Raw genomic sequence first — 68,434 nt, forward strand, 5'->3', positions numbered from 1 at the left:
GCATTTCAGCCTCACCCATGCTGTTCCTCTCCTCAGATCACCGCAATCTGACCTTCGATCCTGAGACGGCCAACAAATACCTGGAGCTGTCGAAAGGTAACCAGAAAGCCAAGCACAGCCACGGCACTGTCTGTAAGCATCAGGAGCAGGGATCCCGCTTCGAGCCCTGGCAGGTGCTGTGCACGCAGAGCTATGGCTGCGGCCACCACTACTGGGAGGTGAAGATCTCCAGCCACTCCGTCATCCTGGGGGTGACCTACCACAGCCTCCCCCGGCAGCGGCAGCAGGGCCACAAGTTCAACATTGGGCTGGATGGGGGCTCGTGGGGGTTGCAGGTGAGGGAGGATTGTTACCTGGCCTGGCACAAGGGCCGGGCGGAGAAAATCCAGGAGCAGCTGTATCAGAAGCTGGGGGTCAGCCTGGATTACAACAAGGGGCTGCTCTCCTTCTACGGCCTCGGGGAGAGGACACAGCTCATCCATTCCTTTCATGATGTCTTCACCAAGCCCCTCTATCCCGTCTTTTGGCTCTGCGAGGGGCGAGCGGTGACGCTGTGCCAGACATACTGAGCCGGAGCCACTGCGCTGCTCCGTTAAACTGGGCTGGCAAGCCCCAGGTTGGTGCCATAGCCCAGCTGCAGCTGAGGGCTGTCATAGTGGGACAAGTGGTGGAGTGCAGTGTTTTAACAAGACCTGATGAGGACAAACATGCAAGTCAATGCCTTCTGATTTGCATATGTAAATATTATGCTGGTGACACAAGTCAGGGCAGGGGCAAGGCTGCAGGGTGAAGGGCTGTGCTCTCACGGTGGGGGCAAACACGCCCGGTGCTGTGTGTGGGGGTACACGTGGGTGCCTGTCCCTGCAGACGGTGCGATGGTGGGCGATAGGGAAGGGGAAAGAACGAAGTTTTCCTCTTTCTCCCATTCCAGACAAAGCTCCCAAGCCTGGAGAAGATTCGGGGTGGGGAGGGCCGCGGGGAGGGGGGAGCTGCAGCCCCACGGGAGTGCTGCGGGGCAAGGCAAGTGCTCCCCCAGCACTCCCCACACCCGGAGGCAGCACATCTCCCAACAACCGCGGGGAGCGCAGCCCCAGCCCGGCAGCAGCAGTGGCTCCAGGGGCGGAGCGGGCGGGCGGGGCACGGCGGCCGCCCGCCTCCCGCTGGGGTTGGGGCCGGCGGGGCCCGGCTGGTCGGGGCTCTCAGGGATGGAGAAGGCGCCTGGGAGCGCCCCGTCGTCCTCCGCTTCGGCGTTGCGGCTGGCGCTGGCGGTTCCGGGGCTGCCCGACGGTCCCTTTTGCTGCCCCATTTGCCTCGACCTGCTGAAGGACCCGGTGACGGTACCGTGCGGGCACAACTTCTGCCAGGGCTGCCTGGGGGCGCTCCGCCAACGGCCGGGCCCCCCCGACGGCAGCGGCGGAGCGGGCGGGGCTGCCCGCTGCCCGCTCTGCCAGGAGCCCGTCCCCGCAGCCTTGCGGCTCTGCAAGAACCGCGCCCTCTGCGAGGTGCTGCCGCTGCTGGCAGCCGCCGCCACCGCTTCGTCCCCAACGTCTCCGGCGTCCTCAGCCGCCGGGTCCCCGATGGCACCGGGGGCTGAGGAGGAGGATGCGGCGGGGGAGGAAGGAGCGGCAGTGCTGTGCGACGTGTGCCCAGCGGGGTCGCGGGTGGCGGCGGAGCGATCGTGCCTGGTTTGCCTGGCTTCTTTCTGCGGAGCCCACCTGGAGCCCCACCACCGCGCCCCCGCCTTCCGCGCCCACCGCCTGGTAGCCCCGCTGCGGCGGCTGGAGGAGGGGCTGTGTCCCCGCCACCTCCAGCCACTCGACGGCTTCTGCCGCGCCGAGCAAACCTGCGTCTGCGCCCGCTGCCGGGCCCACGAGCATCAGGCTCACGACGTGGTGCCCCTGGAGCGAGAGCGAGAGCACAAGGAGGTGCGTGGGGTGCCGGTCGGGACGTGGGGATCCTCACGGGGGATTGCCCCAGCGGGTGCGGGAGGGTGGGTGCTGTGCTGGTGGGACGCTGGTATGAGGGTGTCCACATGGGGTGCAGTGCTGGCGGGACATCCTGGGAGGGGTTGGGATGAGGCAGGCTGAGTGGGGACCCTGCTGCACCCCTGTCCCTGTGTGAGACCTAATCCTAGTATGGGGGTGTCCATATGGGGTGCAGTGCCAGTGGGGCATCCTGGGGGACGTGGGGTGCGGCACCCCAGGGGGGGTTCATGCTGCGCCCACATCCCCATGGGAAACCTATTCTCCACATGGAGGTGCGCAAATGCAGCACTGGTGGGATGCTGTGTGTGGGGTGGGTGCTGTAGTCCTCTCCCCTTGTGAGACTCCACTCCATGGCAGGCATATGGACAGGGTGCTGTGCCATAAGGGCACCCTGTGGTGTGGGGACAGGACGGGCAGACATGGACAGACATTAGGGGCAGACCCGCTGCCGGACAGCCCGTGGGGTTTGGTCCCACTGTGGGGTCAAACTCGCAGTACCCTGGGTGCAGGGCTGGGGGCGAGGGCGCCTGGGACACCCCGCGGTGGCCGCCCCTGCGGTCATGGGGCTCCCGTCTTCGCTGTCTCGTTCCCACAGTTTCGTCAAGGCGGTTTTTCTCCGCACGCTGGCAGCCTGCCCGGCCGCCGCTCCCGCTCCTCCAGCCCTTTGTGTCCTGGTGTTTTGGCAGTGGGGTTTTTTCCGTCACTCCCATTCCCAGATGAGGCTGAGTCACCTCCCAAATTCACACCCACGAGCCTCCCTGGGAGCCGAGGCTCCCAGCCCAGCACGGCGCTGCCTTCCTGGGCATGGCTGCCTCGAGTGCATGGGGCCTTTGCGGGGCCACAGTCAGATGGGAGCCTGTGAGGCTCATGGCATGGTGGCATCCCTGTGTCGACATGGGGCATTTGAAGACCTTGTTGGGAGGGTGTTTTTTCCAGGGAGGAGCCTGGGGGCTGTGGACATGCTGGCAGGGAACACAGTAGCAGTCCTGAGCCAGCTCCCGCTCCTTCACAGGCTCTTGGGACCGCAGGAAAACCCTTTTGCCGGCATTATTAGTCATCAGGTGCCTTAAAATAGAAAGTGCATATGATCCTAGCCTCGAGGAGCTGTCAGGCCTCTGCAGGCTCTGCTTAACATCACCTGCATGGCCTCTGCAGCCGCTCTGTGCCACTGCCCTGCAGGGTGAGGACGGATGGGGAAGGTGCCTGTCTCCCCTCGCCGGGCAGGAGTGCCGCAGGGAGCTGGGGGCTGAGCACCAGGGAGGAGCTGACGTGGTTTGGGGGTGCAGTGCCTTCCCAGCTCCCAGGGGACCTGTCCTCATGGCTGGTGCTAACAATAGTGCATCAGGAAACTCCACGTTCGGACAGTGCTTCCTTTGCAGCCTCGCAGCACCCTGTGCTCCCCAGCCAGTTTGCTTTGCTCCTAACAAGATATGTCCAGGGGACTCGGTGCCACATTTCTGGAGTACTCCAGATCTGCCTTCTGGCTTCTCCACCCATCCCAGGCAGGTTTTTCCCAGTTTTGGGGTACACACTAAGAGCACGCAGCTTAGCTGCACTTGCTGCAATCACTGCCTGATTATTTTGCTTTCAAATTCCTAATTTGTTTGGTTTACGCTGGGACCGGGGTGAAGAGCACAGAGCTGGGTATGGCCCTTTGCAGCACAGCTGCTCCTTTAGTTGTCCAACTGAGACTGGATGTTTGCAGTTTGGATGTTGCAGGGAGAGAAAATGGGAAAACAACTTGCAGTCTCCTGCACCCTTCACCTGAAGCCTGATAGTGAGATCGCAGTCAGAGAGGGGCCTGCAGGTTGAATTTAGGGAGAGGCAGGGTCCTCTGTGCCTCCCTGCTACTGGAATTGGGGGACAGAGCTCAGCATTTGTCCTTCATGCCCACAGGCCCAACAAGCCAAAGTCCTCAGCGATGCAGAGAACGAGCTGGAGGAGCTGGCAGTCACCATTGCACAGGCCAAGAAGATGGTGGAGCTCATTAAGGTGATTCTGCGATGGCTTCACTCTATTAGCATGGTGGCAAAGGGGCCACAAGCTTTTAGGGTGCATGGGGTGGGGAGGTGGTGCTCACAGGGAAGCAAATGCTTCATAAAATGCTGCTGACTGCAGCAAGAATCCCTGAGGGTCCTTGTTCTTAATTGTTAAGCCTCATGGCATCTCTGGTTACTTTTGTTTGCAACCTGGGAGGATGGACGGGGCAAGGACTGTGCTGGGGCATCCTCTGGCTCTTGCACCTTATCTCACTGGGTTTGTGGTTGCTTTTGGCCCTTGTGCAAACATGTCACTTCACCACGTGGGGACACAGGATGTGGTGGAGCTGTAAGCAGCCGTGCAGCCATGTCCCTCGACACCTGGGTTCTAAAGTGCTCCAAGCTCTTGAGTGAAGGGGGTTACAGGGTGTCAGGGGGACCCCACAGAACTGAAAACTGGGTGCTGGGCAAAGGTCAGGGGTGCTCTCCAGCACCCTGCCTGCAAGAGGTGACCCCGACCCCTTTCTCTTTGCACTCAGAGCGCTGCCACGAAGGAGAGGGAAAAAGTTGAGAAGCTCTTTGCAGAAGCCTCCAAGGTCCTGGCCACCTTCCAGAAGGAGGTGGCCAGTTTCATCGAGGACGGGGAGCGCTCCATGCTGGAGGAGGCCGAGGCTGATCTCCGCTGGAAGGAGGAGAGGCGAGCTAAGCTGGCCCAGTGCAAGCAAAACCTGGAGAACGTCCCCAGCACCAACACCATCTACTTCCTTCAGGTGCCTGGGTGGGGTGGGGTGAGGAGAAGTAGCTGATAATGTTTTTGGGGGTTTTGTCCTGTTTCACATGGGTATCAGCCTTGTGATGTGAGGGCTGCATGATCTCGGTCCTATTGGGACAATCCTCTCCCCTCCCTGCTCCTGGGGGGACCAGGTGGCCAAAACTTTCTCCTCCATCACCCCCACCTCCATCCTAACTGTGACTCAGGAAAAGCTGATGTGCTGCCCAGGCTGGGTACCCAGGTGTGGGGAGCAAAGAGTGAGAAGTTGGGGTGCCCCGCTGCCCCCATCCAGCAGCCCAGGGAGAGGAGACCTTTTTGGGAGGAGATGCTGCTCCCTGTGAGGTGGGCATGCTCTGGGTCCAGGTTTGAAAGGGAGTGAAGAGAAGGTGCCAGGAACACGTGGCCGGGAGAGCGCTCTCCTCCCTTCTGCAAAGCTGTCCTTCGGCCAAGTCCTGCGAGCTGCCAGTTGCCAAATCCTCTGGGGCAGGGTGGGGTTGCGGAACAAGAGACAACTTTGGCTTGTTTGAAACCTCCTGAAACTCCTTCTTTTTGGCTCAGGAATTTCAGGCCTTAAAAGTAGCCATGGAAGAAAACCTCTCCCCCGTGCTGAGCTTCCAGAATGAGCTGAACTTCACTAAATGCGCACAAGCTGTGGGCGCTGTGAAGGATGTGCTGTCTGCTGCCTGCAAAAACCAGTGGGACCGCTTGCAGGGGAAAGGAATTGACGGGCTGAATTTCCAAGAGACGGAGGAAGGTTTGTGCTCACTCAGCCCCTCTGCCTGGAGGTCACCCCATCACCCTCCATCCTCCCTGCGTAGGTGGGAGATGCTCGGTGGCTCCTGCGAGCGCTGGCCCCTCTCCCACCAGCCCTGGAAGCCACCCGGCACGGTTGTGCTGCACGTTGCACAATCCCTGTCTGGGCTTACGCCTCGTTCTTGAGGTTTTATGAATTTTTCCACAGAGACTGGAGACTGGAGAGGCAACAAACAAGCTGGGAGTTAGGCAGGGCCCTGCGGGAGGGGGCAAGTGGCCAAAGTGCCCTCCCATGAAAGGTGACTCTTCCTTCCCAGGACAGACGATCCTCTTCATGGGGCTGGCTGTGGGTTCCCAAACCTGCCAGTATTAGAAAACCACCACAGCAGCTTTCTCCCGTTCTTTCTTGTTTAGCCTGAGCGCTCTCTCTCATTTTTTTTGGATGCCTGTGGGAATTGCAGACAGTTCCTTGCCCCTGCTCTGCCCATTTCCCTGGGGTGGCAAAGGCGGCATGTGTCCTTTCGCATGTCTGCTGGCAGGGATGTGCTGGGGGAGCTGGGGACGCCAGCCAGGGCTCAGGGGGGTGTCAAGTGGGGGGTGATGCTCCAGTAACACCCTTGTTTGTGGCATTGGTTTCTTCGCTGATGGCAAACCCTTCTGTCCCTCTCTCTGCAGCATTGTCCGAGTCTCGATTTCCAGACAAGTCAAACAATCCCGCCTGCCTGGAGAGCCGTGATTACTTCCTGAAATGTAAGTGAGGGACTTTTGCTTTGACAGTTGTTGCTAAGATGCATCTTCCCTTTCCTTGGCACCGGCCAGCTCCTTCCCCTGTGCCCGGCTGGTGCTGGTCCCAAGCTGATGGCTGGCAAGAGCGCTGCCGCCACCGGAGGAAATATTGCTCAGCTAACAAGGAAGCCTCCTGGCTTTCCTGACAACAGTCATAATCTGTTTAGGTGATTTTTTTTTTCCTTGTCTGTGGTTCTGCCACAGCTGCCAGTGGGGCTGCAGGCGTACCGTGTAATTTCTGCTCCCTTCCAGCCCTTGATGAGTTGCATCCTCCATTAAATTAGATCAGTTTGTGCATCTGCTTTGTTTGCTGCAGAGCAGTGGTCTGGTGAGGGTCAGCTTCAGCGGCAGCAAGCAGAAGGATAATTCATAGAATCACAGAATCATTTTGGTTGCAAAAGACCCTCAAGATCAGCAAGTCTAACAATTAACCTCCCACTGTCACTAAACCATGTCCCTAAGAACCTCATCTCCGTGTCTGATTCTGTGATTCTGTGGTTGAGCTCATTGAGCAGTCCCTCTGCTTCTGCCTGTATTCATCCTGCTTATGGAACTGTCACCTCTTTCAGCCCCTTATCCTCATCAGCTGGAATTGGCTGTAGGATTTAAAAGCAAGGGGACAGAGTGATGGTGGAAGTCAGAAAGGATCATGCTAATCGCTGAAGAGCTGGAGCAGGAGATCAGAGCAGGGAGGGTTGGGGGGATTTCCTCCCATTTCCCTCCTCGTCCTCATTTCTCCTTCTTGCCCCACACAGTTGCCTTCATCATTGACCTGGACAGTGACACGGCTGACAAGTTCATCCAGCTCTTTGGCACCAAAGGGGCCAAACGGGTGCTGTGCCCCATCCCCTACCCAGAGAGCCCGACGCGGTTCATCAACTGCGAGCAGGTGCTGGGTGTAAACCTCATGAACCGGGGCAACTACTACTGGGAAGTGGAGCTCATCGATGGCTGGGTCAGCATCGGTGTCATCGCTGAGGACTTTGACTCCCGGGCGTCCTACAACTGCGGACGCCTGGGGCGAAACACCAAGTCCTGCTGCCTGCAGTGGAACGGACAGAACTACGTGGCCTGGTTTGCGGGCTCTGAGTCGGTCATCCAGCAGCCATTTTTCCACACAATTGGGGTGTTCCTGGAGTATTCGGAGAAGGCTTTGACCTTCTACGGGGTCAAGGACTCCAAGATGACCTGCCTGCAGCAGCTCAAGGTCTCCCATGTTGCCAAGGGTCAGTGTGACCCATTCCAGCACAAGATCAACCACCATTTCCCTTATCTTTTCTCGTGCAAGCTGAAACCAGCCTTCTTCCTGGAGAGCGTCGATGCCCACCTGCAGATTGGGCCGCTGAAGAAAGATTGTGTTTCGGTGCTAAAGCGTAGGTAACTGCCCGGAGAGCGGGACCATGGGAAGACCCACAGGGGTCTCTCCTGCAGTGTGTTGCCGCTGTCACAGCTTCTCTTGGTAGCGTTGTGTTTCTCTGTGGCAGCTTTCCCTCCTCCCTCCGTGTGCTGCTGGTGACCCAGGGGTGGATGAAGCGGTCTGGTGGGCAGAGCCGCGGGCTGGGAGCCGGGATGGAGCTGGATCCGAGTGCCGGCTCTGCCTCTGGGCTGCTGAGAGAACTTGGGCGAGTCTCTGTGCTGCTTCCTGCCCCTCAGTTTCTCTTTCTGGACATCAGGGACTGCGAGCCAGCCTTTCTTGGTAAAGTGCATTGCTCAGGAGAAGTGCCATGTAGATTTGAAGCTGTGTCTTGGCCAGCTGGCGGGCTGCCTGGTCCCTCTCCTTAATATCTGCTCGCGCTGCCCTGGCGACTTGCACAGATGCTCCGCTTTGTGCCTTATCCCGATCTCTGTGTTGCTGCTGCTTTTTTAAGCACCAGCTCATGAGCACCTTGCGCATGCTCCTTATTGAAAGTGCCTTTGAAGTAGCAAGCCCAGCATGGACTGGGCAAACCCCCAAAGCAGATGTGGTCGCTTCCCCAGTGCCCATATCACCGTTGTGCCTTGGTGTGGGGGAGCAGAGGGCTCTGGGGTGGGTGGGATGCAGAGGAGCCGGGCAGGTGCAGGGGCGATGCTGCGGTGATGGAACACCTCTCCTTGCAGGGCTGAGCACCCATTAGTGCTGTACATGTGAAACGAGGAGCTTTGTCCTCCCTCGCACTGTGGCCGGTGGGTGTTTTGAACCCGGTTTGGAGCCAGACGCTCATTTAGGAAAAGCCCAAATGATCCCATGTGTGTTGGAGCCCCATGACCTTGAGACTGTTCCCCACCGCAGCCAAAAATCCCAGCTGGGAAAGGGGAGAAACCTCCTGCAGAGGAGCAGCAGCACCGTTCGTGCCTTGAGATGGTGAGGCGAGCAGCACAGAACAGTTTTGAGGATGTGCTTTTAGGAAACACGTTCCTCAGAGCTGCTTACTGAAGCTTTATAGCCAAATTTCCCCATATTTGTGATGACCATGCTATTTTAGGGGATTTCAATACTATTAAACTCCCAACTCTTAAAGCACCATGGGCACACTTGAGCTGTAAATGTACTGCTTAGCTTAGAGAATTTTTTAAGTGACAAAGAGGTGCTGTGAGTGTGTCCCGGGGGCAAATGGTCTGTTTCAGGGACGGCTATGAGCGCATTGTTAAAAGGTGCAGCATCAGTTGGTTATTTAAATGACCCTTTGGCAATAAGTAACAATTAACAAAAACTGCTCTCAAGCAAGCGTCCCCTCTGGGAAAGGTGGAAACTTGAGGTTGAGAGCCAAAAATGCCAGTTCATATGTCCTAAGGGAGCCTGTCCAGAAGAAAAATACAGAAATCCCGCCTGTAAGGGCAGCACAGTGCAGCCCCTGTCTCAGCGCAGCGCGCCTTTCCGCAAGTTTGTTTTCTCTGGGATTAATTTGGTACCTACCTCCCAAAGCTTGCTTTACAGTATCGTAGTGCTGTGTAATAGAGACCTAGAGAGAAAATATATTGGCTCAGGTTCTTTGCTGGTGTGAGTGAGTCAGTGATGATGCATCAGTGGTCAACAGGGATGGAAAATGGCCCGTTTAGCTAAATATATGAAATATATATATATATATTCCCCAAAGGATATGCTGGAAATCATAGTGGTATATTCAAGGGGAGCTGAGATAAAAAAGCGAATGTGAATAAAAAGGCAGCCACAAAGCCGAGAGGTTTAAAGGTAAAGCCACGTTTGTATAAACACTGAGGCTTAAAGCGCTTCTTTACTGTAACTTGTCTGCCAGCACTGCCAAGTCCTGCTGCTGTGGGAAGAGGTGCTGACCCCGCCAAACGGCCCTTGTGGGGTCTTGTTTGGGGGGCGCTGAAGAGTCCGAATGCAGCTGCTCCTCCCCAGGGCAGGGCTGGTGAGTTGGTCTGGGAGGGGGACCATTGGCATGTGTCTGCAAATCCCTGCTCTTCCTCCTCCTCCGCATGTGGCAACTCCTAAAATACTGCCAGCGGTGCGAAAAGGGGAGGTTGAGCTTCAGAGTGAAACCTTCGGATGAAATCTTGGCTTTTCCCGGCCAGTGGGAATGCTGCCCAGGCTTCTGTCCAGATGGGAATTCACTCCCCATGCCCTGAGCTCCTGCCTCAAAGCCGCTTTGTTTGGCTCACCCCGGGTCGCTCTCCTGCAGAACTCAGCGTTAGCACGAGATGTCAGCGGTGACACAGCGCAGGCGTCGCTGCTGTTTTGCTAACGCCAGACAGGACTCGGTATCAGAAACGCCTCACCAGATAAGAAAGGTAGAGATGTGCAACAGCCCGTGTGTGGTCACGTCCCAGGAGGAGGAGGAAGGTAACCTTGACCGCTGCTGCACGCCTGCAGGAAGAGATCTCGCATGCGGGCTCCCATCCCAGCTCTGTCTGGCCCTGAAATCTCATTTATTCAGGCAAAACTCCCACCATTCCCAGCGAGGAGTTTTGCCAGAGTAAATACAGTGAATCTGGGCTTTTGCCCCGTTTCGTGGGCGGATTGATCGCCCTGTGGGGAAACCCGCGCTCCAGCCACACGTCCCTCCCTGCTCCATGTTGCCTAAAGCACAGACCCGAGTCTCCGAACTCCTTGAGGGTTTGGGATCGTTTGGTGAGATCCTAAATTTTTCCCTTTTCATCCTGAAACCATGTAGGAACAGCTTATGGGGACACAGCTGGTGTTTGGGCTTTGCTGCTGGTTGTGCTGCTGCTTTTGCTTAATTCATCTCTGCCCTGAGAGCTGGGATGCAGCTGATATGCAGCTTTAGGGGGGATTTTGGGGAGTTTTGAGGGCTCCTGGAGATGCGATGCAGTTGGGAAGTGCCACCCAACCCTCTCTTTCCTGCTTGCTGCTTTTATCCTGCTTGGAAGCTCTAGAAATCCTCATGGTTTAGGGCATAAAGCAAATTCTGACCTGTTTGAGGTGGGAGCAAATCCCCCTGGGGTGTTGGCCCAGAGTTTGCTCTACATTGCCAATAATTTGGGGTGCAAACTGGAACGAGTAGGAAATGTGCACTATGCCAGCTCTGACTCGCTGATTTTGCTGCGAACGAAGGGCTAAATGTGGCGTTTGGTGTTTAGGTGGGCAGGTGGCGCTTGGCAATTCGAACGGCCTTTCTGTATTCCCTTGAGTTATTTCTGCTGTCACAGAGTGTTCCTCTTTTTAATAGGATTTTTTAAATATAGTTAATGTAGAGTATTTTACAATGTGTGAAAAAACTATAACAGAATAATATAATTATGTTAAAGACTATGATTTGCCATTAAACGTTTCACAGACATCACTCTGGGTTGTCTTTCCTTTAAATACACTAGAGCTGTCCCATTCATTATCTCAAGTGTATTTTTCTGTGTCCTGTACATCTGTCGTAAAATAACACAGGTTTTATTTTCCATGTGTTTCTAAGGGAATTGTGCCAAATACACATTTTTTTATTGCTCGACTGCAAAAGGAGCGGAAGAATCCTAAAATCCAATAACAATATTGTCAGTTCTGGGCAATTCAAAACAGTGAATTGTCTCGGTTGTCTCTCCTACCTCCGTCCTCAGCTTAGAAATAACAAAGATGGACAGATAAGGTAGTTTGTCCTCAGTGTTCTTGGCTTTTAGAGCCTTAGTTCGTGCGAGGTGGCAATGCTTCAGCTGGGCACTCCGGTGGATATTTGCTACTGACTTTAATAGGAGAGGAATCAAGGTTGTTTCTTAAAAGGGAAACTTACAGCTTATTGAAAAAAAAGCGGATATGAAAAGCACAAACTTGCTCTTTTCTTGCCAAGAACTGTACAGATTATGTCACTGTATTTATTTAAATCTGTTTTCCATTATGTAGCTTTTCTGCTTCCCCCGCGCCCCCTCTGGTTCTCAGGCGCTCAGACAGGGCTGGGCTGCAAACGCTGTAGGACAAAGCTCAAACCAATATAAAACGTTATTATTTAGGGCAGAAAAAAAGAAAAATAGGGTAGCATATGCTCTTAACATATATTTGTATATTATTGATATACAGTTTTCAGTTACTGATATGAGTTTTATTAGTTTATGAGTTACTGATATGAGGTTTATTAGTTTTGCAGGGCTTCTATTTTAAATGAAATTATGCAATAGCTGTTTTTTTTAAGAGTTCCTCCTGCTTGCACACCTGGAGGCGGGAGATCATACCCTAACAGTAGCTCTGCAAATGCTGCAGGTATTTTCCTGTTCCCGGATTCCTGACAGACAGACAGACAGACAGACAGGGTCCTGACTTGTTTATAGGGCAACTGGTTAGTCCTTCCAGTTCAACGCCTTCCAATATAAAGGCATAATTTGGGGATGTGATTGATTTCAGCCAATATCAGGCTCAAAAATCCATTTGCAAGGGTGTGGAACACAAAATGTGACATTAGAAAAATGTTGGAAATGGAGAATTTTAGCTGTTCAAGGGGCTGAGCCTCATTTCGTGTGCAGCACCATCACATATGTGGGACGGTTTTTATTCTGCGCTACCAAACATCCGAATTCTGCCCATCCTGCCTATTGAAAGTGCAATTTTTGTCTCCGTTTCATTTAATTCTGGGCTTTTCCCTCGGAGATCCTGCCAAACGGTGTTAAAAATCACTTGTGTTTGTGTGGGATGTCCAGACAGCCCCTTCTTGCAGGCAGAACTGGACAAACTCCTGGGGAAAACGTTTTACCCACTAGTAAGCCAGCCAGGAAATGTCTGCAGGATAAAAAATGAGGTGTAAACCGCAGCAAAATACAGCATTTTGATACAAAAAGCTGATTTGAACGGTGTCGGCGCGCTCTGCGAACTCCCACCCACAGAGCGGCTGTGCCTGTGCGAGCAAGAAAGCCGGAAAAAAAACGCTGCCAAGCTCAGGCGGGCTCGAAATAACTTAAATCATTTTATTATATATGGTCAGCGGGACGTGTGATGGGATGATTAATGGGTTTATAAACACGCTGGAGAGCTCTCCCAAAAAGGAGAGGCGAGGGGGTGTCATGGCGGCTGGCCCGCGGACTACAACTCCCAGCGTGCCCCGCGCGGCCCGACCCGTCGTGCCTCGCTCCCGCCGTGCTGCCCGGCGCCCGGGGCCGCGCATGCGTAGAGCGGGCCGGGCGCCGTGAGGAGGAGGCGGCGGCCATGGCGCTGAACAGGAACCACTCGGAGGGCGGCGGCGTCATCGTTAACAACAGCGAGAAGTGAGGTGCTATCCCCTTCTCCCTTCCTCCGGCCGCAGGCGCCGGGGGTAGCGGGGAGCTGCCTCCCCCTCCTTCCTTTCTTCCCCTCAGGGAGAGGTTGGGGCGGGGGGCTTACGCATTGCTGAAGGGCTCCTGGAGGGGGGATAAAAGAGGCTGAATTAACCATGTGAGTGCCGGCGTGGCTGGGCTCGTCCTCCCCGCTTCTACCTGCGGGGGTGGGGGCTGTACGTGTCCCCCTGGTCCTGGGTCTCCCCGTGGGGCTCTGCGGGTCCTCAGCCGCGGGCCTGCCCCACCACCGCCCCCCTCGGCCGCTGCCAGGCTCCCGCCTGCGGCTGTCCCCGCTGCTGTCCCCAGACCCCCGCCTGCGGCTGTCCCCGCTGCTGTCCCCAGACCCCCGCCTGCGGCTGTCCCCGCTGCTGTCCCCAGACCCCCGCCTGCGGCTGTCCCCGCTGCTGTCCCAGACCCCCAGCCTGCGGCTGTCCCCGCTTCTGTCCCCAGACCCCCGCCTGCGGCTGTCCCCGCTGCTGTCCCAGACCCCCGCCTGCGGCTGTCCCCGCTTCTGTCCCCAGACCCCCGCCTGCGGCTGTCCCCGCTTCTGTCCCCAGACCCCCGCCTGCGGCTGTCCCCGCTGCTGTCCCAGACCCCCAGCCTGCGGCTGTCCCCGCTTCTGTCCCCAGACCCCCGCCTGCGGCTGTCCCCGCTGCTGTCCCCGCTGCTGTCCCAGACCCCCGCCTGCGGCTGTCCCCGCTGCTGTCCCCAGCCCCCCGCCTGCGGCTGTCCCCTCTGCAGTCCCAGTCCCCCTGCCGAGAGCTCAGCCCCCAGCCAGCTGTTCCTGGCCGGGGCCCAGGCCTCATCCTTCTCTCATCAGCCGGTGCTGCCCTTGCAATGTTGCCTCTGGTCAAGAGCTGCCCAGGAGCTTGGGAAGCACTAGGCCGCCTGCCCGGTTTAATTTGCTGGCTTCCTCGCCCACGCACACCCACACACCCCACTCTGTGTGTTTGGGAAGCAGAGACAGTGTTGGAAAAAGGTGCTGGGATATAACCATGGAAACAGCCTCCACAGAGCTGCCTCTGTCTGCATGGCAATGGGCTGTCCTCGCCCTCTGTGTCTGCCAGCCTACTCGGGTCTGACGTGGCAGTCACCTGCTCCAGAGACAAAGGAGCGGTTCATTCCTCAGGGCTTCTTTCCATGAGGCTGGTTAAACATTGGTATAGGAATTCTGCGCCTGACTTCCACTGGGATGTGACCCTTCTTAGGGTAATTTATTAAGATCAGCTCTGGGGCTTAAATTTGTGTTCACTGAAACAAACAATGGCAGCAGCTTAACGTGTTACTGTTCCCACTTGTCAGCCTGTCTTGAAGGGACAGGTACTTGCTGGCAGAAGGGAAAGGAGAATAAGAATGGTAACATGCAAGCTGCCAAAGATAAAGGTGATGGAGGCTTCTCCAGCTTTAGGGATTAGAGTCCCTAATGTGGATGCTGTCACGTTAATACAAGTTGCCCACTGCATCCATGCAAGGGTGTTGCACCGGTTTTAATCAGGTCAGTTTTTAATTGAGAATTAAGGAGTCAATGCAGACGACAGGGGTTAATGAAGTGTAGTGACAAGACAGGAGTTCCAGTTGATCATATTTTTGTGACAGAGATGCATGCTTAAGTTCTGGTTGGTCCTTCAGCAGCTGTGTTGCATAAGGCAGCCGGAGCAGTTCCTTCTTCAGCAGTCCTTCCTCCGTTGTGTCACTTGTGGTGAACCAAATTAGGGAACTGACCCAGCAGAAATGCAACAAAACTTTTAAAAAAAAAAAAAGGATAAAATATGCATGTGTGTGTAGTGAGATCTTCATCAGTTCAGTGGACTAGATTCAGTGCCTGGCTAACAGGCAGCAGGAGCTGTGCCAGCATGCTGAGGAAGGAACACCAGACGGAGAACAAGCAGCCAGTGCTACTTAAGTTGCTACTGCCAACAACAAAAAAAAAAAGGAGTCAGGCTGATTTTGTCTGCTGAGCAGCGGCCTCAGGTTAGATGGTTTTGGAAGGTCAGTAAGCTTACATTCATGTTGCATTTCTGCTTTGAGCTGTAACACTGTGTCACTTCTCTTGTTTGCAGCGTTTTGATGACCTATGATCACATAGAAATTACCTTCAGTGATATCGAACCTATGCCAGATGCCTTCAAAGGGACCAAGAAAGGGAGTGTTTTCTTGACTCCCTACCGAGTAAGTAGTAAAAGGCTTTATCTTGTGTAAGGAGATAAGGGCTCTTTGCGATTCTGTATTTAAATGTCCTCAATGCATGAAAGTCAGGATAATCTAATACCCCTTGAAGTATGGCTCATCCTTTCCCTCTGGGGAGCATTATGAATTCATTGCGGATCCTATCTATTTGTCAAAAGATAATAAATCTGATTAGTTCTTATACAGGCAGCTGTTTAATCCATCAGGCATCTTCAAGAGTGGAAATTAGCAGTGGCCTGGAAATGCTGAATACAACAGCACGGCTACTAAATCACAGCTGTGTGGAGCATTGAGTTCTCTGGAAGAGAGGAGGAGTATTATCTGGCCAAGGGCAGTCTTCCTGGAAGGCTTAATTGCCTTGAGCCCTTGTGAGGAGCAGCAAGTTCAAGCTTTTGGCTTGCAGCACTAACGAGGAGCTTCAGATGTGGGGGGAGTTTCAGTCCATCGAAAAGTCTCTTCAGATGATAAATCGGGGCTGTGTTTCCTGTTCGTTCTAAATGCCCTTTGTAATGTTATTTTTGTTTTCAGGTTATCTTCGTATCGAAGGGAAAGGATGCTATGCAGTCATTTGTGATGCCCTTTTATTTGTTGAAAGATTGTGAGATTAAGCAACCTGTCTTTGGAGCGAATTATATCAAGGGCACAGTGAAAGCAGAGGCAGGAGGTATGTGTAGTACAGATGTATGTTCTGTATCTTTGTTCAGCTACACAATTCATAGCAAACTAAGTATCCAGTGTAACCAAAACTGGATACTGACCAAATGGGTTTTTACAGTACTGCTAAAGTGTGTTTCTTTCTTTGAAACTAGCAGCTAAAAATATTCCCCATATCTGCTCCCTATACAGGTACAATGAACAGATCTGTCCTGCAGCTGATCTCGTTCCTGCCCTCTGTGCAAAACACGAAGTTCAGTCAGCCAAGTGATCTCACTGAGTGAATATCAGAGCAGAGTCAGCTCCATTTGCTTTGCTCAGTTGGGGTTACCTGTTAATTCTGCATCCAGGTCCTCCTGTGCCAAAGGCTCATGATCCTTTCTGCAGCAGTTTGGGTTTTTAGGTGCAGATCTCCAGCACGCTGTTCTCTGCCATCAATTTATTGTGCAACTCAAGGAAAGGCTATTGTTAACGTGCATGGTAGCAGCAAAAATGACACTTGGAAGAGAACAGACTGTCTTGAAATCAGGGAGTCTTCAAGGGGTGGTTTCGTTATGTTCAATGAGGAGGTTGTGGTAGACATTTTCAAGAATTATATTTTTTTTAATCACTGTTTTATGTTTCTCCTTTTTACCAAAGGCACGTAGTTCAGTAAACTCTTTCATCCCCAGCTTGATTTAGTCTATTAGTTGTGGCACTGAAATCACAGTGCATTGCTTAGGAGGCTTGTCTGTAATCCTGAAATTGGCATCGTAGCTTCTGTATGGACTGAAGTGGGACTGGCCAGCGTGAGAGGAGGCCCAAGCAGTGAAGACAAAGTCTCTAAACTGTGTGAAAGGCAAACGGCTGTAGCTGAATCTGGGTGAATTTTCCCCAGAGACTGTCTCCTTTAACGAGGATGTTGCTTTAACAGCCGTGAGAGTCTGGTTTAGCTCAAAAAGCTCTTTAATCTACATGTGCCCATTTCAGTACTGACACAGCTTCTGCTTTGATGCATTGTTGGGGGATGTTTTTCTTTTGTAGTCTGTAATATGAGATGTCACTGTTGTTTTTTTTTTTTAATTATTTTTATCCTGACTTGAAATATCTTCCATGGACTTTAATGGATTTATGGGGACCATGTTTTTCATTAAGCTCTTTGATTCATTGGACACTCAAACTCCCAAACTAATTTATAGCTGACAGTTAGGTGTAGTTGCAAAGGCTTTTTAGCAAACAGGATTAACAAAATCCCTGCCTTCTGCACTAATCTTATACAAAGCTAGAGCAAATCCAGCGCTCCTGGTAGCTCGGTCTGTCAGCAGCTGGTGTGGAAACAGGCACAACTTTATTAAGCTTTTGAATGTCTCCCTCATTGAAGTTTCTTCTTCAAGTGTCTCTTGACCTGAAAATACTGCCCAATGTGAAATTTTCTGATAATAGGGTAATTCTGCCACCTTATCTGCATTTTTTTCTTGGACATTTGGGATAAACTCTATAAAGGGTACAGGGTATCTGTAAGTAAAGCATGAAAGCTAAATAGCATAAAAAATGCCTTCGCCTTACATCTGAATCTTGTTTCCTCCCTGCAGGTGGCTGGGAAGGATCTGCCACATTCAGGATGACCTTTTCAGCCGGAGGTGCTATCGAGTTTGGGCAGCGCATGCTGCAGGTGGCATCGCAAGGTATGGAAGTCTGGCAGTGTCGGCCAGTTTAGTGGCTTCAGGAGGCTTTGCCTTCACCCTGTAGCAAGAGCAGTTTTAGGTTTGCAACAGGTTGGATTCAAATCCCTGTGAGTTGCAGGCTGTATCTGGAACATGCTTGCTTTAAAAATAACTTTTTTTCACATGCAATGAACAGCAGATTTACTGGGAGGGAGCTTACTTGTTTTCCAGATAAGGATTCTTTAAGTTTATCGAAGGTATTTGCCTGTATCTGATGCCAGCTTGTTGTTTTGATGAAGTCAGCTTTATCTTTTCTTTTCCAGTCTCCAGAGGTGAAATACCCAATGGAGCTTATGGCTATTCCTACATGCCAAATGGATCCTATGCTTTCGCACCAGCTGCGGCTAACGGGGGCTATCCATACCCCCCACCTCCTCCTGGTAAGTCTGGGAACTGAGGATGGGGATTATTCCAGTTACCAAGGGTTGAAAGAGGAAGAAACACTAATTTTACACAATCTTTTAGATCGGATCTGGTATCTTGTGCAACTTTTGTTTCTGAGCTTAATTCTATTTGCCTTTGGCTTGTATTGGCTGTGTGCTGTGGCCCGCCAGAAGGAGTTAAGTCTTTTTTGCTGTGCTATTTGCTTTCCTGACAGAGTTTTATCCAGGGCCCCCCACGGTGGATGGAGACATGGGTTACATGCAGCTTCCACCCCCGCCCTACCCGGGGCCCATGGAACCCCCCCCAGTCAGCGGTCCAGACCTGCCTGCCACTCCCGCAGGTAAGACACCTGATCAGGTGAATTAGCTCACAACGGTTTTGTTACCCATGAAACAAACATGGGGTTTTTGTCTGTTATCTTTCGGGGAACGTAGAGTCAAATTACGAGCTCCACTTAGGAGCTAAAATTGTTTAGGAGTGGGATTAGGGATCTCCCGTAATCTCCAACCTTGTATATCCGTCTCAGTCTGGAGGCCAGCCTGATTCTCTCCAGGGCGGATACCATTAGCGGATATTTTGCAGCTGGATTTACTCTTGTTGTGGCAGAAATAAATACAGTTTGTGAATCCCCTATTGTGGTAATCTGGCTGTGTTAGATGGATAAAAATAATTGATGGTGCAATATGTTTCTAGTCCATTTTATTTAGCAGCTGTGGCTTTGCTGATATTTGCTTCCCCTTCCCCCATCTCCCTCTAATCTGGTTACTTTTGCTTAAATAATATGGAACAAGAGAAATAGATAATGGAAAGGAGCTGGGGAAAAGTCAGTTGCATTTTCACTCATTTGATGTTTATCACAATTCTTTTGAACGTCATCTTAAAATATCTGCATGGGAGCAGGGGGGGAGACACCAAAAAATACAACCAACCAACCAACAAAAGAGCTTTTGTGGTTGGACACAACCGTAAATCTCTCCCACCTAAGTTCTTATCCAGACAAGTCATCTTTGAAATACTATTTGCAAAGTGGCACCGATCCAGATCATAGAGTATCTGGATTATCTTTATAAGTTATCATCCTTTAAACTCTGAATCCCCTGAGCTGCTATAAACTTGTGCTGATTTTTGTTTTGTCTTGTGTTTTTACTCCCAGGAAGGATGATTTGTTGGCTGCCTTTTTAAGGAGTGTTGTCTGTATTTAGGCAAAACTGCTGTTAGCATCTATTTTTTGGCTAACAGGCAAGTCCCAGGTGACATTTCCAAATGAAGTCTTGAGACCTTTTCACTTCTGACCTGACAATCCTGTGCCAACTGCATCTTTACCAGTTCAAAGAGATAATGTTCAATTGTCATGGTTGTTGTAGCTATTTTGCAACTCAAGCATTGGTTAAATAGTGCTCTGTTAGTAGCACTTTATGGCCAAGAATATGTAGAATTTTTGTTTGATTGTGAAAGTTCTCTGCACGTCACCAAATTTGTAACTTCTCTTTCTGCGCCAGCTGAAGCGAAAGCTGCCGAAGCTGCTGCCAGCGCTTACTACAGCCCAGGCAACCCACATAACGTCTACATGCCCACGGTGAGTTCTGCTGTTGTTCTGGTGTTGCAGTGGGAGCCCAAGTGTGTATTGAGCTGTTCTTTTTCTGAGTGGCGAGCAAAGCTTGTCTGAATTGATTTTGGTTTTTTTTGTTGTGGTTTTGTGCGTGTGCTTTATTGTTTGTTTTGGTTTTGTTTGGTTGGGTTTTTGTTTGTTTAGGGTTTTTGTTTGGTTTGGTTTGTTTTTTCCCTTAGCTGTGAATTGATATTCTTTTGCTCTCTCTGTTTCAGGACCAGCCACCCCCACCTCCATACTTCCCACCAGAGGACAAGAAAAACCAATAAGCTGACAGAACATCTCCACAACTCATTGCTTTCTTACTTCCCATTTTGGCAGAATTTTGGGGCATGATCCATAGCACTGCGGAGTAGAGCCTTCCCCCAAGGCACACAGATTTCACAGACTAAAATGGTAGATACGTGCAGGGCAAGGGGAGACATTTTGGCAGCCCGGGTTACCTTGCAGAGCCCTGAGCGTTTGCTGTCCCACCGCAGTATTCCCTTCTCCTTCTGTGTGGCATCACTAGAACTGGAGGTTCTCTTCATCTCTAATTGTTTCCCTTAATGTCTGTTTCTTTTGATACTTAAATTATATCTTTTTAGAGTGAGGAACTGCTCCAAACTGGTAATTAACATGCTCGTAACATGGATGCAAAGCTCTTGGCAGGGTCTTGAATCTAGCTTAGTGTGCAGCCAAGAGCATCTCTGGACACAGGGATGTCTCTGGGTGTTCTGCTCAACCCAGAGTATCACATAGTGTCTTTTCCCTCTGCTACTGAGGAAGGGCTCCAGAGGGAACCTTTGGGATCTCAAAGGAAATAGATATCTCTTACATTTTTCAGATATCTATGAAACTAACTTTTTTTCTTTCAGCTAGGTCATTCCTGACAATCGTAGCAAATAATCTGCTAGCCCTCCAAATTCCTTGCTGTGCACTATGTAAGGTGATGCTGATAAGCTTCTCAAGAAAACACACTACTTGTTACAGGGTCAATTAGCAGCATCTAACTAGTTACAGATCATATGGATACACTAACTTTTTTTCCAGTTGGATATGTGGGCTTGAGACACTAAATCCTGAATATTCTCTTTATAATGCACTTTTTTGTGTGTGCTGTAATGCAAGTTACACTCTTTGGCCAGTGAAGTGTCTTACTGCTGTGATGTGACTGGTGAATTAATAGCTAATGGGGAGAAAATAGTTGCTTTAGTCCTGTCTTGGAAGCACTTGAGAGAATATCCAAATTGTTGGATTAAGCTGCTAGGTATAACTGAGCTGCTCATTTGGACGTTTTTTAATGCTGTCAGTGTTTCTTCATCAGCTGTGAATTCACTTCCCAGTAACCTGAATGTGAGCTCCTTGGACTGAGGGTTGAAGCATTTTCCTTCCGTAGCTTTGATTCATTAATCTCATTAACGACAACTCCAGTGTGCAGAACCTCTACAGGACCCATTAGTAACCCGGTTCTAAAACTTCGTATTGTACAAAGCTTTGCACAAATCAGATTTCACTGACTTCTGACAGTTTCTGTGGAGAGAACAATCCTTCCCAGCAAGTGTGAGGAAAGATGGTGTGCTAGGAAACTGCTGAGACTTGCTGCATGCAGCCTGCTTGGAGAGAAAAAAGGCCCACCTCTTGTTTTCTTTTTGTTTGAGTCCAGCTGATTAATCAAATTGCTACTGCCTGTGCACTGACTTTTCTAGAATTGCTACTGCAGTGATGTAAAGAAATGGTTATTTAAAAATATATATATTTATTTTGAAAATGTTTGATTAATATATTAATGTGAAATGACTTTTTCAATGCAGATTTGTTTTGCCAAGACTGTGAAGTAAAGAGAAATCCGCTCAAAACTTAAAATGTTCGTGCATTTGTGTGTGAGTGGGCAAACTTGATGGTGGCTTAGTAGCTTTGGATGAGGAGAGGGAGAATTAACAGCAAAATCTCTTAGATTTTGTTCTTGGCTGTTCGTTGATGGTGGTAGCTGCTTGGTTTCTCTTGACTGACTTTGTTGAATAAAGATGTTAAAATCTTTGAACAACCACCCATTTTGCAATTCCTGTTGTAAACTGGTGAGGCAGCTGCTTAACTCTTTACCCAGATGCGTTACCCAAATGTTCTTTCCAGACCACTTGACCCTGTTAAAGTTATGAGCTATGGCTAGAAGAAGCAATTGAGGGGCACAGCATAGTTGTTCCCTCTAAAATCTCTGTTTATTTAGAAGCAATCCGTAATTTTGTCCTTTTTTATTTTTTAAGTGTGCTGGGATGTCTGGGCGGTTCTGCTCAGTTAGATCTGAACTCTCTCAGGTACTGTGGGCCACCTGGTAGCTCTTCCTGAAAAATTGTGGAGTTTTTACTCCAGCAGCATGAAGATCTCCTGGGTGTGCTCCAGAGCAGTGCCAGAGCTGCTGCTCCTTCCTGTGAGCAGAATGAGACGTGTTGCTTTAGCTTGGCAAGGGAGGAGACATTCCACGCGGGACCTGGTCCCACGGTTGCTGAGAGCAGGTGAGTCCCTCTGGTTTGCACTGACAAGCGTTAAGCAGCAGTTGTTCAGAAGCTGCTCTATAGGAAGCATCCAAACCTCATTTGGCTTCATTCCTCTTCCAGGTTCTGCTTTCCTCATACTTGACTTTTGTTGCATTTTAAGGCTGGGTGAGCCACTTGGGTTGCTTTTCTGCAGCAAGAGGTGGGTGGAGAAGGAAAGCATTAGGAGATAAAATATTACAGCTCAGTAAGAACCTAATAAATCCTGTTTTGTGAATTAAATTCCAATCGAGGTTTCCTGAATCACATCGGTCCAACTGTAAGATGCTGCAGAAACCATTCTGTGCTCCAGGGCTCCTGTTCTATTTTAAAAAGGCTCTTTTCCCAGCTACCCTCTCCTCCCAGACATGATCCTAGAAAACATCAACTGCATGAAGTTTCCAGGTCCCTTGCCCAGCACCGCTCACTGTGCAGCTCTCACACCAACAGGCCGCACAAACCCACAAGTTGGTTTTGGTTTGTTTTTTAAGTCTTTCTGCAGCCAAGTGTGCTTGAGAGAAATACTTCGATACCTGCTCTGATGAGAACTTGGCTCTGCGGTTCAAGCTGAGTCTTTCTTCCAGTAGTGCAGACCAGTGGTAAGATCTGCAGAGAGACCATGATGTCTGCTGCCTGGAAGAAGGAAAAATATGTTGAGAGGATGAGTCAGGCTGGAACAAATGAAATATTCCTCTCCTCACCACAGGTCTTAGCTAAATCTGTGCCTTCTGAGCGGTAAGCTTTTTAACAACATTTTGTTGGTGAACGTCTGTGTTCCTCCAGGCTTGGTGTTGTCTATGGAGAGGTGAGAAGGAGCAAGTCAAAATAAAGAGTGGTCATGGTCTTCTTGGTGTGTTTGGAGCAAATTGATGAGAGGTGAGGCATGTTTTGGGAATGCTTGAAGCTGTGAGACCAAAAGGCTGGGAAAGCCACATGCTCAGCAAGGCTCGGGCAGGGGTTGGGTTGAGTGGAGCAACACGATTCAAGAGGGATCAGGTTTGGCCAGATTGATGCTGGATATCTGCCTCGCTCATTAAAGCCTGAAAACCCAGATTTGGCTTAGATACTCAGCACTTGCTGCTGTCTCCCTGATGGGAACCAGGAGCTGTGTTCTGTTTGGAAAGGGCTCGGAAAGGGTGGACGGGTCAGGCGGTCCTGCTTCCCACATGGAAAATTTTAAATATTAAAGCAGGGAAGTGCAATTGCAAGTCTGGAAGTGGGGTGGGAGCAGGGCAGGAGGAAGTGCTGTGCATTAATATTCCATTAATATGTCTCCAGATCTGGTCCCTGCTTGAATGATTAATCAGTTGTGCAGCAGAAAGGCTGCCATGTGAAAGCTAGATCCATACCATTAATATTTGGATAGTATTATACTACTGAAAAAAAAATAGGGGGCATAGGTAACTGTTAGTGTTGGATCCAGAAAATCTTTCAGCTCAGATGGGTTTTCTACCACCACATATGGTTCTGTCTTCCTGATCTTAGGCTCTTAATTTCAAAAGCCACTTGCTGCACCTCGTGCCAGCTTCCCCGCTCTAAATACTCCGCGATTTCCCTCCTTCACAGGAATGTGGTGTAACTGAGTATTTCGAAAGTGCTTTGAGATCTTACGCAAAAACCTGTTTCTGCAGGAACTGCAGGTACCGCGTTCAGATTTCCTACTATTGGCCCTGAAATCTTGCCGGTACTGCTGGGGGCTGGGGAAGAGCTTTACTCTGGAAGGTTGGGGTGGGTGCAGGATTGCTCAGGGTTGCCTCCAGCTGCAGGAAGAGGTGGAACCCCTCTCCTCCCCACCATTCTGCCCAGATTTTACTTCGAGCACTCCTGCAACCTATTACATAAAAATTAAAAACAAAACAAATCATTATTTTCTGTGAATAGCTGGGGGGGATGTGCTGAGCCATCATAGGGACCACAGCTAAGCCAGCCTGGCCAGTGCCTTCCTTCAGGGGCTGCAAGGATTCCCCACCACTCTCCAAGCACCAGATGATCAAATTGCTTCTCTGCCACATGAAGGACGCTGATCAATAAGCGATGTCTTGCAGCATCGATTCCCTTCACAAGCTGCTGGAAGTGCCAGAGGGTGAAGTTTTGACCCAACTGTTCACAGATCAGCTGGGAGCGGGACCAGCCCTCACCAGTGAGCAGCTCGTGTTGGCACCTCCAGCCCTAACCAACTGCCACATTGGTGTTAGGAGCTCGGTTTTGCTAAGATAGGCTGTGATCAAGAGGTGGTTTCGGGTTTAAAGCTGTACGAGTAAGTTCAAGTGACAAATGTTGGGTTTTTTGGTGGGCTGGTATGAAACACCAGGACACACAGGGTGGAGACTGTCGTTTTAGGCAAGGGCTTTCTTTGCAGCCATGCTGGGTATTACTCACCCGTCTGCTCTCCTACGTGAGTCAGCTTGAGGAGCTGCCATCGTGAGACTGAACTGGAAACCGGTATTTCAGCACCCTCCTTGCTCAAGGGCCGTCACTGAGAGAGGCCACAGCGGGATGTGAAGAGACCCACGTAACAGCGAGCAGGAGCAGGGGCTGCTGGATCTCACAGGTCGGGGTGCAAACGGACCACAATCTGCCTCTCTGCAGCTGCCCACGTGCCGGATCCTTCACATTTCCTACGGTCTCCAGAGAGTGGAGTAAAAGGTATCAGCTTGGACTCCATTTGTGAGCTCGGTTCAGCAAATCTTGTCTTTCTAAACTTTTCCTTTCTCTTCCTCAAATCCAGTCTCTCCTTCTCCCCTGCGTACTTTGCTCCCTGAGGGCTGGGCTCTGCCTGGGACACGTCGCTCTCCCCGCAGCAGGGATTGGCTGCAATAATATTTTATGTTTTGGTGTGTCTGTCTGGGACACAGGGGCAGTGGAGGGGTGTTCAGCCATGCAGCCTCCCCCTGTTGTCCAAGCATGTGGCTCCGTGGGCTCCCCAGGAGCCTTTGACACCTGTGTGGGGAGAGGTTGTGGTGGTGAAGCCGTGGTGGGACTATTTCAGTGATGAAGCTGGTCCATAATTTGGCCTGCGTGCTCCAGCACAGGCATGAAGATGGTTGATGTGCACCATGGGCACACCTGGTGTCAGCCCCAAGCTTTTCCTGCTTCACGGGCATCCACCCTGATCCCTCTTCAGCTCACACATGGGCTGTAGGTCCTGCTGCTCGTAACTCAATGCCCCAAACCAGTGGATGAAATGGCCTTGAAATCTGTGTCCTCCCCTTCCCTGTCCCTGCAGTGAGGGGATGACAAATCCAGTGGCTGATGGTGAATTCATCTCACCGGGAGAGGGAGGTGGAAGAAATATTTGCTGCGTGCACATAGCAAATGGCAGCGATGGAGGAAACATTTTAAAGCTGTCACGGGGTGCTGCAAGGCAAGTGAATGGCAGCCAGGTTAATACATGAAGTCTGTGACCTCCCGAAGGACACAGCCTGTGCTCTGTGTCCTCCAGGGATGGCAGGGAAGCGGGACCAGGGTGGGCTTTACCCAGGGACACGCTGGGCTTTCCCCTTCAGACCCCGGGGGATCTGGAGCAGCTCTGAGCAGAGCTTGGCATCGCAGCCATGTTTCATCCCCAGGGGCTGGGTCTGGCTGGTGAAGCCCCCCCGGGTGCCCGCTGTGCTGACTGCCTCGTGGGCAGTGAGGCCGGAGTCATCTTCACCCGTCCCCACTGTGCAGCCAGCAGGTCTCATGCCCAACCCGTGCTCCCACCCGGGGCAAATGCAGCTTTCACAACCGCCCTGCCCCACGTGGGTGCTCGGAAGGACACCCTTTGCTCTTCCTAAAAGGGCAGGTTTTGCCTTAATGTCCTGCTGACATGTCCAAATGAGGTGTGGGGTGCTGTGTGTCCCCCTCCACTTCTCCCCAGGTACCGTTGCTTTTTGCTAGGTGCACTCAAAGCACTGGGAGAGCCTGTGGAAGGAAAGATGTGGGGTTAGGGTAGAAATAACGGAAAGGCCTCATAATAGATAAGGAAGGGAACCGAGCGGCATTGCTGTTAGGTGTGAAACCGCTGATCCCGGAGCACTCAGCACCCGGGGTTGCCCAGGGGGATGCCCCAGACCCAAGGAGGGGCAGCAGGAACGTCCCTGTTCTCATTTTGAAACCACCTTCCCCTCCGCCGCGCTGGGCTTTTACCGTACGCCTTGCCAAACTCGGCAGGCACAGCCCGGTTTTGCAGAGTCATTGGACCCTGCGTTTAAAAGGAGAAGTGAGGGAGGGACATGTTGAAATCAATTTTTTGCCTATGCCCATTTCCAGCGGAGAGATTGAGATAAGGGTGAGGGAAGGCTGCAGCTCCAGGACTATCAAGCCAAGAGGTAGGGAGATAAACTGCTATTAATGCTTGCGGAGGGTCCCCTCCTACCAGGTATTCTTTTAAAGGGAAGATAACCTTTAAAGAGGGTGATAATGCTTCTTCTTTAGTGATTCATTTTCTCAGCAGCACCTATAACCCCATGCAGAGTGAACTGTGGACTTTATTTGCAGCAGGGGCAGCCTGTGACCCCGCAGGACTTTAGCCCTGCAGCCTGTGTGGAAAAGGGTTTTCCTTTTGGATGAGTTGTTTTTAGGGAATGGAAGGGTTCACCTTACATTGTGTTCACTCACGGTGGCTTTGGGGAGGCAGACTGATGTTGTGTGGAGGGAGGGCTGCTTTAGGGAATGCTGACCCTCTCCCTTTGTCCCTTTTCTTTTGTCTCCCCTAAAGTCCCTTTACAGACTTGGGGTGTCTGGGATGTTTTGCAGGGCCCTGGCTGGTCGTCCTGCAGGTTTGAGGCACGGAGTTTATTTGGATTGTGTCTCCTAACCAGAAATCTGTGCTACTTCTGGAGTTGTTTTATAGGGCTTTTCTTAGTGTTTCCTGGATGAGATGTAATTCGAGGTGCAAATACGATATGTGCACTCAGTGACTTTTGTCACTAGTGTTTTGTGGAGCAGGTGGCTCTTGGTAAAACCCAGGAGGAAAAAGAGGATATTTGCTGCTATTGAAACAAAATCACCAAACCTAAGGACATGGTTTAGTGCCGGAGTTGGGTTATGGTCGAACTTGATGGTCTCTTCCAACTAAGATGATTCTATGCATTCTAAACTACTGTCCCTCTGCACACACAGAGGTTCAAAGCCACATGAGACCTCCTGTAAGGGCCGGGCTGGTCTCTGCTGGGGCACGTGCTGCCCACCCTGCCCGGCTCTGCCCACGCGTTGCCAGACGGGTTTGCAAACCAGCCCCGAGCAACGCAGCGACCAGCTGGGGAAAGTGCTGTTTTAACACACACTTCCGTGTTGAAGCTGAAGTTTTCCTCTATAAAACCTGCCAATTCCCAGCACAGCCACCAGCTCCTGGCTGGAGAATGCTTGACTGGTGCTTAGCAATGCTAATGATCACAGTTGGTTTTATTTCTTCAGCCTTACAAGGAGAAGGGAGGCGGGTTTGAGGTTTAATTAAATCCTTACCAATTGTTGTCTCTGTGCTGGTTGTAGTAAGAGATTTTTTTTGACCCCTGTTATGTTTTGTTGGCAAGAAGCAGTGAAAGGTGTGAGCAGGTCGGGGATGCTGTGTCTGCGTCCTGCCTTGATCTCTGTGGTTGCTCTTCGCTCGGACAGATTTTGCTTCTGCAATCAAAGCTAAAAGCAAAGACAACAGCAATCATTTTCAAATGCCATCGTGCACTTTACAGCTCTACTTCCCACTGACAACATTTTGCAGTGGAGCACAGCACTAATGTCCCAGATCGATAAACACCATTTGTTTGTGTCAAGGGAGAGGGATGCGGAGTAGCAATCTGCTGTGTCCCTTTCCATCAGCAAGGGAGGAGATGTCTTTAAACTGTTTGGCCAAGGTGAAGCAAATGCAAGGCTGAGGTTGGGTGAGCGCCTCCGAGCATCTCTGCCAGCAAAGGGGACAGGGGCCCCCACCGGGCATGGGGTGATGAGGTGGTTCCTCCACCAAACTGGGGAGCACAGAGAAAGCGATGCTGAAGCCACATTCCTCAGGGCTACTGGGCCGGTGCCTGGGGATAGTTACAAAAGAGCCCTCCTGGCATGGTGGGGGAGCAGAGGTGTACCGAGCAGCTTTTTACACACCTCAGGGATGGGGCTGAACCACGGCTGCGAGGGCAGGGATGGATTTCAGCTTTTCTGTGTCTCTCTGTATCTCTGTATCTCTGTATTTATATCTCTCTATCTCTGGATTTTTATTCTGTAGATTAGCTCAGCACCCCCCTGCCCTGGAACAAACTGTGTGTGCTGTGCCCCCCACAGCCCCAGTCCTGTGCTGGCTGGTGTGCATAAAGAAGACCTGCCCCCCACATCGACCCGCAGCTGGCAGCCCTGTTTCCATCTCCCGGTTCCCCAGCTTCAGGGTTCCCCTTTTGCCAATATAACCTGCCCTTACAGGGTTTCAAGGCAAAGGGAAGTTATGTCTTTCTTAAAGCAGCCTTAACTAATGGACTAGACGATTGTAAGGATGAAAGGGACTGGGTACCTGCATCCCCTCCCATCCTCTCACAGGGATGCTGCTGCCAGTACCTCCTGCAGCTCTTTGCAGCCCTGGTTGGAGCCAGCATCACTGCGGGTGCCTCCATGCTGTTGGAGTCATCTCTTCACAATGCCTCGTACAGCAGTTGAGGGGACAGACCTTCCAGTGTGGTCTCCACAGTCATGGTTTCCTGCTTGGATTAAGCAGAAATCCCTGACAGGCTCCACAGCACCACTAAAGCAAACAGCAAGCCTCTGCGCCCCATGTTGCATCTGAATCATCTTGCTTACAGCTCGAAGGGGTGTCTGGGGGCCAGAAATAGGAAGGCTGGGAAGCCAAAAACTCCCCTTGATGGAGAGCTCAGCATCAGCCATGGTCACTGTCCTGCTTTGCAGGGCCTGGCGGTGCTCAGTGGCCACAGCAGCGACATGCAAGTGTTGAGCACAGGCTGCTGTCCTTCCCCGGGCTGTGTATAAACACACTAAACGCCCTGGAGCAAACCAGCTCTTCCCTCAGTCATCTCCTGGGCTGCAGCTCCCCCAGTTGCCATCAGCGTAGCATTTCGATAGGGATCTCAGAGGGGTGGGCGCTGCTGCCGGGCTGTGATAGACAACTGCCTGGTGCGTTGCAATCAGATAAAGTGTTTACAAGAATGAAAGCTGCCAGTAAAGCACAAGTTTTTAACTCCATTTCCTGCTGCTTTTTTTTGTTCTCAGTAACCAGCTATGCCTGGACAGCTTGTTTGGGATAAAGGCCACACGGCCTTTCTCGGTGCCGTTCCTGGCACATGCGCTGACCGCATCAGTTCTCAGCCCGACCTTGTTCAGCCCGCTCGGGTGCCACAGGGATTTCCCACCCTGCAGCTTTTGCAGGGGGTTTCAGATCCTCTCCATCCCCTGGGGCTGAAAATGGCTTCAGCTTCCTGCAGGGTCCCCATCTGCACTTACAGAGCACGATGGAACCGCACTGGAGACCAGATTCTCCATGTTGTTCCCTGACACCCCATTTCCTTGCTGGACTTTGCCTTCTCAGGACTATTTCCGTCCACATGCTCCCAATTAATTCCTCACTCATTAATAATAGCAGGGCCTGGATGTGACACCTCCATCTCATCTGTGCCACCAAGTCCCCGTCACTGAGGGGCTGACCTAGCAGGATGGGGCGGCGAGAAGTGGGACTGGGGCGCCTGCGCCCTGGTGCTGCTCTCGAAGGCGGCTCACGCGCGTTTCCGCTCGTTCGAGTGGCCGTGGCCAGATAAGGTCTGTGGTTTCCTCCAAGTATGTGAGCGAGGTGGAGAGGCTGCACCGGCAGCCAGAGCTGTAGCTGCTCCCCTGCTCCGCGTTCAGCCTCCCCCGAGATGGATGCTGCTGGCGGGACCCCCGTGGGGACCCTCCCTGGGGAGGAGAGCCCTGAGGTAGGTGGCCATGACCCTGGGGGGCTGGGGAATGAGTTTGGGGTGTGATGGCCTCAAGGAGGGGGTTGGGGCGGCTGTGACTGGGGGATCCCGGGGTGCAGAGCTGGGTGCTGAGGCTGCAAAAGGGAACGAGAGAAGAGCAGCTGAGTCTCTGTTCTGGCTGGGTGCTTTGCAAGGGTGTGTGAGGAGTGGGGTGGGGATGTGGGGGGCTGTACCCATGCAAACGTGCACCCAAGGGCTGTGTCCAGGGCCAGCTGCAGCTCTGCACCAGCACAGAGGGTCTCCTCTCTGCTCGGCTACAGCTTCCCAGCAGCTCTGGGCTCCTGCGGCTGCAGCAGTGACATGCAGCCTGCTGCCAGGAGCCCCCCTAAGCCCTGCTTTCCACCAGCCCAACCAACATCCTTGGCAGTGGCCAGACAGATGGTGTCCCCATATCTGTCCCCGTGGAGATGGGACCTGCAGCTCTGTGTGCACTGCTGGGGGTGTGAGGGCACGATCCCCCATGCTGGACTCTGGGATGATCTGTCATGATGGTGTCCCCAATCAGGGATTGTCTTCCCTCCTAAGTGTCACTGTCTCCGCAGCCAGGCTGCCCTCTGACACCAGTGATGCCACTGCAGCTGATAGGGGGATGTCATGCTGGTGGCTGTATCCAGACCTGGATTTAAGCAGCACTCCTGGATTTGACCTGGGCCCTTGGCAAGGGGATTAGCAGCAGTAAACACATCCTGGGCGCTCAGCTTTAGCTTAACCAGTCCTGCGCACAGATGGGCGAGATCCCGCAGCAGCCACCCCCCACGGCAGAAGGGAGCAACAGGGAGCTGCCCCCAAATCAACAGCGATTTCCCCCCCCTTGCCCTCTTGAGCCCAGGAACAGACACTTGTCCTTTGCTGATAAATAAGAGCAGCACGGAAATAAAGTCCTTTTTCTCTGCCCACTGTGCTTGTGGCCCTGCTATGGGCCAGCGCTGCCCCTGGGGACGCCAAAGGGTTTGGGATGGGGCCATGCCCTGGAGCAGGCAGGGACTGGTAGGGACCCTCCTGGGTGCAACAGGTCCCCCTTTCCCAGGGGCTGCTGAGCCCCCGCAGCCCCCGACACTGACCAAGGATTAAAAGAAGGGACAGGGAGGCAGGTGGGAGAGAAGCAGCTCAAGGGTTAAACTCGCCGGGAGTGGAAGAGTTGAATTTAGTCCAGATGGCCAGGGGATTATGGCAGCCCTAGATTTGCCATAAGTAAATGTTAATGTTCCAGCTTGGGGTTGGTTTTTTTTCTCTGTTAGGGGGATTCTAAGGTCATTTCAGCGCCTGGGCTGACCCACAGGTAGGGCTGGCCTGTCCATCTGTCCCCTGCAGCCCTGGTTCAGCGGGGCACTGAGGTGGTGGAAAGGGCCGAACTAATTTCAGAAATGTCCATTGTACTTTTTGGTGTTGCCCCCTTGCACTCCCAGAGGCTCCAGCACCAGGAGCTGTAACGGATGGCACAGGGGCACCGGTCCCCCTCCCGCTGGCTGCGTCACCCAGCTTGTGGCGGTGGCAAAGTCACGGTCACCCGACCGGGCTCCACGTCAGGAACAAGTTGCTCAGCCGTGGTGGTGGCCAAATGCAGGCTGTGGTTTGAGAGACGCAGGATGGGCTCAGCCCTGGTGTCAGGCAGGGAACAGGATGGGCTGGGAGATGGGATTTGCCAAGGAAAAAGGGTATTTTTGGCAGAAGTGGGTCGATCTCCCAACCAAACCCATAAGAAGTTGGGATGAGTGGGAGGTGACACTTGAGGTGGGGGACAACAGGGACTGCACGGGCAGCAGGACCCTGGGGCTGAGCACCGCGGGAGCTGGGCTCTGCCTCATCACATGGCACCGATTTAATTTTATTGCCTTTTGGAAAGCAAATATTATTGCTGGCCATCCTTCAAGTGGGGCATGGACCTTCAGCTCAGCACCAAGCAATGTACCGTCACAGCAGCGCTCGTGGTGCTTTTTGGCAAGAGGACTCAAGTCACGAATCCCAATGGCTTTTTGGAGTCTTGTTGCCCATCCTGCAGCCCCTTGCCACACGTTGGCCACCTGCCCCCTCCCTTGGCCAGTTTGATTTCCAACCTGGTCCTGCTGGGCCTGGCCCAGCCAGGGAGCAGCTCTATGGGGCAAGAGGTCGGTGATCGGCTTTTAAAGCCTCCTATGGCTCACCCCAAACAGCTGTTGCCATCCTCACCAACCCCTCCTCAATGAACAGGGTTTAGGGGTGAAGATCCCATGCCACGCTGCTGGCGGGTGATGGAGGAAGTGGTCCCTTGGCCATGGGGCATCTGTGGGTTGTCACAGTATCTTCAAGGCATTCCACCCTGGTCGGGTACGGGTGATGCCAGCCCTGCCCAGCTGTGGTTTCCTCCTAAAACCACCCTCTACCATGAGACCTGATGGGAAACCTCTCTGCTTCTCTTGTTTCTCTAGATGGATCTGTCCCACCGGTTGTCCAAGAGAGAGGTATGATGTGGCCCCACTGTGGTCTCCTTTGGTGGCACTGGTGGAGGTGACATAGCTGCTGGGGCTTGGGGATTTGGCTCAGCTCCCGACGATGCTCCCCAGGGACAGTCAGTGGTGGCTGGGATACTGGGAGCCGGATGGCAGGGACAGGGGGGACCCCCTGCTAGTCCCCAGGGGCGCAGGGAGCAAGTCCCCACTGGCCTGGCCCTGTGTGAGGTGCTGGTGTCTCCCCACAGCTGGTCCTGCTCTATGAGGAGGTCCTCTACACCATCCAGCACCGCCTGGGTAAACCCGAGCACCACCACGTCGCCGACTCCCAGGAGCTCTATGCTTACGTGCAAAAGGTAGGTCCCCACCTCCCCAACGGGGTCCCCAAAACCTGTCTCCTGACCTATCCACCCTCCCGGCTAAAGGAGATGGGGAACACTCGGAGGGAGGTTTTCTCAGACAACTTAAAAGATGTAACAGCAGCATCCAGCTGGAGGGCTGGGACAGCTCGTGGCTGGAAATATTAGCCTGATAGAGAAATATTTATCTTAGGCTGGGGATGGTGGGAAGAAGGCTCTCCCTTGAGAGCTTCCAGCTGGTCCCCAGCCCTTCCGCTGGGCCCTTTGCTCCTGTCCCCTCCCCTCCAGCTGGGAGCAGAGGGAAGCCCCTGGCTGCTCTTCAGCCACCGTCACTGTCCCTCTCATCTCCCCAGGCTTTCGGCATGGACGCGGAGGAGCACAGGGTCATCATGCAGCAGGTCAAGGAACTGGAGGTAAGCAGGGAGATGGTGTTCCCCCAGTGTGCTGCCAGCGGGATGGGTCTCCTCATCATGGTGGTGCTGGGGTGGCTACAGTGCCTCCTGACCCCCCGTGTTTGGGTTTTGGGGTACAGGGTGGCCTGGGCTGTGCTGGGGGGGGAGCAGTTTGCTGGCCTGAATGGCAGCTGATGATGTGGTCCTGCTCCAGCCTCATCCTTCCTCACAGGGTTCAGTTTGCAAAGTGGTCAGTTTTGGGCTCCGCAAGACAAGAAGGCTCTTGAGGTGCTGGAGCGAGTTCAGAGGAGGGAACGGAGCTGGTGAGGGTCTGGAGCACAAGTGTAATGGAGCGGCTGAGGGACCTGGGGGTTCAGCTGGAGAACAGGAGCTGAGGGGAGACCTTCTGATCTCTGAACTGCCTGAAAGGAGCTTGGAGCCAGGGGGCGTCGGGCTCTGCTCCCCAGGAACAAGCAACGGGATGAGAGGAAACGGCCTCAAGTTGCACCAGGGGAGGTTTAATTGGATCTTGGGAACAGTTTCTTCCTCTAAAGGGCTGTTGGGCATTGGAACAGGCTGCCCAGGGCAGTGCTGGAGTCACCATCCCTGGAGGGGTTGAACAGATGCAGAGATGAGGTTCTCAGGACGTGGGTTAGTGCTTGGGTTGGATTAACAGTTGGACTTGATGATCTTGAGGGTCTCTTCCAACCAAAATGATTCTATGAGTGTGTGGTGCCCTCACATTATTCATTCTTTTGATTTTTCATTTTCATTTAATTTGATGTTTTCATTCTTCCAGAGCCCAATTTTCTGCCTGAAAGCCACCGTGAAGGAAGCCAAGGGGATTTTGGGTAAAGACGTCAGCGGTAAGTGGGGACGAGTGGGTGTCCCATCAGAAAAGGGACAGCTGCTGCTCCCGACGGGGACTTGCATGGCTGTGTCCTCGCAGGGTTCAGTGACCCATACTGCCTGCTGGGCATCGAGGCCAAGAGCCAGGAACCGGCCCACGCCGATCACAAGAAGCGGATGAAGGCTGTGGTCAAAGACCTCATCCCTGAGGACCAAATCCATCGCACACAAGTCATAAGCCAGACCCTCAACCCAGTGTGGGATGAGACATTCATCCTGTAATCCAGCACCCCTTGGCTTTGCTTATTGGGGGGGCTGGAGTGGGGTGCCCAGGGCTCTTGGGGGTGGATGGAGGGGTTCACCACTCACCCCAACCAGAAGTTGGGGCTGGTTTGGGGTGTCCCCAGGGAGGAACCTCCTGCCTGTAATGCCCTGCTGTCCTGCTGGCTGCCCATCCCTCAGTTGCTGCTGGACTAACAGCATCCCGCTGGTGCCTTGCAGGGAGTTTGGAGACGTGGAGACGGCCAGCTTCCACCTGGACATGTGGTGAGCAGCAGCACCCCCTGCCCGTGACCCCCACTCCCTGCCCTGAGCAGGTTCCTGCCCCCTGGGAGGGTCACTTGGTTGGTCCTTCAGCCTGCACCCTTTGTAAAATCCCAGAAACCAGCTGGGGACCCCTTTCCCCATTACTTTCTGCTGGCACAGTGCAGGGTACAATCACAGAATCATTTTGGTTGGAAGAGACCCTCAAGGTCACTGAATCCAACCGTTAACCCAACACCAGCACTGCCCCATGTCCCTGAGAACCTCATCTCCGTGTCTGTTCACCCCTCCAGGGATGGTGACTCCACCACTGCCCTGGGCAGCCTGTTCCAATGCCTGACAGGCCTTTCTATGAAGAATTTTTTCCTAATATCCAATCTAAACCTCCCCTGGCACAACTTGGGGTTGTTTCCTCTCATCCTATTGCTTGTTACTTGGGAGAAGAGACAGAGAGAGCGCAGGCTGGCTTTGCCCAGCCAGGGCTGATCCTGAGCCTGGTTTTATTTATGGCAAGAAGGAGGTTGTTCTTGAAGATTTTGGCTGGACAGCCCAGTTTTGGGGGTGGCCTCAGCCCTGACATGTTTGCCACCAGCACGTTCCCTTCTCCCCCATCACTGGGACTCCCTGAACTGTTTTGCAATCACCTGAATTTCTCCTTCCCCCCATGGTGGGTCTCGCTGCCCACCCGTGCAGGGACTCGGATGTGGTGGAGTCGGTGCGGCACAAGCTGGGGGAGCTGACGGATCTCCACGGCCTCAAACGGTTGGTGCCGGTGCGGTCCCCGTGGCTGGCAAGGAAAGAGGGTTTGGAAAATGCTTATTTGCCTGCTGGATTTCAAAAATTGCCTTTAGAAGGAGGGAGGGTGGTGGGTCTGTGTCATCCTTCTTTGCCCTGACTGCAGCTGGGTCACAGCTGCAGGAAACCTTTTCAGCTCCTTCATTCACACCTTTCAGGATCTTTAAAGATGCTCGCAAAGACAAAGGGCAGGATGATTTCCTGGGGAATGTGGTCCTTCGCCTGAAGGTGAGTGCTGCTGTGCATCCTCTCCTCCAAATGATTCCCCAGGTGTCAGTTAAACCTCCCGGGGTTTGGGCAGGATCCCACCCTCGTAGCGGCACCGAGCTCATGCAGGATCCCAGCTCGGAGCCACAAATTGGTACCAGGTGCCCCAGCTACTCCAGCACACTCGCTCAGTGATTATACATCTTGTGCTGGAGTTGTCCCATACAGCATCTTCCTGCCCCACTTATGCGGGGACCTGGGACCTGAGCAGGATCTTGTCCCCGGGGAGGCTGCTCAGGGGTTCATCCTTGTCTCTGTGCCTGCAGGACCTGCACTGCTGTGACGACCGGTGGTACCAGCTGGAGCCACGGACTGAGACGTATCCCAACCGGGGACAGTGTCACCTGCAGTTCCTGCTGACCCACAAGAAGGTAGGAGGGGAGGAGGATGGGAGGTCCCTTTCCATTGCCTTGGCAAGGCCCTGTGGACTATCTTGGGGTCACAGATCCCCACCCCAGGACCAGAGGTGCCTGCACCAGAGTTATCATGTACTGGAAACCTGCCTGACCATACCCTGAGTCCCATGACAGTGTGAGGTCCTCCCTCCTGATGCACCTGTACCCCTTGGCTGGGCTTCAAAACAGGCTCTCTGACCCCACACTTTTGTGGGTCCTGTGTCCCCACTCTCTGACTGTGTCCCTGCATGTTCAGGCAAGCTGTGATGACTGCACATATAGTTTCTATGCCTCGTCTCTTTCCAGAGGGCCACCACGAGCAGCAGGACACAGCCGAGCTACACTGTACATCGCCACCTCCTGCAGCAGCTGGTGTCCTACGAGATCCTTCAGCACCAGGTACCGAGGGGCAGCTGGGCTGTGCTGAAGGCTTCCTTTGGAGCCCACCAACCTGGTACATCACTGCAGCGTGATGGGGAGGAGGGTTGTGGGGATGCCTGCCTGGTCTTGGCATTCTTATGGGGCTCCCATTCCTCCTGTGGTCCTGCAAACCCACCCATCCCTGGTGCCTGCCCCACTCAGCCCAGCTTGCTCCAGGACACATCCCCTTCCTTTTGCATCCTGGCAGGCCGGCAGCATTGCCTGGGATGGGGAGCTGAGCAGGCACGCCAGCACCGTGCTGTACCTGCACGCCACACAGAAGGATCTCTCCGACTTCCACCAAGTCATGGCGTGAGTATTTCACACATGGGGAGCCAGCACACAGCATCGGGGGGAAAGGGGGTCAAGGGCCCTAGTGCCCTCCCTGGTGACATGGGACTGGTGTTGCTCCTCTGCCCACCACAGCACCAGCAGACCCAGGTCCTGCCCCTGCAATCCCAGCCATGGCGGAGGGGTCCAGTCCCCAGGGATTCAGACCAAGCTCTCTCCCCTTCCCCAGGCAGTGGCTGGCGTACAGCAAGCTCTACCAGAGCCTGGAGTTCAACAGCAACTGCCTGCTCCACCAGATCACCAGCATCGAGTACCAGTGGGTGCAGGAGCGGCTGAGGCCAGAGCAGGTGAGGGCTGACAGCGATCGGGGAAATGTACCCCATGTACCCACGCCCAGCTCCTGGAGCCATTTCCCTCCCTGTGATCCAGGAACGGCAGGAGCTGGTGGGGTTTGGAGGTGCCAGGGGGTCTGGAGGGCGTTTCTGAGGAGAACCAGCCATGGGAACCAGGACAGCTCATGAGTCCAGGAGCCCCTTTGCCCCAGGGCTTTGCTCCCCCTCTCTGCGGAACAGCTCTTACCCTTTGTACCATCATCCCCCTCCTCCATCACTGCTATCACGTCAATCACAACCTCCTGCAAAACTTAAATATGACCCAAATTCCCACTTTTCCCCACCCATTTCCCCCTGGCATCGCAGCGCCCTGATGAGACTGAATTTTTCATGCAGAGCAATGAGGCTTAAGCACAAAGCTCAGTTCAGTCCCTCCAGGGAGAAGTTACCAAAGGCATTGGGGGTTTTCCCATCCCTGGAGCAGGCTAGAAAGGAACAGGAGCCACCAGCTCCCTCCATTGCAGTGCCATGGTCCTGCCGGCATCTCTATCTGCTCCTGACAAGGACAGGCTGTATCTTCTTCTTTCTCCCCAGAAAGCAGAGCTGGCCGAGTCCTTCCAGTCCTTGCTGACTTACGGGGTCTCCCTCATCCGGAGGTACCGCATCATTTTCCCCCTCTCTGTCCCGAGGTCCCCGGAGAGGCTCCAGTCCCTGCTCCGGTGAGTCAAACAACAGTTTCCAGGTGTGCGTGGGGTCGTATGGCTTGGCTACCGTGATGGAAAAGCCTGTGAGCTTGAGTGAAAACCCTCATGAGCCCTTTCTGCCCCCTTCTAGGCTGCTGTGACGCCTGTCCTGCCCCCATCCTGGGGGTTGTTGTTGGGAGGGGGAGGTCAGTTTGGGTAGGTTCTCTGCGGGGAGAGGCGGTTGTTTCTGATGGGCTGGAGCTGGGTTTCACTCGAGGTTCTCGCTTTGCAGGGTCCTGGTCCAGATGTGCAAAATGAAAGCCTTTCGGGAGCTGTGCACGCCCAGCCCCGACCTCCCCCAGATGGTCTCCATGGCCCTGAAGGTAGCAGGACCGGGAGTCTCATCGTCCCCAGCCTGGGACCCTGTGGCTCTCCCATCCCCTCCATCCCCTGCCCAGTGCCCACACCTCAGCAAAGCCACAGGGACCACCTCAATGGGGGGAAATACCTGCCCCTCTTCAACCTGGTGGTCCCAGCCTGTGGTTCCCACCACATGGAGCTGGGTCCTGCCCACACCCAGGGGAAAGGGAGGGGGAAGGCGGCGACAGAGCTGGCTTTGCTCCTCCTGATTCCCTGCCGTCCCAGCAGAACTCCTCTCTTGCAGTCAGGCACCACGGAGTGGTTTCATATGAAGAAGCAGCACCTCAAGCCCATGGTGAAGGTCAGTTCCCAGCTCTGCCTCTCTGAAGTTGTAATAAACAATTTACTGGGCTTGGGGTGGGAGGCCCAAGGGATTGAGAAGTCAAGACTGAGATGAAGCTTCTCCAGTTTTCTGATATGGTTTCCATCTTAAAAATACCATGAGCCACGTTACCTGCAGCTGCTGAGATGCATTGAAGCTTTATGCTTTGGTGCAATGCCCAGGAGAACAGGAGGTGGCCCCCAGCCCAGTCATACAGACACAGGGTGACAGTGGGTGTGACTGACAACTTCTTGGTGCTCCTAATGTGGATCTCATGATGGATTGCTACGCCATGAGAACAAATCATAGAAATAAATCAGATCAGAACGGAGCCCAAGTCATCTCAAAATCACAGAGCATCCAAAACAAGCTGTTCCTTCCTTTGCAGAGCATGGAGGAGAATGGCAAAGCCTTGTCCAGACTCCTCCTGGAGGTGATAGGAGATCTCCAGCAGTGCCAGAAAGTCTGGAATAAGTTCTTCATCAAGTAGGTTTCAGAGCTTGATCCCCCCTCATCCACCTTCCCTGGGGTCAAGGGCAACAATGCACTTTGATGCCTCATTCCTTGGCTCTGTGGCTCCACATATGGCATTTGTGGTCCTGTCTCTGCCTCTTGAGCTGCACCGTCCTCGCCCCCATGGCAAGGGCATGGCCAGACAGGGTTTGCTGGGCTGGGGTTGGCAGGCTCCTGATTCCCTGTTTCTCTCTTGCAGCGCTTTGAAGTTGAATCTCTTCTCCATCGCCTACCTGGAGCTGGAGGGCCTGGTGAGCAAGCCTGGGCTGCGCTGAACTTGTGGGACTAAGGTCTAAAGCCAGGCTGAGGGTTTTGGCCACTGTTCAGGTGGCAATCTGTTGTTGCAAGCCTGGAGAAGGAGCAAGCCAGGGAAACTCCATCTTTCCCTGCATGCTCATGAAGTGACTATCGTCTGCTGACTTGACCCAATGAATCTCCACCCAAAAGGAGGAGAAGTCCCTCCAAGCTGACCCTCACCCCAGAGAGCCCCTGGCAGATCAGCCTTCCCACCAGACTCTCACTAACAGCTCGCTCCCCATTCCAGGTTGCAGAGCATGTCCAGGAGGAACTGCGTGAGGTCGACAGCAGCATGTCCAAGCCCACGGCCGAGAGCCTTTTCCAGCTCTACCTGAACCTGCAGGAGCTCTATCGGATGAAGGACTTCGTCCCAAAGAGGTATCCAGCCCACAGAGAGGGGAGATGCTGGAGTGAGGGAATGAGCAGTTAATTGAGAGGAACTCCAAATCCTTCCCATTCACCTACAACACTAATTACATAGAAGGCAGATCAGGCTGGTGGTGTCTGGTGATAACCATCACCAGAAGAGTTTCAGGCTTGTCTTTGGGTGGGATTGATGGAGATGACAGCTTCCAGACAAGGGAGGTTTCTCCTTAGCACTGCGCTACATACCATCTCCACCTTGGGGCAGTTTCTTGTACATGAGAGCAAGGAGGGGTGATGGCCCCATGCTGTTGCTGTGCGGTTGGAGAAGCTGGTGCCTTTGTCCACAGGGATGGACCTCTGGCTCTGAGCAATTTCCACCAGTGGTTCAAGGAAGCTGTGCCCCAGTGGCTGCAGAAGGCCTACACCATCGCATTGGAGAGGGCACAGAGGGCTGTCCAGATGGACCAGGTAACCCGGGGACGAGAACATCTGCCCCCATCCTTTGGGGACACTCCAGCTTCCTCCACACCTTGCCGCTGTGCCTCTCTCACAGCACTGAGATGACCATGTAGGAGCCTTTGTAGCCCAGGAATGGGCTGGTTCCTCTCCCAAATGCGTAGCAAAGGACGTGATGTCCTGGACCAGTTGATCCCACCCTGACCCCGCACCCCGTCACCATGTCACTTCCCTCTCTGCTCTCCATCAGCCCAAGTGAGGTCATGAGCCTGTGTTTGGGTCATGCTGAGCATCCCCTTGGCTTCTGACCATTACGAAGAGGGCAGGGAAGACAGACATAGGGCTATGGGCTCCTCACCCACTCTTTGATGTTGTCCAGCAACACCGGATCAGAGTATGACGAGCCACAATCCAATGTAGGGGCTTGGGGTGCTCCATCCATCCTCATCTCCACTCTCTGCAGTGACTGGGTGATGACATCAGGATATATGGAACTGGTGATGGGCCAGAGACCCCCAAAGCAAAGGACAGTTCTCCTGTCTGGGGTGGCTCCTTTCCATACAGGCTGAATTGCATTTGCTTTCTCTGCCCTCCCAGCTGACACCTTTTGGGGAGCACAACAAGCACAGCACATCCACTGTCGACCTGTCCACCTGTTATGCCCAGATCGTGAAGACCTGGCAGCAGCTCAACTGGCCCGACCCTGAGGAAGCCTTTATGATCATGGTGAAGCTCGTGGAGGTTTGTACACTGAACGCTGCCATCAGATGCCACACTTACAGGCATCGGCAGCTGACACTTCCTCTCTTGCTCTTGGAGATGTGTCTCCACGAGCAGGGCCAATGTCCCTCCCCATGCTGCCCTGCTGAGTCTCATTGGTTTCTCTATTGTGTAGGACATGTGCAAAATCGCCCTGATGTACTGCCGGCTCATCAAGGAGAGGGCTGAGGCTCTGTCACTCAGAGAGCAGAATGAGGGCGAAGCTGCCAACAGGGTTGGTATGAGGGCAGGGGCCACCACTTAGAGAGAGGAAGGATTTGGCTGTGATTTTGGGGTAGAAATGGAGAAGAGATGCCAAGTACCCAGATGTTGCGGGGACCAGCTGATCCCTGATAGCCATAATCCTAGAAAAGCAGGAGGGAAATGGTGTGAGCAGGGGGAGTAGGATGGGGACAGGGATGGGGAAGGAGTTGATGATGAGGGATGGGGATGGAGATGAGGATGACGATGGGGATGGGGAAGGAGATAAGGATGAGGATGGAGAGGAGGAGGGGGATGGAGCTGGTGGGGGAATGCACCAGGGGAAACGTGGGACCCCCTGCAGCCGACCCCGCCTCTCCCAGCTCTGCATCGTGGTGAACAACATCAAGCAGCTGCGGCTGCTGATCCTGAAGCTGCCATTGCAGCTGGACTGGGCCCAGCTGGAGCAGCGCACAGGGGCCATCATTGACCAGCAGCAGATCCAGCACACGCTGCACCACCAGCTTGACAGCACTGTCTCCTGCCTGGACCACGAGGTCCGGGATGTGGTCCAAGCCCTGGCTACCAAGGTGACAACCTGCCACTGGCCCCCCTGCCTTGCCCCCTCACCCAAAGTGGGGAACGTTTTACCTAAGGGTGCCCGGACCCCGCAGAGCTCCTGGGATGGAGACAAGGTGGATCTGGGCATGAGGAAGCTGGTGCAGAGGACAAACACCAAGTGCCTCTGTGCATTTCTCCCTGGCAGATGGAGAAGGGCATTGCCAGACACATCCAGGAGCTCTCATCTTCCAACAACACCGGAGAGCCCGAGGATGTAAGTACCTGGCCTGGCCCCTCCTGGATCCTCTTTTTCGGGCAGCTGTGAATAACGCTTCCCTACTAGGTAGAGGCCCCATCACCGTTCCCCATCTCTCCCTGTGTCACGCCTGGGGTGCAGGACACACCAGTGATGGGGCTCAGACCCCCATGTGTTTTGTTTGATGCCCATGTTGGCAGCAGGACCAGAGCAGGCACAGTCTGCCCATGTGGGAGGGAGCCCCTCTGGACCCCATTGCACTGCTGGCTGCAGCCAGCTGTGCGCTGCCCCTCTCCCCACCCTGCCCTGCTGGGGACAGTCCCCTTGTGCCCTGCTCAACGTCCCTGTCCTCTCACTGCAGGCCATCATCCCGCTCATGAAGTTCCTGGAGTCGGAGCTGCAGTACCTCAACGAGCATCTGGTCCAGGAGAACTTCAAAAGGTGAGCGGGGCCCTGGGGTGCATGATGGCAGCAGTGTCACCATCCCTCAGCAGGGGTGTCCTGCCAGCCCCATGGTCCTTGGGGACATCCCACTTTGGGGCTGTCTGCTCAGCCCAGTGGGATGAAACCAGGCTTTGCAATACCCCAAGGACCAAACCCCCCCAAAACCGCCACCTGCCCGCTCACAGCCTTCCTCCCTCATGCCCTCAGCCTCCTCACTCTCCTCTGGCATCACACCCTGGCCGTGCTGTCAGCAGCCGCGGGGCAGCAGGTCTCCTCAGCCCAGCGCTACAAGAAGCTGCACTGTGCCCTGAAGGTACCATGGCGGGGAACTGGGGTGGTCCCCGGCAAGGATGGGGTGTTTGGGTACCAGCTAACAGCATCCTTCTCCCCAGAGCCTGGAGCTGTGCTTCCATGCCGAGGGCTGTGGGCTGCCGCTGGAGACCCTCCGCACCGCAGCCTTCCAGGTACGGGGTGCTGGGGATATCCCCAGGGTGCCCTTTGGGTGCTCTCCGGGGAGGGCATCCCCCGGCTGTGGGTCTGTCCGTGTGCCTGTCCGTCAGCTCTCATCCTCTCACAGTCGCTGGAGACACACCTGGCCCTCTGCTCCGCCACCAGCCGCACACTCATCCAGAAATACTTCAGCAACAGGATCCAGCAGCAGGTGGGAGTCAGGGTGGTGCCCCCAGCCCCTTCCCACACCGTCCCCTTGCACACACAAGGCTGCCCAGCACAGCCCACCCATGGAAACACAGGATTTCCCCACCACCCCCAGGTCCTGGGGCTGCTTGAGCTCATTTTGCCCCATTGGTGGGCAGGAGGGGGTTCAGTTGCATCCCAGAGGATGCCCATCACCCCCGTTACCCCAAAATGCCCCCTCAGATCCTGGGCATCCCCTCGGGAGTGTGCTGAAAGGCAGCGCCCTTATTCTTGTTCTCCACCTCTCAGCTGGACACCAGTTCGGAGAAGTACGGGGCCGTGACAATCAAAGCGCTGTACCGCCCTTCGGAGCAGAAGCTGCGCGTGGAAGTGCTCAACGCCGCCAACCTCATCCCGCTGGACTCCAATGGTGAGTGTGGGTGGGCTGGGGAGCCCCACTTGCCCAGCACCCCCCATTCTCAGTCCCCAGTACACCCCTGGGTAGGAAAGACGCTGGCACTGCTTGGAGTAACGGGACTCTGTCTCGCTTTGCTTTTGCATCCAAGATTTGGAGAAGAAGGGGAGTTATTGCCCTGGTCTGGGGTGCTCCAGGGGGCTGCGGCAGGCAGGACGCTGTGCCCACATCCTGCTGCCTCCGGTGTGCAGCACGAGCCAGGGTGGCATGGGACAGTCTCTTGGGTTGGCTGTTGTTTGGGAAGGTCTCCAGGAGAGGTCACTCCTATTGCATACACCTGTGGCCGATCCACTTGTGCGAAACGCTGGGGGTGCTCCAGCACCCTCTCAGGAGTGTGGGTTGGGGTGGGGGTCGGGGCACCCTGGACCCCCATTGCCATCCTGTGTGTCCAGCCACCTCAGCCTGGCTCAGCCGCCTGTGCTGGGGCAGAAGGGGCGGCAGGTGGGGGCTGATGGCTGCACCCCCCCAGGCTCCAGCGACCCCTTTGTCCAGCTCACCCTGGAGCCCCGGCACGAGTTCCCCGAGGTGGTGGCCCGGACCACTCAGTGCAAGAAGAATGAGCTGCACCCCCTCTTCGATGAAGCCTTCGACTTGTATGTAGGGTCTGAGACCCACCAGGCCTCCTCAAAATCCCCACAGCCCCCCGTGCTTCAGCTGAGCCCTGCCTGTGGGGCTGCTGCTCCAGGAACTGGGTCCTGCACTGGGATTCCACCCCCTGCACCCCACTGGGGGCTCAGTTGTGGGGGCTCAAGGTGCAAGCTGGGGTAGGGGCACCACAGAGACCCGGGTCCCTCAGGCTGGTGTGCGGTTGGGTGTGTTTCAAGGGGTTGGGGTCAGTGCGGTGCTGAGGGGGGGGTTGACTTCCCACAGAGCATCACCCTGGGGAAGCCTGTTTGGTCCCTGGAAGGAAGGCTGAATTTTGGTATGGACGGGATGTGCCAGTCCCACAAACTCCCGTCCCCCCACAGTTTGATCCCCCCCGAGAAGTGCCGGCAGGAGGGGGCCTGCCTGCTGCTGACCGTGTTTGACTACGACACGCTGGGGTCCAACGACCTGGAGGGCGAAGCCTTCTTCCCCCTCCGCCACCTGCCCGGCCTTGACACCGACCAGGACCAGGCTGACACGGGACGCGTGCCCCAGACCCGCCTCCCCCTCACACACCCCAAACCCTCCGGTACGTGGCGCCGCAGCCGGGCTGAGCCCCGCTGAGCCCCCCCAGCCCCACGGCGTCAGGAGGGGCAGCAGCGAGGGTGTCCCACCGTCCCTCCCCTCCTCTGGCAGGAGACGAGATCCTCCGGCTGCTGGAGTCCAGGAAGGGGGACAAAGAGGCTCAGGCCTTCGTTAAGCTCCGCAAGCAACGAGCCAAGCAGTCCAAGGAGACGGAGTGAGGGAGGAGGAGAAAGACGGTCCCAAAATGAGGGGGTCCGGCCACTGGGACCCCCGGAGTTCTGCCAGGGCTGGAGATGGAACCGTCCGCAGGGGACAGAAGGGTTCCTGTGCCTCCCAGCACCTCCCAGCGCCCGTCTCGCCCCCACCTTCAGGTAGCGATGTTCCCGTGCAGCTGGGGAGGGTGGGCACGCGGGATTTTGGGGGATTTCTTTGCCTGTCTGGACTAGCAACACTACACGGGGGATGTGAAAGTGTGTGGCTGTCCCTGCCCATCCCCACGAGCTTGTCACTGCCCGTGCCGCATGGCCCGGCCGTGTCCCCAGCCCTCCCGTCTGCAACACCGCGTCAGGGCAACGCAGACGCACCATCGTTTGCCTGGGGTGGGGAGGATGGGGACAACCCCTGGCCAAACCTGCCTTTTTTTTTTCTTGTGGATAAGCTTCTTATTTTAAATTAAAAGCAACAAAGCCGATGTGTGGGCTGAGTCTGTGCAGGGGGTGCTGTGGGGCAGCAGGGTGGGACAAGGCATTTGGGGTTCGGTGGGGGCTGCTGGATTTCAGCACAAAATGGCACGAGTGGTTTTGTCTGGTGCCCGTCAAGCGGCCGATGGCACCAGCAGAGCTGGGGTTTGGCGCGTGAAAGAGCCTGGTGAGACACGTAAAGCCCAGGTGTGACTCGGGCACAGCTTAAAACTTTTAGGATGGGCAGCGCTTGGTGGTTTGGTGATGAAAAACGTCCCCAGACAGGTGTGCGTGTCCTCAGGGCTGAGAGCAGGAGCAGGAGCCTGGCACTTTCCTGCCGCTTGGCCTTTGTGGTTGTGGTTTGCTTTTGGTTTTGGTTTCCTTTTCTAAAACGTGCATAGTTCCTGTGTGCGACATTTGCATTTTAGAACTGCTTGCATGGAGCTGGGGGAGCTTGCTGGAAGCCGGGCAGCCACACAGAGCACTGCAGCCCCCGAGCCAAGCCCCGCGGCACTGGGGCCGCGAGAGCCCAGGCGCAGCAGGCAGGTCCCCGGCGTCCCCAGCGCCCCTCTGCTGTGGCACACAGGGGCAGTGCTGGCTTGGGCATGCGGGTTGGCCCATGCAAAAATGGTCAGCGAGTGGGCAGGTGGTCACTATTTGCTGGGTATTTTGGAGCTTGTTTTAGCTGCAGTTATCAGTAATTATAAATTATATTGTATTATAAATATATCAGTAATTATAAACCCAGAGCTCCCTCTGCCCCACCCTGCCAGGGGTGTCTGTGCCGCACTGAGTCCCTGGGAGCTGCCGCATCCCGGGGAATTAAAAGCACCACCGGCTGCCTGCTCGGGGGGCTGAGCACCCGCTGGGGCAATTCAGGTCAAGGCCCTGATGTGGGGGTGGGGAAGAAAAAAAATCTGCTTCAGTATCTATATGCCATGGGCAGGCTCCGCCGAACCCACAGCAGGAGGATTAAGGCGCTGCTCACTCACAAGGAGGCCATTTGCTGGTTTAACTCGCTCGGTTCAGGTCGCCCTTGTAGCTGCAGAGAAAGGAGAGGCAGGGAAGGGTCCCTGCGTGCAGATGGGGACACGGGGTTTAATTTCAGCTGGTTGTTCTCTGGAGAGAGTGTGGACTCCCCACACCTGCACTCTGCAGCTGATTTGGTGTTGACACCAATTAGCAAGCAGCCTCACGCTTTATTAAAGCAAGGCTTAGCTATGCGGGCTGCGGGTTTGAATGTGGGTTTGGCTTGTTTTTAGCTGTATGTTTAAAAACCGTTGTGCTTGAACTTGCTCTGGACCATCACCCAGACTGTCCTCACTGCAACAGGCAGCGTGTCCACAGGCTGACCGGTTTTGAGGCTCTTTGTGCTCTATTATCCAAGGTGCTTTAGCTTAATTCTTTGCTAAGCTCCAGCAGTTTTCTGTGTCTTTTCACACCCCAAAAGGAATCATCACCTTTCTATAGAAAGATTAATAAAATTTAAACGATCAAAGCACAAGTAACCTCAGAGACCTGGAGGAGAACAGCCCCGACCATTAAAAAAAATGAGTCTTGAACATCTAAAGCCCAGCAAATGCCAGATAGAGGAAGAAGAAATCCCCACCATCCTCATGCTGGTGAAGAACCGCAACACAGGTAGGCTGCTGCAACACCAGGGCACTCAGGTGTACTGGTTTTATTAATCTGTAATGCAAATTGGGCAATTTGGATTATTGTTGTGATTGGGCTAAAGGGTAAGTGGTTGATGCAGCTTGGAACGGTTAATTAGATCAAAAATAAATGGTAATCCTGGGATCCATATGTAAGGCATGTTCCTTTGGGTGCAAATGCATGAAACCAAGTATGTAACCATTTAAATGTCCGTATTCCTGCAGTTGCCCAGCCTGGCTCCTGGGGGAGACACTTGGACTTAAATCCTTGTCCAGAACAAGAATCTCGGTGCTAAAATTGCTCTTTGTGGTTTTGCCATTTCCGAAGGAGTCTCAGCCCCCACATACCCACACTGCATGGACTCTCCCTCGTCCCTTGCACCCCAGTCTCAAAGGCGAAGGGCAACCCCTCCGAAAATGGGGCTTGAGCCAGAAAGAGCTCAGGAAATTATTCTTGGTCGTGTGAAAGGCAAAATTGGCCACGGAGATTAGTTCGATCTTGTTATTTTGATGGCTTCACCGCACAGACTTCTCCCCACCTCCCCCCGCCCCAGAGCAGGGCAGGAGCTGCACATACACCGGGCACGCACGAGCGCACACACACGCATACACTACTTTATTTTATATATATTTTTTTTTCTTAGCAAAAAAATAAAAATTTATTGTCCTCTAAAAAAAAAAAAAAGAAAAGAAATCCATCCTGCCCTTGGAAACTGTGACACAGATTGAGTTCTTTCCAGCCCCACATGCAAATCCACTCTGCCAAGAAAAAGAGTCTAAACCAGGTTTTCCGACAGCCAAAACATATTTACAGAGTACGAGAGAACGACAGCTGAAATCACAGTTCTATACATGGAATCAACAACACGGTTTACACACCACCGATCACCATTCTGCCAACTTCTACACGGACTAGGGGCGCCTCTGCCCGGTGCCCTTCCTGCCGGGAGCACGGGGACGGGACTGGGCAGGAACTGCCACCAGAAATACTGCAGTGTGTTATTATTACTCTTTTAAAAACGTATACTGTATTTACTTTGTTTTAACATTGGAAGCTACGGAGTGGGGAAGCCCCAGAAATCCCTCCGACGCAGTCACTAGTTTGCAGGAATACTCCACCTTTAAAATACTAGGGTTTTTTTACATCAGTTAACATCTATTTTGCTGTTGGCCATCACTCCAGGGATTATTGTAACGCTGGAGGAAAACACTGGTAATATTTTTCCTTCTCAGATGGGGGAAAAGGAGAAAGGAGGTTCAGAGGCTGGTGGAACAGCAATGAATTACTGAGTCTGTTCAGGGCTACGGGCGTCCCCACAGCGTGAGGACTCTCTGCCTTGTCTCAGCTGCACAAGCCTTGCGAGTGGCTCAGGTTCAGCTTCGGAGATGTGTGGAAAGTGTAAAATCCTTCGACAGGGGATCAGGCGCAGTAATTTCCCCTTCATGGGGGGAACTGCTATAGGAAAATATTGTGCTCTAAGCTCCGAGACTCCCCCCGGCTGCTCTTGTGCCACAGCTGACATGTGGCTATGTCATCTAAGGCCAGAGATGAGCTAAAATTGGTCCTGTTAGGTCAAAGCGATGCCAAAATTCTTCAATTCCTGGCTATCGTCTACAGCTCTAGCCTTGTTTTTTGCGACCTGTCTACCCAGGATAGTGTTGCCTTCAGCCATCTGCTTCTATATTGTTCTTCCATAATAATGTAAAAGTTTATTGACCTTTAAGATACTGAGGTTTCAGAACGCAATTAGGACTCCCTTCCCCCAGGTTCTTAGCTCAGGAGCATCCAACCTGCACAATTAGTCACCGAGGTCAACGCTTCCAAAGCTCCCAGAAAACATGGGGAGGAAAATGTCATTATCCGAGGAGTCCATGTGAAGAGGCAGGACCCAGGAGCCTCGTGCACCAAAACTTCATTTGGAAGCGTGCCTTGGCCAAAAGAAACTCAACATAAGCCCCCTTAGCTCTGATGTGTTACCGAATGTCCTGGAAAAGGGGGTTCCTGCTTCAGAAGGAAGCGTGACAGTACATGACAGGGGTTGTACATAGTAGCACCAGGTTTATTCCAACAAGACTTTTTTTACACGATACAGAAGCTGACTCTTAAGCCTTAAACGCAGTGCTGTGATTATGGTTCATCCTTCCACCGCTGGAGCGGGTCAGAAATGCTGCCCCTTCCCCCTGCTCTCACCTCACTCACTTAGGAAACTGTCACATAAGTGACTCCCCCAAAATATTCACAAAATAGTCCAAGATGAAGTTCTCTTTTTCATCTGATGCTTAAGAAAATAATTCACATTTGAGATATTTCTCTTTTTTTTTTTTCTTTTTTAATAAAGCAGCAAAAACTTCATAGAAACCTAAATAAACAAGTGTTTCTTAAAGAACCAGAGGAAAGAGAGAAACAGGCTATGTGCTTGTGCAAAAAGAGTGACGAGATACATGGGGGTGGGGGAAAGGGAAGGGGATGCGACATCCCAGGGCTAGTGCTCATTCCTTCAGGCTGTTCTGCCATGAGTGCAGCGTGGCAATGGAAAGTCTAAATATAAGGGCCACAAATGGGGGAAGTTTTCAATTCTTTGGTCCTTCAGTATAAGTTTTAAAACAGAGAAATTGTTTTACTCAAAAGGGAAAAACATGCTTTCTCTGGCCTGGAATTTTCCTTGTACCCCCTATCTAAGGTGTGTGTCCCCACAGAAAGGGGAGGGAATATTTCTTCTCCCTACGCCCACCAGCCCAGCACCACAGGGAACTGGAAGTCCCAGTGATACCAATGGAGCCACCACCAGGGGCCAAGTTCCAGCTGAAGAGATGGGACAAAGCAAAAAACGTCCCTGTAGGTATTAGATGAAGTCACCCAGCTGGGTTCTGCAAAAAGAGCGTTGGCCAAAGGCAGCATCACCCTCAACAGTCCCCCAGGGAGGCTGGAGAGCAGAAAAACCACCACGCTAATAAAAAGTGTTACAAACCAACAGCCAGAACAGGCTGATCAGCTCTGCTTCTTATAAATATTAGAGACCTGATTGAAGAGTTTATTTCCTATGATTTAAGTTAGTTACAAAAAACTTTGTAGTAAATTTTTCTCTTAATTGGGCTTTTTTCCTTGTCCCCCCCATTATTTTTTTAATTTTTAATTATTTTTCCTAAAAAAAGAAATGTTCACACATTTTAATAAAAGGTCTCTCCTTAAGATCAGACCAAGGCAGATGTGCTGCCCCATGGCACAGACATTCAAAGGCTATAACCAAACAACATAGCCACAATAATCACTCAGTGTCTCTCCATTAAAAAAAAAAATTAAAAAAAACTGATGCTAGTTACAATAAAATACACATGGAAAAAAAAAAAAGCATTTTTACCAAAAAACCCAAAAACAAGTTAATGGGAAAAACATTAAAAAAGAACTACACAGAGCTGCACTTAAGAGATCATCTGGGAATGCATATTAACCCCTTCCACGTAAAGGAAAGGTGGAATTATGGAAGCAAACCTAATTATGTTTTTGCATTAAGTATGAAGCTTTCTGAGAGGCTCCAGTAAAAATTCAGTTTCCTACACCAGTGGGCTGCTGGAGGTTCCAGTGCTTTTCCAGGCCAGGGAGGGGCGGCACAGGCAGAGACCCTGTGCAAAACAAAACATGTTTAGTCAACTGAGCGGCCTTTTTGTTGAGATCCCAGCAGGTTACTGCAATCCACCTGATGTAAAAATCCAACAGTAAAGAAAGTCACAGGAAAGCTCAGCTACCGGTAAGGTCTAAGCTGGTGGCATTTCTTTGTCACACTGGACTTTCTCTGTCACCACAGACATACGTGAGCACGGAGCATGAGGGCTTCTGGACGCAGCAGCCCATAACCCATCCTTGAGGTGCTGACACAAGAAACATCAACTCTGTTCAAAAAACGTGTCCTGACTACCTGGAATTGTTTCATGTGTTTCAGCAGTGACTATAAAACATGTCCCTGTGGCTAAAAGAAATAATCTGGTCTGAAACAGTAAAAAGTCTCTAGACAGAGGGGTGCCTGGAGACAACTAACCTATGCATCCATATTCCTTTCATAAAGGGCTTTAGCTGACACAAGGGCGATACTTTGAAAGCTGCTCAGACCTGGAACATGTCAGCTATATGAGCAATGAACACTGCTCACTCAATTTTAGAGCCTGGCTTGCTCAAGGTCCAATACTTTTTTCTCCCACCCCCTTTTCTTCTTTTCATACAAATATACAAAGAGTGTAAAAAAAAAATTTAAAAAGTGAACTTTGCTGATTAAACGACAGACAAAGTTCCTGCACATTCAGAGATCGGCAACGTGAGGCTCACCAGGCAGGCGCCCAGCAGAGCTTCCATCAGGGAGGACGGCTTTAACCAAGCTGGGTCAGTGAAAGAGCAGGGAGACCAAAGACGTGAACAGTCATTTCAATCCACCTCGATCCTCCCTGTGATCTCATGAGACTCTTCCCCTGGAAAGCACATGGAAGCCCCTCTTGCCCACTCTAAATCCTTCTGGAAATAGTCAAAAATTTGTTATCACCTAAATAGAAAAGAGGAGAAACACAGACTCTTTGAAAATGGCCCTTTGATCTGTATTAAAAACAGCTCTCAAAGTTCCTCAAGAGTTAGAATTAGTGGGGCACGGGTGAGGGCCAGTTTAGATACGGGATGTAAAATATTAAAAAGTGCTCTGCAACTAATTTTTGTTTTATGTGTGTATGTGCGTGTGTGTGCATATATATACATACACAAACATGCACATACACACACATATATACATATATATACACATACATATATATATGTACACATACATATATATGTACGCATGTATAAAGTTAAAAAGTCCTATACGATATGATTAGAACAAGCGTCCTTGGAAGGTCACGACTGGAGAGAATGGGGCCTGTTGGGATGGCAGATGGGGCACTCGCCCTCCTCGGCGCACGTTTCACACAGCACTGCGTGTTGGCACGGTAACACCACCCGGTTCTCCTCCTGACACTTAAGGGATTTCACTGACTGCATCTGAAATACCGCCTGCAAGAGAGGGGGACAGGGGAACACATAAGCAAAGTCACAAAGCAAAAGAGATCCCGTCCTGTGCTGTGCACTTTGGGGAGCAGCAAGGAGGCAGCAGGGGAAGGACTTGGAGCTGTCTGCCCATTCGCCTTCTGAAGCAAAAGCAAAGCAGCACAGCATGATATCTTTTACGACCTTTTGGATCAACAGAGCAGCTTTGATTGACTTAAACTCTGTGCTTTAGGCACAAAGAAAGGGTAGGTATTTTCCTGTAAGCTGGCTAAAACACACTTTGGCTACATCCACATGGAATTATTTTGATAGGCTGCTGATGTCTGGCTGCATTAAAGGGAAAAAAGCTGCAATCTGTAGGGGCAGAGAGCAAGGCCCTGCCCTACAAATCCCTGCACTCACCTTATCGACTTTCTCCAGGTTTGCCCGCAGCTGTTTCTGAAGGGTGTAAAGTGAAGAGAGAGAGAGGGTCTCCAGGTCAGAGAAGGAGCGCAGAAACTGAGGGTCCTGGCCTGCGTGGATCCTCTCCAGCTCCTCCTGCAGTTTCTTCACTTGCAGCTCCAGGGCTTCCCTCTGCTCCCGGGCCAGTTCGCATTCCATGTTAGCTGTGTTGGCGCGATCATTTGCTTCCTCTGCCTCCTTTTTCCAAGCATCACAAGCCTGCAGGTTCCAACAAAGAGAGTAAAAGAAGCAGTCTGAAAACTCAGTCACCCTCCAATAGAATATCCCAGCCAAAACTATCTGTTTTCATTCACTCCTCACCAGGAGCATGTTCTGTCTCATCTGCTCTGTTCCCAAATGCTGGAACATCCTTGGAGCTTTGCTTCCATGTGCTGCTCATTCCAGATACAGGGGTAAACTTTGCATATCAGCAAGTTGTCATAGGTCTAAATCAACTGGCAGGTCTAAGTGACAACCAAGCACTTCAGTGCATCTGTTATGACACCTGGCCTTGCGCTTCCAGCATCTGAATGCATCAGGCACAGTGATTTAGTCTCCTTTTCCAAGGGAGAAGGAGGAACAAGAATGCTTAAGAGAATTCATTTGTAAAACCTACAGCTCTTCCCATTGCCTCAAGGTCCAGAAAGCTCCTGTTGAAAGGCTGACACCCTCCTACTCCTTTGCACTCCCTAATCCCTCTTCCCCAGAGCTGCCCCAGTACCTGTTTGGCTTGTTTCCAAGACTCTTCCCACTGCTTTATTGTGCTGTTGGCTTCATCCAGTTCCTGTCGTAGCCGTGCCAGCTCCGCAGCACCTGGACCTGACAGAAATGCAGGTGAGGTACTGGGCGAAAAACTCCCCGAAGCAAAGTGTTCCCATATGCTGCTGTTCATCCCATTTAAACCTGTTTCACAGGGAAATAGAGAGGGTTATGTCACAGGTGCTGGCAACTTCTCCATTTCCTCCCTAACCCTGTGAAGTCCAGGATACAAAAACATGTACATAGGAAAGAGAAATCATTTTAGGAATTACTTTCATCCCCAGGAATCCATCACAGTGGGATTTATACGGGAAATTTCACATCATTAGACCTCATCTTCAGCGACACGGGGAGGACCCAAGAAACTGAGTGGAGGCAACTTTTGAACCAGGCTATTCTAGAAGCATCGGTTATAGAGCAGAGCTGACTGCCAGCTTGAATACCTCTTCTCATATGAGACCCTCTGAAGCTCTCTGTGCAGCACAGCCATCCGCAGTGGTGAACAGATGGGTTCAAACAGCCAGCCCAGGTGGTGCGTCCTCTCACGTTACACCCTAACAAAACTGCTGCTTTTGTCTCCTCAGCTTGGTGCTTAGAAAAGGAGTCTCACTTCTCAAACAGAGAGACTAAAATGCACCAAGGTCCTTACTGTTTGCATATGCAAGAAACAGCACTAACTGTAAAACTCTGTCTATAAACAAGTGGAGGCGAGAGTATATACATCAGCTTCATCCCCTGCAGAGTTTCAGCATAAAGCTCACAACTGGCATCAGAGAAGACTAACTAACCACTTTCCTATTTTAACTTGTTCAAATCACTACTCTTTTCAGGAAGAAATTCAAAGCTTAGGAGACAAAGCAGTAGAAAACCAGCTGTAAACAAAGCTAGTTACTTTTCACAGACTCCAAGGTTTATAGTCTTCTAATAACAGAAGTTTTTTTACTTAAAGTAAGGATCTAGACTTTGCACACAGGGGAGAACTAGTAGGAGAACACACAGTGAGACAGAGCTACTGGCTGATGTGGACTCCTACACACACACAAACTTGCACCACTTTCATGCAGGAGTTATTTTCATTTAGTGGTGCCCACCACTGGGTGTGGACATTCCTAAATCTACCTGCATTTGATGGTTATGATCTTACAGCAGCCGAAGTGACTGTATCTGCAAGCAAGCCCTGGAGCCAACAGCCTCTCACTGAGGGCTGCCCCAGCACCACTCACTTCCCATTTAACACCAGACAAGGCACAAACAGTTATAAAAATACAGATGAAAAATAGTAACTTGTCACTAAGGGCTTAGGTGCCCTAACCAGCCATGTAACAGAGCAGCAAGGGATCTTTGCTGGCTCAAGCCACTTACCATAGATCCATTTCAGCTGCTCTGAAGTGTGCTCAGTTGAAAGCAGAAGTTTTATCAGAATCCCAATTCGCATTTTGCTTTTAAAACTCCATTTTCTTGAACGGGAATCTAGCACTAAGCAGGATGCTGGCAAGCCACAAATTCTGCCATAATGCTGAGCAAGCTTATCTTGTTGTTTCTTTTTACTCCCTCTTTCCACCTGCTGTTCACATTTCACATTTGAAGTAGGAAGCCCCTTTGGTCAGGAATGCCTTCTCTGCACATTTTGCATCTAGCACAGTGGGAACTAGCCCAGGACTAGCTCAACTGCAATACAAATAAGTAATAACTACACACACTACACACTAACTTATGTGCATTCAGCAAGCCACATGGAATAGCGAGATTACAGATTCTCAACTGCTGGGTTCCTATTTAAATATCTTATCAAAACCTCAGCAAAAATGGTTTTGTTGTATTACATGAAAATATCTTCCTCTTAAAAACAAATTATTTAAATGTATTTGTGAGTTTCCTCCATTTCTTTGGCTTTTTGTGTAACTACATAGTCAAGACAAATAAAACTGCTTAAGTTGTTTCTACTGAAATGAAAAGCAGGCCTTCGCAGCAAGATTTCCTTTTCTTACTGAAACTGGGATAAACAGACAGCCTCAACACTAATTAATAGCAGAGATGTCCTCTGATGTCTCTTTTCTTATTACAGTAATTGTAAAAACTGTTAAAGCCAAACAAATAGCAATTGCAAGGCTTGGAAGCATGGTTTTGGCCTATGCAAACAAGGGATGCAGTTACATAGAGAAGTGCATGCAGAAATAGATTACAAAAGCATGTAATCATTTTATTAGGTTAAGCTGAATATTAAAGATAAAAGAGTATCTCAAATTTGAGGAAGCATTTATGTCTAGCAGCAATAGAGAGAACTAATTTTCACTCTTGCTAACAGAAATCAGCAGAGCCACTGTCACTGTAGCTTTGAGCCCAAATAGTTTTATTTCTCAAGGTAACCCTGTGTCTTGATAACAAAATAGATTTCACTCCTCAGTTCCCAGTTCTGCCCAACACAGCTGAAGCTCCAAGGCAATTTCTCTTCCCTTCACAGTCCCTCAGACAGGAAACAGATCCTCAAGAGGAAAAAATAAAAAAGAGGAGCAAAGGGGACAATGTTGGAACGCTGTGACTTCTTGCAAAGTCAATCGTGCAGAACTGCACGCAGAATGCCAAACAGGAGGAAAAAGTACAATGACCCAGCCTGCTCTAGAGCTCCCAGAAGCCAACCTGACCTACAAGCAGTCCCAAGGGCAAGCTGCAATCCCCACCTTCACACTAAGCAAAGCTGAGGACCCAACTCTTGAGTCTCAGCACAGCATTGTTGGCAGGAAAACGTAGAGCTCTTTTCCCTGAAAGAAATCATCAGGCCAAGTCACTTAGCCTATCTATCTCTTTTTTTCAGCCTAGATATTTGGGAAGCAGAGGGAATTGCTCCATTGTTCATAAGGTATTAGCTGATTTTTGATAAAGCAGATTCTAGTACTGTTGCTGTTCTCTTGGGAAGAAGAGATACAAATGACAGCAGTGAAATAATACATTAAAATTAAAACTAACTTAAAAGAAAATACTTACATGGCACAGACAGGCATGTACATGGGACACACACTGTGCATTTACCTAATGATCCATGAGAAGCTGATGTCCCCAGGAACGTGTTTTCTGATTGGCTTAAGTGTCCCTGGGGCTGATGGAGGAAATGCGATGAGAGGCTGACCGGTGGAGAAGGAGAGGCAGAGTGAAAGGAGGCAGAGCTTCCAAGGGACCCGGGGATATTTACAGGAGCAGAACTTTGCAGCAAACTCCCACCTGGACAAAGAACACACAGAGAGGATGGCTACGTATGACCATGAAGTATGGGCCAGAGCACAGTGCAGGAGTTCAGAGCAGAAGGCATGAGCTTCCCTCTCTCCTCCCTAAGCCCCTCGAGATCCCCTCCACTCTCAGCATGTTTCATTCCCCTCTCAGCCTTTGTGAGGAGCATTGAAGCTGCTGTCCCATGAGCCATGTAGGTTAAGACCCTCCAGAGTTCAATGGGCTACTCTTTCACTGGCCAAAGGAGCAAAAGGTTTTCTGAGCGGAGTTCAGTCCCTATCAGCCTAGAGACGATGAAATTGGTATCTGGCAAAATACTTTGTAATGAAAAATTCACTCTGCCTTTACTACTTCCAAACAACACATAGCGAGAAGACTACCACACTGGGCTAGATCATAACCTTAACCACTAAAAAAATCAGTGACTATCTTTACTTACTTTAGACACACTTGAGTGTGCAGATCTATCAGTAATAAAAACCCCAAATAAACAAAAGCCCAACCTGCAAAGACACCACACTTCCCTTACACAAGAGGTCACTCTGCCTGCCACACACACATTGCGGGAGATCTCAGCCCTGCTCCCCACTCTTCCCGTCTTTCTTACAAGGCCAACAGATAACACCCAGACCTGACAGGTACAGAGGGCGCAGCAGTGGGGAGGACAGCCAAGCCCCTGCAGATGGGCAGTGGCAGCAGCAGGGCTATCAGCAGACACGCACGGTCAACTCTCAGACCAGGCTCTTCTCTTTGGCAGTGAAGGGGAAGTGACATTCCTTAGGGTTCCTTCCACAGGTCCCTTCCTGCCTCAACACAGCTCCATAGAATCACAGAATGTCCTGAGTTGGAAGGGACCCACAAGATCATCGAGTCCAACTCCTGCCCCTGCACAGGACAACCCCAAAATTCACACCATGTGTCTGAGGGTGTTGTCCAAATGCTGCTTAAGCACTGTCAGGTTTGGGGCTCTGACACCTCCCTGGGGAGCCCGTTCCAGTGTCCAGCACCCTCTGGGTGAAGAACCTTTTCCAAATGTCCAACCTGAACCTCCCCAGCACATCTTCCTGCTTCAGGCAATGTAGGTCCCTTGGAAACCTTTACACCACCAAAGTCAGGTCTCATGCAAAATCTGTCTTACACAGCAAGGGCAGCCGGAAACTACAACCATTCCCAAAAAGCTGAGACATTTCATTTTCCCCTGGACACCCATTAGAGACAGGTAGAAGAGGCCTTAGCCTACCTCCACTTATTAAAATGAGACAGACATTACAGGAATCAAATCAGCAGACCATGATGACACTCTGTGACAGATGGATACCATTACCAGGTCAGTGAGTTTCCTGTTACTGCTAGGGGGAGTTTTCTACTTAAGATGTAAATCATTACACTTCGGTGTGTTTTTAAAGGTATCAGATGCCTTCTAGAGTCTACTTACACACTTTCAAAAAGAAAAATCAAGCAAGTCCCATTCAGTCTCAAGAAACATCCCCAAGACACCTGGGCCCAATGGCAAGAACTCAGCTCTGCTAGTCAATAAGGGCAAGATTTCACTTCAAAGATGCTCAGCGGTTGCCAGAGTTTGTTATAATTGCTGTTTTAACCATTGTTATTTTGGGACTGATTCTAGAGCTTTGTTGGGCTGGCTCCACTGAGGTGACTGGGCAACACTGCTTGGCAGAAGATAAAGAAAGCTCTGTTGCTTTCATGTACCTATCATGATGCCACTCGTGTGGGGCACTGTGCTGCTGTCAAATGTCTTCTCCAGGGCAGCCACTCCGAATTCATTCAGGTCCAGGTCATCCAAGGCAGACTCTGCCAGACACAGAGGTACCAATTATGTTATAAAGGACCAACAACTTCAAGAGATAGGATGGCCCAAAGAGCCTACATGCAGGGGAGCCTTCGCTTGCTATCTGTCAGTCTACATAGCCCTACTCTCCGCCCTGTGCAAGCTGTTCTTAAACGGTTTGGCAAAAGTGTCATGGGCAGCTTTTCAGTTCAGGGTTTTTTTTGCCTGATCTGATTTCTTCTTGTCTCAAAGTATTCCCAAATGTTATAAAAAAAAATTGATGAAATAACAGCAGTTCCCATAAGTCTTCCCCAAACTACTCTTTCAAGTCTGTCCATAATATGCAATAACACTGACTTACAACATGCCTAGGTCTGGCTTGTGCTTTGTCCTTACTTTGCTGAAGAGCCACTCAAAAGAAATACCAGCAGAAGGAACCACTTGAAAAACATCTCTGAGGTTCAAAGATAGGGTAAAATAAAGCTTACGAATGCCTGCAAACATTTTATGTATTTGAATATGCCTCATCACTAATCATGATCGATATAATTCCATCCCACACATGCCCACTCATTTCTATTATTATTAGTGAAATCACCTCAGAAACGTTAGATAAGGGGAAGAAAAAACAGGTGACCAAAAAACCTGTACGTATTTAAGAGGAGGGATTCCACTCTCTGGCCTTTCCTGTTCTCCTTTTCTTACAGTCTCTGGCCTACAGTCTATGAAGGGCAATCCTTACAATCTACCTGGTGGCAGCCCTCACTATAAAAGTGTCATTTACAATGTAAGGGGTTGTAACTGTGGAAAATGCTCCTGTGATTTCCTGCCTACTCCGAGATCTCTTTGTCACTTTGACAGACCTAAAACTAAGGTCCTTTGCACCATCTGACACGAGTAAGTGGCTCAGAGGCCTTCTGTTGGTCCCGGGGGTAAATTTCGTCTGTAATGACCTGCAGATGTATCACAGTCATGGAAAAAGCTTACAGCCTCAGCAATCTGCCAACACTGACAGAAACAACAAAAAAATATGGAGTTTTCTGCAACACCCATGCTATTCCAATTCTCATACCTGGTGATCCGTGTCTGAGGAAGCCTTATTAGCATAAGTAAAAAAGGAAAAATGGCAAAGTTACCTATGACAGACTCAACAGTGTCACTGGTTGGGTAGAAAGGAAGGGCATTGGCATTCATGCCTGGTATGCTGCTGGTGCCGGCAGGGCTTGGTGGGGTTGCAGCCAGACTGGAGGTGATACTAGAGGAGATGCTGGATGTCAGTGGGCTCCCCACTGGGAGAATTCCCAGTATGTCCTGAAACAAGAGTTTTAGAAGGGAAAGAGGTAGGAAATGAAACGCCCTTATAGAAGAATCCCTTTAGAAACATGCAGGAATAAGCCAAAGATCAGCAGCAAACCTGTTCCCCCCTGCTTCCAACCTGACAGATGGCTAGTGCTACTACCAGGCTGGGGGAGAGATTAACAGCTTTTCTTTAATTTCTGCCAACTGTTCTCCATTCCCCCTGCCCCTCCCCGGTATTACAAAAATCCTTCAGGCTGCCCCAGAATTAACTCCTGTGACCCACAGATTGCATGCAATCATAGGAACAGGTCACACAATCAATCACTCAGACTTAGCTCAGCACACGACTTAGAACCTGATATTAAATTCTCTTTGTCAAATCCTTGAACTTAGATGACTCCAGAGATCCATTCCAGCCCAATTTTCTGTAATTTAGAGACTACTTCCAGCACGGTCCAGGCTTACAAATCTATCCTGAATTCACACAGGTCTAGCCGTTCACAAATAACCCCTCCAGCAAATCGTCCCATCTTCATAAAGTAATCCCTCAAGCTGAGCATCCCTCATGGTGTCTGGACTGTCATTTACTCCCTGCAGAGTTGTCTGGATCCACAGAGATTTCTCGTGTCCTTGTCTGTGGTGGTGCAAGCACTGAACGGGATTCAGAGCCCTGCTAGCACTACCGTACCTGTTTGGGCTGTAACAAAGGTTGCTCCTGGCTCCTGTGTTCCAGTGAGTGGGACTTCATTTTTGCTTGCTGCAGTAAGGAAACACAACACAAGATAAGCAGAGGGATTAGCAGCAAAATTAAAAATGGCTGACTGCTAGCTTTGGAGAGGCCATGGGTAACACAGTCCGCTCCTCTCTTCCAGCCTGCTCTGAGCACTAGAGAATTCAGAGAGTGGGAAAGCACAGCAGACAGAAAACACCCCAAGTAATTTGATTTCTATAGACCAGGACATCACCCCTAGAGTTATGCAAAGACTTGTCACAATTACATTTGCCTTCGATGCTGCTATAAGTCCTCTGCTACACAAAGGACATCTTAAGAACCAGGACCAAAACCAAATTATTTTGCCTTGCTATAAATCACTAATCAGCCCTACCAGTATCTAAAAAAGGGCCAGAACGGAGAGATGCACACTATATTTGGGATATAGTATATATATATATATGCTATAGCTTTGGGAAAATAAAGTATGTAGATTATGTTTTCCCTCAAACTTTTCCAGCTCCCAGCTAGGATTGCAAAGCAAAATAAAGTGAAAAACTAATCAATTTTAAAAGAAACATTATCAAAACTGATTTAAAATAAATAAATAAATAAATAAATAAATAAAAATATGTATATCCTTCCCCCACCTATTAACATAGAGAGCTATAAGTGACGTGAAGGCTGCCTCGAATTGCAAAACTGTATGAATGCAAACATACATTTGGAATTCCATTATCCAGCCTAAAAATTCAGCTTAGGGACCTTCCAGCACTATATCCTTAACCGATATCAACCATCTTGCCTCACAACATCAGTCATTTCTGAGCTACAATAACCAGAGCTGGGAAGGAAGTGGCCTCTTGAGCCCATCAGTGTGTAACGGTCTGTTCTGCAGGCCTTGCTCTGCTCCTCCCAGGCTGCTACATGCAGAAGACACAGGGAGATCAATCACACCCTGCAGGCACCGAGACAGAGCAGGAAAGTGCCAAGAGTCAGGGCTGCTTGTTTACTCGCTCTCCAACCCCCTCCCCGAGTCTGAATCGGAGATATATTCCAGGCATAGAGTCTGCTCGATCATTTTTATTGCAAATGCAGGCAGTCACCGTCTCCGCAGGGGAGATTAAGGCGCGATGTGCAACAGCAGCGCACAAGACGCCACACAGACCTGAAGCGATACGCCTTGACTTTTTGGCTTGAACAGTCTTATGAAAAAAGATAAATGATTGCTGGAGAGGGATGACATAACCAGACAGGCGAAAGAGCAGCAGAAGAATTCATCCCTTGGTTTTACTTAATTAAATCATGTTTTCTGCTCAGCTCTCTGCCTATGGGCAGATGGGGAGGTCAAAGCCTGGCAAACAGGCAGCTGAAATACGGATGCAAGATCCTTCTGCGATGGGCACCATCCTCTCACACTTCCCTGAACAACATACAGCACATTTACATGCAGCAAGACTCCCACTGAACCCCTCACAGGCTTGTTTTCCTTTGTGTGCAATAGATGTGTTACGTTAGTGCATCTGTGTGCGTCTGATAACACGCCTGCTAGATTATACAACACATCCCTACCCTGTTTGACACTCATCTGAACACAAAATGTGCTATCAACAGCCGTCAGCAGCTACAGCGAAGGCACATACACAGCCACGTCCCCCCCACCGAGAGGCTTCCTGCCAATGGAGCTGGCTGGCTCTGCCACTGTTAAGTCGCACTGGAAGGGTTTGGGTTTTTTTCTTTGAGAAGGAGAAAAAGTGAACACATTTCTAAGACAGTCGCAATTCCCACTGTCTTGAATTCAAGTAACACCAGTGAAAACCAGAGCGAAAAAACTGTCACCACTAAGCCAGTCTCCTTCAGCTCTGCATAACATTAAAAAGGGCGAACATCAAGACAGAAATTCAAAGGGCAGCCTGAAATTCTCCAATTCACTCTGTTGCAGTCAGAGAAGAAAACAGGGGACATAAATTATGAGTAAAACTAAGCATTTTCGGACCAGAATGGAACAAACCTACTGTGCTGCGTGTCAGGACTTGGGAACATCCCCCGGTAATGGCATTTAAGTCCTTCCAGTGCAGCCAGCAGTTTTCCAGCTTGCTAAATCTTTTGGGACTCAGGAAAAGTATTTTTAGCTTTAACCGCTGGCTCGGCCTTACCACAAACTATGTGGAACCTATTAACACAGAAGGTGCATTTTCATTCTAATAAGATAGAACTATTTGTTCTCATTCTACAGAGGAAAAATGACGAGACTATTGCAGAGTTGAGCCAAGGTGTCTCTTAACTTTTCAAATACAAGTGAACAAAGTTAAATGCCTAATTATTGGTCTAATTTACAGGGTATATGAAAATCTCTGATGCCAAAGGGAATTACAGAGGATTTTTAAAAGTAAGTAATTATAGATTAAAAGAAAATTAAATCAGGACACTTTCGAGCCACTTATTTTTGTCTGTAGAGGCCTAGCATAAGGCAACTGTGATTACTTCTACCTATATTTTAAGACTTTCTTTTCCAGTTATTTAGCACAGGTTTTTGCTTAATTAAAGTCACACGAGTAAGACGCTACCTGAATACAGTATCTTTGTAGCACAGCCTGGACTTCTGACACAAACGCTCGTCATCTGGCCCTCCTTTTAAAAGTCCTATTCATGCTCCATCCCCTTTCTCCTTGGCTTAGGCTTGCTGCCCATTTTCTCCGGAGCAGGGCCTCCCTGGCACCCTGCCTCTGCTGGCAGCAGACAGGGGTTCTCTCAGTCCTTTGGCTTTGGGTTCACTCCTCCTTCGCAGCACAGGCAACAGAGAACGAGTGCATGTTTTTCCCTTTTGTTTCTAAACAACTGCTACAAGCTGCTGTGCCTGCAAGAAGCGCCAGGATCACAGCATGGTCTGCTCTTTACCCCCAAAGACGTGTTGCATCAATTTGCAATTTCCTAAGCCACATCCACACTAAGGGAGACAATGGAAGCATTTATAAGAAAGCGTCCGTGCATGTAGCTTAATCTGTATTTGTCACTAAATCATTTTAATTAGGCTAAACAGTGTTCAAGACTAGTCCTACTGCAAAGCTTGGTCATATTTTCCCAAAGTTGCAAACATAAATAAAACAAAACCCACAGAGTCTGCTTCTAAATCCAACCACTTTATGCAAGACCTTGTCTGGACAGGCTATTTCCACTGTTTTCTCACAGCAGTGCAACACTAATGCAGCAATATGAGCTTATTAAAGCTAGCTTCTTTAATATTACAGACAAAGACTTTAAACGTAGCCAGGCTGAAAGCAGCATTTCCTGTCACCTCTGTTTTCAAGCAACATAGACCAGGTATTTCTATTCCTTTTTATCTACACATATATAATTTTTTTAAAGAACTTGTAAGAAATATTTTTGCTTCTTCGGAAAAGTAGCTATTCCTTCCCCTAAATGTTGTTCTTTAACATTTACAAACCCAGTGAAAAATAAAATCTGAGACCCAAGCTCTGGGTTGGGCTCAGCTGACGTGGAAGGGATGGTGCAGAGAAACTATTAATTCTAGTATCAAGAAAGAAAATTCACAACACGAAGCTGACTGTGGAAAAACTCATGTGCAGCAGAAGAGGTGGAAGAGACTGTTCTAGGCTGAATAAGGCATGACACCAAGAAGGAGAAGACTGAGGAAGCAGCAAGGCAAGACTGGGATATCCAAAAGGGTTAAGAGGGAATATCATCAGAGATATGGGTTGGGTAAGATTGCAGAGGGCTCTTCAAATGAGGATGAGGAATTCAAATCTAATACATAAGTCACAGGAGAGAGGCAAGGATCAGAATGATGCAGCCAGAGAAGCAAGAGACAACCAACGTGACGTTTTCAATACATCCCAGAAACAAATGGTGAAAACAGAAGACAAACCAAGTCACGGAGATCAAGGTAAGAGTTCGGAGTGAGAACAGAGAAGGAAGGATGAGTTTCCATGAGACAATATAGCAAAAGAAACAGCAACTCTTGGCAAGGACCTAAATATGGAAAAAGAAAGAGCAAGAAGTGATATGTGGGAAGCTACCCAGGGTCAACACAGGACAGAAGTTGTGAGGGATTAGGAAAACAAGCAGCAGCTTGACTTCTACAAACAGAGTGTGATGGCAGCTAGGCAGACAAGAACAGATGCAAGATGGAAGAGACTGGAAGGGAGGCTGAAAGCAACAGCAGAGACCTGAGAACTGCTAATGAGAACCGCGCTTTCTCATTTGTGTTCCTTGAAAAATACAAATACATTCAAGCTAGACTGAGCAATTTCTCATTTTTTCTCATCCCCCCCCAACTCTTCCAGCCAATATTCCCTACTAACCTGGCATTTGAAACTCTTCAAATACTCGGCCCCCACCTGATCTTCTCGCTCAAACCCTGGTGCTTTCTTGTAGCTGCCGGCTGCTGTTACTGAGTCTGGAGGAAAACCAATGGTCTCCAAGCTGTGTGGCTTTCCAATGGCGCCAGGAGGAGACCCACATATATTAGATGGGCTTCCGAGACTGCTGTTCCTACAAAGAATCTAATAGAAGGAACAAGTGTCAGGAAAGTACAGCCAGCAGCAACGACTCGAAGAGGCATCCCACAGATGAGCTCATTCATATCACTGGTTGTGCATCGATTATACTGACAGTCAACACAAGCATACAAGCTTCCAGTAAACAGTAACTGAAAACCAGGAAAAAGCTCCAGTGCATACTGGATTTATACAGTCCTACAATTATGGTTTTATTGTTGTTATTTCATACTGGAGTGCAGTCTTATTAAAAACACCCTACAGCTCTAGTGACATTTATTCTTGTTGAGGCCTCAGATGCCACTGATCAAGTTTCCAAACCTGACCAAAACTCTCTTTCCTTTCCTCAGGCTACAGGGGATCCTGTCTGCACTCTGAGTACTACTGTGAAACCTGGAAAGGTGCTATGGCAGTGAGAAGAACCATGCACATCCAAGGTACCTGTAATACTGTATCTTTTGCTTTCCAGTTGGAAATCTGAAACTTTTAATGCAGGCACAAGCCAAGTATCAACTGCTGCATTAAAAAAAACAAGGATTTCCAACAGTCCCTTTCTTTGGACTATAACCAGGGATCACAACCACATGCAACAAAGCTAGTTTTGCACTGTAGATGAAGCCACAGACAGCAGCAAAGGAGATTAAGATGAGTTTTGGAGAAAGCGCCTACCTGGATCAATGCAGGTATCCCATTTCTCTGGGACAAGAAATAATTTGCCTGCACTGGCAAGCATGACTGTGCTTCAGACAATATTTAGACAGCTACTGCTACCACAGATCCAAACGTGGCACAGGCTGGGCTGGCACCAGAAAGAAGGAGCATCCTACAATGTTTTGATTTTATTTTTATACAGACATTCTGCTGTCCACGCTTCCCTACAGTCACAAAGATACTACTCACTGTGGTGGAGGTGGGGCTAGTTGGCAGAGTTCCTGATTTATTCCACACCTACAGTACAAATACAAAACAGAACAGGCCATGTGAGGCTGGCTGCTAGAGGGACCTTTTTCTCTGATTAATTCATCATGTAAAATGCTCACCAGAAAAGCCATATTTGTTTGCAAGCTACATGCAGATGCCCTGTGGAGTGATGAAGTCATAGAAAGACATGTGTTGCCATTTGGCATATACCCAAGGATTAGGAAAGACTGTTTAAAAGACTAAGAGCTTGGGACAGGAAAGAGCTAAACGGTCTATTAAGTGGAAGATATCTTCAATTTCATTGCAGTTTTCAGAGAATTTAGATGACATATTTACAAGATGAAGGGGTTTTGCTTTTTATTGTTTTCCATAGTTTTATTTAATGAGGTAAAATATTAAGGTCAGAGTTTTGATTCAAATCTAGCTGCAATCAAATTCTGGATAACTATGAACTGTGAGGATGACTTTAGCACTAATAAATCAAACTATTAGTGTCTCTTTTCAAAGAGGGGTAATAAGATAAAACAGAGGTCCTAAATGAGTTCACCTCATTCCACCCAGTTTCAAATGAGTTAAACTCACGTCATTTTACCTTCTCAAAACCCCGACCAACCATTTGAAAAGGCTACACACCTTATCAAGAGCAGTGCAAACAGGAAAGACTTAACGAACAACAACAAAAGAAACTCAGCAAAAATGAAGAAGCCTAGCATTCCATGGGCTTCTAATCTGGCTGTATGTATCTGTTCAGCATTTAAAGAGCTCCTTTCTTGTACATACAACTAAAATACAGTAACACTAACAATCTGGGGCATTACTTAATCTTATTCCAGAGTTTAGCTATCTCCAAATGTAGGAGGTGGAGGGAATCAAGGATATCCTATAATGCAACACACAATATGCACAGGCTAAGCCTCTGAGATTACATATGTAAACAAACTCAATTGTAGTTATGTACTTTAGAGGTTATTGGCTCACAGCCTTTAATTAGAGTACTTGGAAACTAAGCCAAATATGTATCTCCAGGCAGGAAGGAGCTGGACTTTATGTGCGGATGTATTCCACCTTCCTGAAAATACATCAACAAACTTTGCACAGAAAGGAAGGCTTAGAAATTTTATAGGTGAGAGTACGATACTAAAACCACTGAACTGTATGTTCCAAACAAACAGATCTCTCTAAAAAGTCTGCAGCTGAGATCTGAAAGAAAAATGTCATCACCTTTGGGCTTTTGGATACTTGAGACTTCTCTTCTTGGGAGAAAGTAGTACAATGACTCAGAGAAACCCAGATTTATAAAATATGGACAAAGCTCCCCACAGTGCTACATACATTGCTAAGGTCTGGGGCATGTGGACTAGAAGGGCTGACCGGAACAGAATCACCAGCTGCTGACGGCATGTACATCACAGGGCCTGTCTGTGTTGGGCTAGATACGGCCGAAGATTGCTGTAAATCTTCATTGAGTACAGGCTCTGAAAGAAATAAAACCACACAGAACGTTACTAAAAGCTGTACAATTGCAATGGAACACAAGACATTTAGGAACAAGAATACCTAGATATTCTTGAGAGAAAAAATATTCCACAAGCTTCTAAGTATAGAAGTGAGGAGAAATCTCGTCTGGCAAATAGCTACTACTTAACTAAAATTCCTTACACTATTACTGTCATCACTTGTACCCTGTGCTGCTCTTTAGTCCATTAAGGCTGCTCCAAAATATCCTCCCTGTGTGAACTGAGTGTTATTCATTCAGCTGTCTTGAACTAGGCAGAGCTTCCTACAATGCTAGGCACAAAGTTGATGTGTGCATTATAATTAGCTCACAGAGGTAAGTTTCCATCTGTGCTCCATACAAAACATTATCAGAAGAAAAGTAATACACATACACAAAAAGAAAGTGTCATTGATTTGGAAGGTAAAGTAGAGATGCTGTAGACTTGTAGTATTTACATCTAATACAACCCAGCATCTTTACAAAAATTATATAACTGACACTATGCCTGTATTGCAATCTCTATGAAGTATTCGTTTCAACACATTTCTTGCTAATAATTACACAAAGAGCAGATACAATAAATGGATTCCTGTCATTTTAATGAAATTAGGCCCTCAGTGTTCACCTTGCTAAAAAAAGGGCTAAAAGATACTATTCCATATGACAGCACAAGAAATAACCTGAGTGCCACAGAGTGTTACTCTGGCTTTAAAGTACTATAGCATCAAGGGCAGTAATCTTGTTAGAAATAAGGCATCTCCTAAAGAAAAATACTATGCTATACACAGGGGAGTTTGCTGAACGCTGTTTCTTTATCAAGATTTCATTCTCTCTTAAGCTTGCTGGATCATACTGTGCAGTTGCATGACTGTGTTTTGGACCATTATAGCCCACAGCCCCAGCTGTAATTACTGCTTGTCAACAAGGCTGCCTATAAAAGGAACTGCATAACCTGTAGGGAATTTACTCTCACCATTCCTTGACAAAGGCAGCAATTACTAATTCCACCATTTACAAAAGATAACCAAATAACAAAGAGATTTGCTCAAGGCCATGTAGTGAGTCAATATCAGAGCTAATCTATTGACTTCTGAGTAACCTGCTCTAATTGCTGCAAATTCAACTGTAAGGCTGGAGCGCAGAAACTGAGGAGCCACAGGAGCAGGAGCTAGTCATTTATCTGTGAATGTTCATACCCACCTAAATACAGAACTCCCACAACCAAAACAGCATCACTAGTTTACAGATGACGAGGATTGAAATAATGCCCTATAAATCAGGAAGCTAGAGAGAAAAGAGGATTTGAGGAAAAGCAGGCAAAAAAGCTGCATATTTTCCTTCTCCATCCTGACTTAA

The 68,434-nt window shown here is 50.7% G+C and overlaps 5 protein-coding genes across 13 annotated transcripts in view; 4 read left to right on the plus strand and 1 right to left on the minus strand.

Annotated features, from left to right (window-relative positions):
• Window positions 1–700, plus strand: part of TRIM65 (tripartite motif containing 65) — a gene marked incomplete at its 5' end in the record, with an annotated part of 4,273 nt that extends 3,573 nt beyond the window's left edge. For 3 of the 4 annotated variants that reach the window (XM_080356663.1, XM_080356664.1, XM_080356665.1), the window contains one exon: window positions 37–700. In XM_080356663.1, the coding sequence (XP_080212789.1) occupies window positions 37–569 (533 nt within the window). In that variant the 3' untranslated portion in view covers window positions 570–700. The remainder of the gene's footprint in view (window positions 1–36) is intronic. The other variant, XM_080356666.1, reaches the window with a different exon arrangement.
• Window positions 701–1,205: 505 nt separating this feature from the next.
• TRIM47 (tripartite motif containing 47) lies at window positions 1,206–8,333 on the plus strand (the record flags this gene model as incomplete). Its single annotated transcript, XM_080356709.1, has 6 exons — window positions 1,206–1,925; window positions 3,882–3,977; window positions 4,504–4,734; window positions 5,295–5,490; window positions 6,165–6,239; window positions 7,031–8,333. The coding sequence occupies 6 exons, from the start codon at window positions 1,206–1,208 to the stop codon at window positions 7,654–7,656; spliced, it is 1,944 nt and encodes a 647-aa protein (XP_080212835.1). The 3' UTR covers window positions 7,657–8,333.
• Window positions 8,334–12,840: 4,507 nt separating this feature from the next.
• On the plus strand, window positions 12,841–21,407 carry WBP2 (WW domain binding protein 2). Its single transcript, XM_080356430.1, has 8 exons — window positions 12,841–12,914; window positions 15,023–15,131; window positions 15,678–15,813; window positions 17,375–17,467; window positions 17,770–17,886; window positions 18,105–18,230; window positions 19,390–19,466; window positions 19,715–21,407. The coding sequence occupies exons 1-8, from the start codon at window positions 12,856–12,858 to the stop codon at window positions 19,766–19,768; spliced, it is 771 nt and encodes a 256-aa protein (XP_080212556.1). The 5' UTR covers window positions 12,841–12,855; the 3' UTR covers window positions 19,769–21,407.
• Window positions 21,408–24,515: 3,108 nt separating this feature from the next.
• Window positions 24,516–45,192, plus strand: UNC13D (unc-13 homolog D). 2 transcript variants are annotated; one of them, XM_080356551.1, is made up of 32 exons: window positions 24,516–24,655; window positions 32,340–32,372; window positions 32,609–32,716; window positions 33,073–33,132; window positions 33,911–33,977; window positions 34,061–34,238; window positions 34,462–34,506; window positions 35,197–35,265; window positions 35,457–35,526; window positions 35,832–35,936; window positions 36,267–36,359; window positions 36,589–36,692; window positions 36,901–37,018; window positions 37,598–37,722; window positions 37,979–38,069; window positions 38,351–38,407; window positions 38,817–38,914; window positions 39,141–39,192; window positions 39,486–39,616; window positions 39,952–40,072; window positions 40,658–40,801; window positions 40,956–41,054; window positions 41,404–41,610; window positions 41,787–41,855; window positions 42,199–42,278; window positions 42,489–42,594; window positions 42,674–42,745; window positions 42,859–42,942; window positions 43,227–43,347; window positions 43,862–43,985; window positions 44,361–44,566; window positions 44,674–45,192. In XM_080356551.1, exons 2-32 carry the CDS (start codon window positions 32,340–32,342, stop codon window positions 44,778–44,780), a joined length of 3,144 nt encoding a protein of 1,047 aa, XP_080212677.1. In that variant the 5' UTR covers window positions 24,516–24,655; the 3' UTR covers window positions 44,781–45,192. The 2 variants fall into 2 exon arrangements, with proteins under 2 accessions (XP_080212677.1, XP_080212678.1); XM_080356552.1 differs by lacking the exon at window positions 44,674–45,192 and having other exon boundaries at window positions 43,885–43,985; window positions 44,361–44,453.
• Window positions 45,193–49,201: 4,009 nt separating this feature from the next.
• UNK (unk zinc finger) overlaps window positions 49,202–68,434 on the minus strand; it is a 43,765-nt gene continuing 24,532 nt past the window's right edge. The window contains exons 8-17 of one of the 5 annotated variants that reach the window (XM_080356221.1): window positions 66,913–67,055; window positions 65,560–65,607; window positions 64,501–64,665; window positions 60,119–60,187; window positions 59,268–59,442; window positions 58,053–58,154; window positions 56,148–56,336; window positions 53,083–53,264; window positions 52,323–52,580; window positions 49,202–51,926 (exon numbers count right to left, since the gene is read on the minus strand). In XM_080356221.1, the coding sequence (XP_080212347.1) occupies window positions 51,771–51,926; window positions 52,323–52,580; window positions 53,083–53,264; window positions 56,148–56,336; window positions 58,053–58,154; window positions 59,268–59,442; window positions 60,119–60,187; window positions 64,501–64,665; window positions 65,560–65,607; window positions 66,913–67,055 (1,487 nt within the window). In that variant the 3' untranslated portion in view covers window positions 49,202–51,770. Of the gene's footprint in view, window positions 51,927–52,322; window positions 52,581–53,082; window positions 53,265–56,147; window positions 56,337–58,052; window positions 58,155–59,267; window positions 59,443–60,118; window positions 60,188–64,464; window positions 64,666–65,559; window positions 65,608–66,912; window positions 67,056–68,434 lie in introns of all 5 variants that reach the window. The other 4 variants (XM_080356223.1, XM_080356220.1, XM_080356222.1 and 1 more) reach the window with 4 other exon arrangements.

The sequence above is a fragment of the Nesoenas mayeri genome (genome assembly GCF_963082525.1).
Source record: "Nesoenas mayeri genome assembly, chromosome: 19".
Taxonomy (NCBI): domain Eukaryota; kingdom Metazoa; phylum Chordata; class Aves; order Columbiformes; family Columbidae; genus Nesoenas; species Nesoenas mayeri.

Excerpts from the sequence above, each read along its gene's own strand:
- WBP2 (XM_080356430.1), top strand. The coding sequence starts at position 12,856 with ATGGCGCTGAACAGGAACCACTCGGAGGGCGGCGGCGTCATCGTTAAC. Across the intron at positions 15,814-17,374 it reads AGTGAAAGCAGAGGCAGGAG|GTGGCTGGGAAGGATCTGCC; the intron begins GTATGTGTAGTA and ends TCCTCCCTGCAG. Across the intron at positions 19,467-19,714 it reads ATAACGTCTACATGCCCACG|GACCAGCCACCCCCACCTCC; the intron begins GTGAGTTCTGCT and ends TCTCTGTTTCAG.
- UNC13D (XM_080356551.1), top strand. The coding sequence starts at position 32,340 with ATGGATCTGTCCCACCGGTTGTCCAAGAGAGAG. Across the intron at positions 32,373-32,608 it reads ACCGGTTGTCCAAGAGAGAG|CTGGTCCTGCTCTATGAGGA; the intron begins GTATGATGTGGC and ends GTCTCCCCACAG. Across the intron at positions 35,527-35,831 it reads ATGTGGTCCTTCGCCTGAAG|GACCTGCACTGCTGTGACGA; the intron begins GTGAGTGCTGCT and ends CTGTGCCTGCAG.